This window comes from Mytilus edulis, chromosome 5 (genome assembly GCF_963676685.1).
Source record: "Mytilus edulis chromosome 5, xbMytEdul2.2, whole genome shotgun sequence".
Classification (NCBI taxonomy): Eukaryota; Metazoa; Mollusca; class Bivalvia; order Mytilida; family Mytilidae; genus Mytilus; species Mytilus edulis.
The window spans coordinates 32,138,494-32,198,134 of record NC_092348.1 but is presented as its reverse complement, the minus strand read 5'-3'; the positions used below and the strand labels follow the sequence as shown (position 1 = coordinate 32,198,134).

At 32.5% G+C, this 59,641-nt stretch overlaps 3 protein-coding genes across 3 annotated transcripts; 2 read left to right on the top strand and 1 right to left on the bottom strand.

The window, feature by feature from the left end:
- Positions 1–571: 571 nt before the first annotated feature.
- Positions 572–13,953, bottom strand: LOC139523457 (glutathione S-transferase omega-1-like). Its single transcript, XM_071317506.1, has 5 exons — positions 13,767–13,953; positions 13,090–13,195; positions 4,864–5,083; positions 2,203–2,332; positions 572–1,317 (listed from the first exon to the last, which is right to left on the bottom strand). The coding sequence occupies exons 1-5, from the start codon at positions 13,894–13,896 to the stop codon at positions 1,064–1,066; spliced, it is 840 nt and encodes a 279-aa protein (XP_071173607.1). The 5' UTR covers positions 13,897–13,953; the 3' UTR covers positions 572–1,063.
- Positions 13,954–30,716: 16,763 nt separating this feature from the next.
- Positions 30,717–35,234, top strand: LOC139523456 (uncharacterized). Its single transcript, XM_071317505.1, has 3 exons — positions 30,717–31,059; positions 32,006–32,152; positions 34,629–35,234. The coding sequence occupies exons 1-3, from the start codon at positions 30,807–30,809 to the stop codon at positions 34,775–34,777; spliced, it is 549 nt and encodes a 182-aa protein (XP_071173606.1). The 5' UTR covers positions 30,717–30,806; the 3' UTR covers positions 34,778–35,234.
- Positions 35,235–39,779: 4,545 nt separating this feature from the next.
- Positions 39,780–48,020, top strand: LOC139523455 (uncharacterized). Its single transcript, XM_071317503.1, has 5 exons — positions 39,780–39,966; positions 44,591–44,721; positions 45,797–45,874; positions 46,824–47,054; positions 47,422–48,020. The coding sequence occupies exons 1-5, from the start codon at positions 39,782–39,784 to the stop codon at positions 47,892–47,894; spliced, it is 1,098 nt and encodes a 365-aa protein (XP_071173604.1). The 5' UTR covers positions 39,780–39,781; the 3' UTR covers positions 47,895–48,020.
- The last annotated feature ends 11,621 nt before the right edge of the window (positions 48,021–59,641 follow it).

Genomic DNA, 59,641 nt, shown 5'->3' with positions numbered 1-59,641 from the left:
GATTTTTATAATTCGTTCCTATGTTGTATTGTTACACCAATGTTCACATTCTGTATGTGTGCCAGCCTTTAATTCAGTGTTTTCGTTCATTTTTTTTATACATTAACTAAGCCGTTAGCTTTCTTGTTTGAATTGTTTTACATTTGTGATTTCGGGGCCTTTATAGCTAACTATGTGGCATGAACTTTGCTCAATTTTGAAGGCCTACGGTGACCTATAGCTGTTAATTTCTCCGTCATTTGGTCTCGTCTGATAAGTTGTCTCATTTCCAATAATACCACATCTTCCATTCTGTATATAATAGTTGAGTTTTTTTTTGGTGCCCTGGTAATGTTTTTAGTTTCAATACATTTCTAAAATGCTTAAACATCAGCCACTCATCTACAATTGTAGTATCTACATGCACTTTAGGTGGCTATCAAGTTTACCATGATAAATATATATGTGTTATACACACAGTAATGGGAATTTTCTCGCAATGTTTTGATTTAGTTAAAACCAGTTTTGAAACACATTGTTAGTACTCAGCGTAAGATGCGTTAAAGTTAATCAAAGACACTTATATTATATATAATATCTTGCTACGTTTTATTTTCAATTAATTTAACAGCAGTTCAAACATGAATACTCTAAAACACTCATTTTCACACACTCTTATACACCACTGAATACAAAATATAATTACAAACACATATAAAATTCAAGTTTGTTTTTTACACATACAAAATATATTCCAACAAATGAGGAATAGGGGTCATAATTATCATGATTATTGTGCGGCACAATTGTCTATGTTCTTGTAACAATAAACGTAAAATTGTCTGATACAAGTTTCTGCTATTTCAGAATAATAAATTTCTTTTGCTGTGATTTATTTGATGTACCGACCTTCATCGTTTATTTCGGTTGAAATCAAATCAAGGTTCATGTTATTTGGCAAATGTTCATACATTATAATGGCAAGTATCCACTGAATGTGATTATATCAAATATTTTCGATTGCAACCTAATTTAAGGACATTATAATTTCTACATGAATTATGTATTTAGAATGTTGAATTATTTACAAATTGCTTTGTAATACTCCATGATCATACTCGGGACTTCCCTCACGCAAGGTTTTAAAGAAATGAGCATGATGCTCAGGTTTCTCGTATGTATTTATGACGGCAGGTATTTCATACATGCGTTTCATCCAAGCAGCCAACCGTGGAAATCGATCTTCTGTAATATCCGTTTCCGGTGCCACAACAGATATGACGCCAATGCGTTCAAACCAAGGCCATATCATAAAATCCACCATACATGGTTTTGAACCTGCAAAAAATATAGAAAACAAAATGCTATAGATCGATCGCCTTCGAAATAGCTACAGGGACTGATGTTACCAACTCTGATCACTTAAAAAATATATATTTGTAGTAGTTATAATAAATTTACAGATTACTGATCTAGACCTAAGGATTATTTAATGAATGGCTATTATCTATTTTGAATTTATTGAACCATAAAACTAATTTTTGACTCTCCACATGGAATAATCCGCGAAGCGGATTATGTAAAATGTGAAGAGTCAAAAATTAGTTTTATGGTTCAATAAAATCAAAATAAATTATTGCCATTCATTATAAATAAATTTCTATCAAAAATAAGGCTCAAAGAACTTTTATATTATTTATATTAACAATAACAACGTACACACATGTTGGCGTGTGCATACACAACGTCAGAGTGGGCGTGTCGCCATTAAAATTGACAACATTGAAAATAAAACTAATAATTTTAACCAATCAGAAGACAGTAAAAACACCCAATTTATTTATACCATGATAACATCGGAATTGTATTGTTTCATGTTTACACTGTATACCTTAGTTTTGGCTGTGCTCTCACCATTATGGCACATATCCAACCAAATTGTTGACCGGATAATTTTTGTGTCACGGATTATACGTGGTTTGGGCCTTAGACGGGACAGTTAAATCACGCCGTGTTCATTATGCACATTTATTGACACCAAACAATGCTTTTGAACGTACAGTGAAATTTTTAGTGTGGTAAACGCGTAAAAATATCTCCCCCGAAAAATGGAGAGTTAGACACACGCACACATGTTCCGATATTCGACCGCAGATATGTTATTTTGACGCAAAATTTCACGATATAAGGAAGTATATTGTTTTGACTCGTCTTACATCATACCTCCAAAAAAGTCTCCTCTTTTTTCTAAGGCGTTTTCATAACGTTGCATTTCACGTAAATATTTCTTCAAGGTAACAGGAAAGGTGTCATTAGCCAGCGACGCTGGAACCTCATAATATAGTGCTATAACCTAGAAGAAAAAAAAAGTATTTATCATTACTAAATGTATGAATAGGTGTGTGACACTGACACAACGAACACTAACATCAATTGGAACAGTTATAATATGGGAACCTTAAACGGCATGATAACTTGTCATAACACAAACACTTGAAACAACATTAAAACACTTCTATAAACATGATAAATAGGAACTCTTTTATCAAAATGAACACTTGTATCACCAAGAATGCGTATAACGACACGAACACTTATTAAAGCAGTAAGTAAATAAGTAAGTAAGTAAGTAAGTAAATTGTTTATTGTAGTCAAATGTGTAAATCAGCATAAATATATAAATTTGTACAAAATATAATTACATATATAATACACACGGCCCAATGGACCATTAATGAGTCACCTTTTACTTTCATTTCAATATAAACTAGATCAAATATGACTATCCACTGTACCTATAGGACATAGATGCATGATGATTGATTTATTGTGGAAGGAAGAGAAGCGACACCCAAAATGAGGTCTTCTCGTTTAATAGTATAGATGTTCTAATATCACGTGGCAATAATTTTTTGCCAATTTAAAATTAAATACAGATAATTATAGATTAAGAATTAACGTTTGTAAGAGTTCATATATTATTATAATAGTATATTGGAGAGTTTCAACCCCACTTTTTCAAAATGAAAATTTGTGTAGGTTTGGCTACATTTAATAAAAATATTTTTTTCTGAAGCTATTTTCATCTGTCAAAATATTCTATTCAGTATCTTATTTTCTTCTAATCTATAATTTTGCCAACTTTTGACTGTTTAAAATTGAGGTAATTTTGATTGGAAATTCTGACACAAACTTTAGTTTCTTCTTCAAAGCAGTAATAAAAATTATACCATACTATTTTAAGCATATAGTATTTCATAAAACTAGTTACTAATAAAAATTTCGGAACCTAAATATGAAAAAAGCCCCAAGAAATCAATGGAAAAGAATAGAGTAAAAAACCTCAATTTCAACACGGAACTTAATCACCTTCTTTCCATCACATTTTGTGTATCAGTCAACAATTTGCTCTCAATTGATATATGACATTAATTTACTACATTTTGCTATTATTTACAAATATTTTCATTAAAGTTCACTATTATATGGCATATACTTTGTTTGCATATGTTTATATTCTACGTTTTTTTTTGGTTATAAACTTAAGGGAAAACGGTACTATTACATTTTCCCAGCATTAGGTTGGCCTTTTGTCTACCCAAGACAGGTGAAGGAAGTCAACTTAGGAGGGCTTTGATTGGATGTAAGGTAACAATATATTTTTTTTTATTTATCTATGAATAACTGCAGTGTGTAAATTTACAATATAAATTTTAAAACCTATTGAAATATTTTCTAGAGAATTGTTCGAAAAGGCTTCCAAAATTTCATAAATTTGGTGCAAAATGACGATGGGCATGGATAACATAAACAAGCTCCGTTGGAAATTGGTCATGAAACTATTTGGCTTCAATTTTTAAAATAGAGTAATAAAGTACTAACTCCACACATAACTGTTTTATTCAGGTTTTTATTATAAAAACTGTTAAATTTAGAAAATGTTAGTATTGTCGCCTATGGCAGAATAAATAGTACCGCTTTCCCTTAAAATATACTTGTCAGAAAAGTCGTTTTGTGAATATCAAAATAATTGATGGATAGTTTCAGTAAATATTCCACGACATGTACGATTCGTCAGGTCCGTTGGAAATTGCTCCATCAAGTGCAAAGAAAAGACAAAAGTCGCTAAATTTTATGCAGTGCTTAATTATGCCTAAACATGGACTGAAACTTTGATTCAATTTACCAGTATAGGGAAGTGGCCTTTTGTATCTGCAATGAATAAAAAATTGGATGAGGTGAACATCACGGTGTTTCATGCGATAGCTGCACATGTGAATTTGAAGAACTGCAAGCATTGTATGGTTGGAAAACTGGATTATTAAAGTTATGTTTATAAAAAGTCGTTGTAGGATTTTTTTGGCTAATGATTAAGGTTTATGTATAAAAACAAACATAAACAGTATCGTTTGTATTAATGTCGAGTTAATAGTTATCAAAAGTACCAGGATTATAAATAGAAAAATTGTCAAAATTGAAACCCTTCAAAACTTTCTCAGATTTGTACAGATGACCTTTGACCTCAATTTGAAAAAATAATGTGACTATATCAAGTCCTGACGACAGGCATATTGTTATAGTACAAGGTTTCCTCTTTTCAATGATATATTATATAAGTGTGTGTTCGGTGGGAGAATCTGCCTTCAGTCCCCGCACTATAACAGGAGAGTTATAACAACATGCACACTTATATATAAATACAAAAGGTATGATAGTGAAAATACCGACCTCCAAGGAAAATTCAAAACGGAAAGTTCTTTATGTTTGTGCATCTTTTACAACAGTATTGACTGTGGATCGTTCATTGGTGTCCTTGCACAACTATTATATCAGCTAGCAAATATGCTATTAAAAAAGATCGAGAGATTTTTAACATAGCATTACCTTTGAAAAGGTTTCGGACAACATTTTATCTTCAGCCTTTTTAAAGGGATCAGATGGAGTCAATTTGGGTTCAGGGTACATCTCATCAAGATAGTCATTACAAACACTGGACTCGTACACGACCTGGCCATCTTTCTCCAGGATAGGTACCAGTCCAGCCGGGTATCTTTCACGTAACCACTTTGGCTTATGCTTCAAGTTTATATTGACAAGTTCATGTCTGAAATGTAATAAGTATTTTAAAAACTATTTAAAAATAGAAATTATAACATATCTTTTTTCATGAATAATATACAGTGATATAGATGTGTCTACTTTTGTGTTTCAAATGTCTGGTTATGTAAATGTATTTCAGTTGTTTCCTGTAATTAGTTAATACTTCAGCTTTATCATGTACATCTTTTGAATATTCATTTTATTAAATTTACTGTTTGCAAAAGTATAAATTACTCTAAATTATAGGGATTTTCTGGTAACTCAACAGAAAACCCTTGCCGTTTTTGGCACAACCTTTTTGATCTTTTGGTCCTCGATGCTGTTCAACTTTGTACTCGTTTCGGCTTTCAAACTTTTGTATCTGTGCGTCACACATAGGTCTTGTGTGGACAAAATACACTTCTGGCGTATTAAAATTTTGAACTTGTTGCCTTTTGTTGGCTGTTGTTCGTGTGATTCTTTGTCAATTGTGTTCTCCAAATTATTTATATTGTAGTCCTGTGTTGTCATTTTGATGTTATATTTCACATGGCCATAAAAGTGCGAGGTTTGGCATGCCACAAAACCAGGTTCAACCCACCATTTTTTCCTTTAAAAATGCCCTGTACCAAGTCAGGAATATGGTCATTGTTATATTATAGTTCGTTTCTGTGTGTATTACATTATAACGTTGTGTCGTTTGTTTTCTCTTATTTTTGAGTGTAAATTCACATTGCGATAAGACGTGTCACGGTACTTGTCTATCCCAAATTCATGTATTTGGTTTTGATGTTATATATATGTGTTATATTTGTTATTCTCGTGGGATTTTGTCTATATGTGTTACATTTTAGTGTTATGTCGTTGTTCTCCTCTTATATTTAATGCGTTTCCCTCGGTTTTAGTTTGTTATCCCGATTTTGTTTTTTGTCCATGGATTTATGAGTTTTGAACAGCGGTATACTACTGTTGCCTTTATATAGAACGAAAATTTGAACTGAAAGTTTAAAAGTGTTTTTCTGTACTGAATTTTATTGAATCTTCTTCTCTGTAACTTCCCTATAACTTTTATATATAGTTAGAGATTAGCACTTTACATTGTTCAGAAACTTGTTCTAAATAATAAGAAGACCATAGTATGATCTATAAATTAACAATGTACCTTTTATTACGTTTAATTGCAGGATTGCTGTCTTAATTATGTTTAGACCATACATCATTTAGTTATAGTTTCATTTACCTATTTTAAATGTCATAGGTCCTATTTCATGTATATATAATTCAGAATTTAATTTGTCATTTGGATTTGACCTACGGAATAGTAATCTTTTTGTCATTTAACAGCAAACAGGGAATTAACTTATAGTCGAATATCCTGTCGATCGCTAAGTCTTGCTTTTTGGCATTGTGCAAGGTCATGTTTTTTGCAGACTGTTTATGACGTCTTTTCACTAAATCCGTTGGATTTGTAAATATTAAAGTCTGGTTGGACATGGTGTTTTTATAAGTTGAAATTGGGCTTTGAATAATCTTTCAGTTAATACTGTGACCAAGAAATCCAGTCTAAAACTAGGAGACTGATATGAGGATTCGGTCACAACTAAATATTAAACCTAAATAACCATGCACCGTAAACTAGCAGTTATACAAAGAAGATCAATTCCACTTAGTATATAATTTATTTCCAAGACTGGAACTTGTCACCAAGCCTGTGACTTCCAAACTTATATCTTTTACAATCATTTTACAATATGAGAATTAAATAATTAGCTAAGATCAATTATTATCGCTATTTTGCGCATTTTTCTTTTGATCTTTTTTTGTAATAATTTTCATATCATGCTTCTCGCTTGAGATGGAAAAATTATCGCCAAAAAACTAAGGAGGCCACGTGGCGTTGCTAACGAAATTGACATTGAAACTGACAACGTCGTCATAGGTAAAATAGCGATAAACAGATTATCATTGGTCATCTCAACTCGATTGCTTTTCTCACTTTCGCTGTACCAGCTCAAGGGAGAAAATAAATCTCGTTGAGATGATCAACGATAATTATAGATTATCGTTGATCATCTCAACGAGATTGATTTTCTCGCTTGAGCTGGTACAGCGAAAGTGAGAAAAGCAATCGAGTTGAGATGACCAATGATAATCTGTTTATCGCTATTTTACCTATGACGACGTTGTCAATTTCATGTCAATTTCGTTAGCAACGCCACGTGGTCTCCTTAGTTTCTAGCGATAATTTTCCATCTCAAGCGAGAAGCATGATATGAAAATTATCACAAAAAAAGATCAAAAGAAAAATGCACAAAATAGCGATAATCTATAATTACATAATGCGTTGACAAATATAAACAAGTTATTATCCAGATAAAGAAAGATAAATAATTAAAACAACTCTTTTAGCAATGTCTCTAATTTAAGAAGGATAAAGGATTTTAAAAGCCCTGAGGCGTTATTGTCACTTTGATTATAAAATGTCCATTATCAATTAGATATATATTATCAGATTATTACATGGCATTTTTCATATCGCATGTATTATCAGCCCAAGGTTCAATATCAGCCCGAGAGCCGCATGGCTCGAGGGCTGATATTGACCGAGGGCTGATAATACATGCGATATGAAAATGACATGTTATGATCTTTTTATCATATGCTTCAACAATGGAGAAAAATAACAGATTCATATATTGATCCTTTTACGTAGTTCCCAAATAGAAGTTCAAAGATTGAAAAGTTCACGGACGTCGGACCCAAATTTAGTACATTCGATATCAAATCTTTCTACCATATGCCTCATGTCAACAGAGGAGAAAACATTTTTAATATGGACGACTCGACAAACCAAAAAAAAAAGAAAAAAAAAAGACAACAATATACATAATGAACACTGTTTGGAAAAGTCAACCTTTTCAAAGTAACTCTCTAAATTAAGTTTGAAACTTATAAAGAATGCATTTATTTAATAATTTGTTTGTTTCTTTTTTCTTTTTCTTTTTTTGGTTATTATTTTACACAATATGCTTTTCAGTATCTAAATAATTGTTTTGTACACTATTTCGTAATGTTTTTCACTGAAGACGTAGCATTGAGGTGTATTTTCGGAATTTGCCGAGCATCACCGGCATGCCATGTGATAACGTTACGGAAAGGCATGTGATAACAATCGAAGCATGTGATAAACTTATCATATCAGCCCGTTAAGCACCAATTCGAAAAATATGGAATTTACGTTAATTTAATGCTATTATCATACAGTAAAAATCATATGTTATTTAGTTTAAGTATATGATAAATTAACTTAACTTATCATATACTTAGACTAAATAACATATGATTTTTACTGTATGATAATAGCATTAAATTTACGTAAATTTTTTAAAACTTTTTATCATTCTGTACGCTGATGATACTGTTTTGATGGCCGATCAGATACTGAACTCCAAAACTTTTAGATTGTTTCAAAGATTACACAGATGTATGGAAGCTAAAAGTTAATGTTGATAAAACAAAGGTCGTGGTTTTTTCAAGGAGACGACCATCATGTAATTTTCAATTTTTATTTAATGGCAAAAAACTGGATATTGTTGATGAATTTAACTACTTAGGAATAGTTCTAACAAGAACAGGCAATTTTAATAAAACAAAACTTTTTAATGTAGAAAAAGCTACCCAGGGTCTTTACGAAGTGTTAAGACTAGGTCGTCTACATAATCTTTCTATATATAGCCAGCTGGATTTATTTGATAAAATGGTAAAGCCAATACTACTGTATGATTGTGAAGTATGGGGTATTGACAATAACGACATGATTGAAAGGGTACATCTCAAATTTTGTAAATTGTTATTAAGTCTGAAAACATCTACACCCTCTTATATGATTTATGGGGAGCTTGGGAGATATCCTATAGACTTGGACATAAAAACTAGATTGATTTCATTTTGGGGGAAATTAAACTCTGGTAAAGAGACAAAACTATCATATATTTTATATAAATTGTGTTCATGTGTGTTATCACATGTCTATTAATGGCAATGTGAATTTATCATGGTTAAACAGAATAAAGACTATTCTGAACGAATGTGGTATCCCAAATGTATGGGAAACGCAATCTTTTATAAATTGCAAGTGGTTAGTTTCATTCATCAAAATTAGACTTAAAGATCAGTATGTACAAGTCTGGCATTCTTTACTTGAAAACTCGCCAAAAGCACTAAATTATAAACTTTTTAAAGATTTTTTTGGAAAAGAAGATTATTTTGAAATTCTTGGGAACAAATTGTCTATTGATTTGTGTAGATTTAGGACTACAAACCACAAGCTCCCTATTGAACAGGGTAGATGGAACAATATAGTTAGAAACAATAGAATTTGTCTTCTATGTAACAAAAATGATATAGGTGATGAACTGCATTATATATTAGAATGTAAATACTTTGAAGAAAACAGGAAGCATTGTCTGTCACATTACTATTTAAAAAATGCAAATATTGTCAAATACAAACAAATTATGTCTTCAAAAAACAAATCTGTATTGATTAAATTATGTAAATTCATAAAGATTATTAACACAGGTGTATGTGCTCCTGGCTAAAATGGACTTCATATATTGTCTTAGCAACTATTTTGTTTGTTCTGTCTTGTTGTAAATATTGTACATAATTGCATGTCTTCTCTATACCTATGTATATGGTCTATTGAGAATAAAGATATATATAAAATAAACTGTTTCTGGTGATGGCCTATGGAAAGGGTTGAGTGCTCACAATATATGAAACCTAGCCAGATTTGTGTGTGTCCGTTCCAAGCCAGGAGTTAGTCTGGTTGCTATTGGTGGGTGTCTGATGTAAATGTGTTTACGTTTATTGTTGCTGTATGAATCGGGACGTTTGTTATCCTTACAAATTTTGCTATTTCAACACCTTTTACAGCTTACTATATCATATTTCATTAAGTTATATTATTACACAAACAAAATGTAACAAGAAATTAACATAAGCATTGAATAATAGCACATAACTTTTGGTGGCCGAATGCGGCCATGAAAGAAAGGAGTAATATGTTATTCCCTCAAGATACTATGTCGTCCCTCAAGATGTTATGTCATTACCACAAGATAGCAATCTCGTACCCTCAAAAAGCTATGCCGTTCATACAAGAACGTTTTCTCGTTCCACCAAGATGCCATGTCGTTACCAAAAGATAGTTATCTCATTCCGTCAAGATACTATGTCGTTACCTCAATATTTTATGTTTTTTCCTCAAGATAGTTATCTCGTTCCCCATGATACTATGTCAATCCCTTAAGATATTATGTCGTTCCCACAAGATATTAGGTTGTTCCCTCAACATAGCTATAAAATCTTATTGATATATTATTAATTAATATATTTTTATTGATACAGCCCGTAACAGAGAAGTGATCGAATTGATGCTTCTTTACCGTCAAAATTAGCTACGTTATCGACAAACTTAATTGAGTAGTGACCGAACTATTGGTACTTTAACGTTAAAAAGATTGACAATGCTGACAAACTTTCATGTGTCGATAATCAAGTTTAATACCGATAATGTTGAAAATAATTCTAATAATATGAAACAAAATATGTCCATGCACCATTTCGATTGGGCGAAAAGTAGTCATTTCTTCGAAGTCAGAACAGACGTCTTGATAGCTTTATTTCCTTTACAATGTTACCCAAAACTAAAAGAAATATACTGGTAAACAATTAAAAAGGTGTTTGATAGTAGTGAACGCACCCGACTACGCGTGCAGTAAAAAGTATACTCTTACGTCGGATACCGGACAGTTTCTTTGGTTATATCTGTACTTTATCAAATACATGTACATGTTAATATTTACTTAATATTAAATAGGTAAAAATTATTACTGAAAGCCTGTTCAGAGTTTCTTTCTTGTGTATGATTATATAATTTTTCACATGCCTGAACTCATTGACGATAATGTAAGGTGCTCTATTAGAAAAAAATGGATTTCTAGTTCGGGTTTGAAAAAGAAATTTCGCCTTTTTTTGAGCCTTTTTTGTACATTTAGTTTAACAGATATGATCCAATGAAAATTTTCACATGGAACCTTCGGTAAATAGGAAAATGAAAAGATATGGGGTAATTTACAGAGAGACCACACTCCATCCATGAGAAAAACGGAGGGAATTTAAAAATCTAGAGGTCTCCACAAGGCTTTCAACAAGGGTGGAATCTCATTCCTTCTGAAAAGCTCTAAATCGCTCCAACGTGTACATACGTTTGGTCATCAAGAGATTCTGGTTGCTCTTTTTGTGTGTCATAAACATTCAATTCGGATTTGAATTTAATTTACCGAAACATTTCCGTACATTAAATCTTAGGACGGTCAGAACATTTTAAGGACGCAACAGATCGAAGTACAATTTTAAGTAGTACATAGATGTGCAATAATTCAGTTTCCTGTACATGTTCATGAAGTTCTAAATTTTGAATGTTGATTTCTTTAAAAAACACAACAAAAGATTTACCATGAAAAATCACATATCTAAGAAAAGCAGTCGTTTAATTGATTATAAGAAAGTTTCAGTATATCATGTCAAATTTCTTTAATATGAGAGTTTTCCTTTAGTTACAAATGCATGTAGCTCCATGTCTGATGGTGAAATAAAAATGAATGTCACAGAAAGGGGTGAATTAGTTTCCATAAATGACAGATGAATCGGGCCAAGCTTAGTAACTTACAGTAAACAGACTACTGTAACATTGACGCACTCGTCGAACTGTTTAAAAGATTTGTGTCTATGACCAAAAATTTATATACAACTTCATTTATAAATTAATCTGAATTTCATAGCGCGTCGTCACAATAATGAAAGTTATAAAAAAAAATCTATAACCAGTAGATCTATACTTCTATAAAGAAAGTATTCTTGTACAAAAGGGTATTTATTATAAAATGGTCCTAACTATAGAATAGATAGCTTACCACAGAAATCTTAAACGGAAGTTTCGACCATTTTAAACAGAAGAGATTTGAAAATAAATTTAACTTTAAATAAACACTGAAATAATTTTAATACCTCGAAGGTGTAAAGAATAAACCAACAATCTCAATCTTTAAAAGTGTCTTCATTGCACTAACCGAAGAGTTCATGTTTACAGTAGAAACAGTGGATGTGACTCCAATAAATTCCTTATCATTGTAGTCATGAATATTTATCGCTTATATTAAATTGATAAAGATTTTATCGAGGTCGCACCAACTGTTTCTACAGCTAAGATCAGTTACATGTATCATGATCTCGTCGATTCGCACGACGAAGCCATTGTTTATGACAGAACACACATTCTGGATTATGTATTTTTGTTTCCTCAGTTCGAAAGTATTTCATAATATGTGTCATGAACAAAGACATAATAAGTGTCCAGTGTTAATTATGTTCGATTGAATAATGATTTCCTCGTAACAAATGATAGAAATTTCGGAGATCCCGTATTTGATCCTTTACCGTTAAAATGAAAATGCCAATGACAGAGGTTGATTATAAAAAATGTTTTACTGTTTTAAAAAAACTTCCGACTTAAACAATGAAAACTTACACGTTGGACATGAAATATTTTGTCGATGAAGAAAATTAAATTATGTCACTTCTGAAATAAGTTTGTCGATAACGTAACTTATTCTGACGGTAAAGAAACGCGAATTCGATCACTACTCTGTTACGGGCTGTATGTTGTGGGAACAACATAATATCTTGAGAAAACGACAAAGTATCTTGAGGGAACGAGATGACTATCTTCACATACTTGAGGGAACAACATAACATCTTGAGGGAACGACATAGCATCTTGAGGAAACGAGATAACTATCTTGTGGTAACAACATATCATCTTGAGGGTACGAGATAACTATCGTGTGCTTAGTTTCTTTTTCTATTCTGACATCAGACTCGGACTCAATTTTAAAGCTAGAACTAAAAAGAATTAATATAGTGAAATAAGTTGAATATTGTATTCTTTCATAACTTGGTACTTACGGTATTTGTTTGTATTGTAAAACTAGTCGAGTTCTCTGTGCATATGGACAAAATCTCATGCTGTATATTCTCATCACACCAGGAGTAAGAGGTGGACATTTTGTGCCTGGAATAAGAATACCATAGATCATTATAAATCGCTAAATAGTAATTAGCATTACTACTGAATTAGCATTAATTACTACAGAATTAGCATTACTACAGTACGTAGCAGCATACTATACAGTTGCAGCACATGAAAAATATAGAATAGATCACAATAATCAGAGAAAGAGTTGAGGTCTTCTCAGAATGTATGAAACATGAAAAAAAGCTACATTTTTAGTATAATTAGAACATATCAAAAACAAAATTAGATTCACCAGTGATATGTCTGACTTCAGGTATGGCTACAGAAACCACGTGACAGAAACATAGTTCATTTCACAGGCACTTGTTTCTATCCATCATTTGTCCATGGGAAGACCCACTATCAACATAAATATACGTTGACATGTGGATAGAAACAAGTGCCTGTGTTTCATGTAAATGACCGCAAAACGATTTATGAAAGTTATAAAAGCTATATAAAGGCTTACAGCTAAAACGGTTGCAAGATGAAATGTGCAGTAAAAAAATCGACAGGCTCACCCACTACATGTATAACTTCCTCTATTATGCTGGGACACAAATCTTACCTTTTCCTAACGAAAATGGAGATAGATCCTTTTCTAGTGGTGACGATGAACTTCTTCGGCTAGTCATCATTTGAAGTAAAAGTTTGTGTGGTCGTACCAATGTCCTAGAGTAAAATTTTGAGGGAAACATTTGTCAGAAGAAGTGTTGACATATATCACGAGGGCATTATGTAGAACGTTATAGAGTTTAAAATGTAGGACGTTCGTATGTTGATTATGTCCCTTTGTTCGATATCACAAATTACGGAGGGTGGGCAAGGGTTTAACTGTTATGCTGTTATGTGGCATTTTAATTCTTTGTTATCTGTTATTTCTGAAAATATATTTGCTGTTAGCTGTTATTGTATTATTCTTTGTTAGCTGTTATTGGGCTTTTATTTTTTTTGTTATCTGTTATTGTGATAATGTATTTGCTGTTAACTGTTATTGAAAATTGGAATGTTAGCATTTTTTTTGACAGCCAATATTCGGTAGAAATTGAAGATCATTGGACATTGGGGTCTACCACTTCTTATATGTTGGTCCCGTATTCGGAGATGGATTCCATTAACATATACCCATCAAGGAAGTGAGGTCCAGGACAATTCCAGTATATTTTATAATTATCCTTTGTAATAAATATCATTTTTTTGGAACATGTATTTAGAATTATCTCATTTTTTTTATATGAGGATAATGGTCCTTGTTTCCCGTACGAACATATTAAATTAGAACAATTCTGAATACGACAAAAAAGAAAACATATGGCAAGGAATATCTGACAAGGATCTAGGTCCTTACAACCAGTTAACCTTTTATATTATATGGTACATAGACTCGGCTCTGTGATTCTTTTCAAAGCAGAACCAAATACATTGTACAATGAAAGTTCCAATCATGTACTGGGTTCCAAAGCTGTACATAGCTCATTACTAACAAAGATTTATTTCGTCTTCAACCCAATGTTCCCCTACTAAACTATGCATTCTACTTACTAGTAGATCTACACTTGGTACAATAAAAAACCTGATAAAAAAAAATTTCAAATTTAGAATTGTTGCAAACTTGTGAAAGGGTTTTTGAGATATTATCAGAAAACTGGGAAAAAACACCATTTTTATTGAATAAAACCCCATTACTCAGAAACTTAAAATCTAAAATTTATAAAAAAAAAAACGAAAGTGAACTCACATCTTTAGATATAAACAATTTCCCAAAGTTTTATGCAAATTGGTTAAAGAGTGTTTGAGTAAATGTCCAACATGTTGACGACGGACGAACAACAGTATACCATAATACGTCCTGTAATGAACGTATAAAAATATTAATATATATAATGAGTAGTAAACACATTCTAGATACATAATTCAAAAAGCCATTTTCATAGAAAATGGAATTCATTACAAAGGATTATACCCAATACTGGATTAGTCAAGGACCAGACTTATTTTAATATTTCATTTACTGTTATATGTTTTTGTTCATTTTAATTCCTTGTTATCTGTTATAAGCCAAATCAATTTGCTGTTTCGCTGTTATTGGGACCCCCCTTGCCCCCCCCTCATTACGGTTATAAAATTTATAGACCCTTTATAGGCGAGTGACTTATTTCAAAAAGACGCTTAGTTAACGACTTTAATGCACCCACCTAACACATGGCTGTATTATATATCATTCGAAGGCTGTTAATCTGTACTTTCTGTTTTGCCCGGTCGTAAAAAAATCGTACGGTGCAATTTTTGTTAAATCAAGGTCAAAGGTCATGAAAAAACATTCCAATTTTTGCGAATACTAAATAAAACGCCATTTTCTAATTCTTGTACCAACAAATTTTCCATAAAATCATATGAACTTTATTGAACATGATACATAATTTCCAAATCAAACAAAAAAAAAGAGATTCGATGCGCAACATTTCCCGAAAATTGAAATTTATCATAAATCCTAAAAAAAACCAAAAAGTATTCAAAAAGCAAAATATATCTTGGGGAATCGATATTTGTATGCTAAAAAATAGATAAATGTATATGTTTTAGGTCAAGGAATATTTGTTTTGTAATTTTAAGATGCAATTATTAATTATTGTTCATGGAACAGCCTTCTATTGAAGATCATTGAAGTGTTTGCAGTTGCCCAAAAATCTGCCATCTGCAAATAGCGATCATTTTTTTAATCTATGTTAAAATAGCACATCGCTAATTGTGAATATCAGGGAGGAGAATGATTTTCCATAATAAAAGAAGGGGTATTTAAAGTAAGAAAAGAATATATGCGAGGTAATTGAGGTTAACATATGTTTTTAACGAAGTCAAACTTTTTTACTTTTTGTAATCATGTTTAATTGCAAACATTACTTTGCGACTAAATCGTAGGCAACATTGAAATAAGTAACCTTGTTTAGAAACACTTAGTTGTCTAAAGCGGGATGTAAACGAACTAAATAAAATGCGGCTGCTTCTTATTTAGTTTAAAATCGTGTTAAAGTAAGTCATATTAAATGTGTTTAGAAGTTTAATCGCTTTAATTATTTGAATAAAAGATGCTTTGAGTATTTTCTACATAAGCTTTAAAAATACAAATGCATGTCATTGTGTATGTAAAACACTATAAGCAGTTGTGAAATAACAAAATGAAAAAGTTAAATACCCTTCCTGACCTCATAAGATCATTCGCTGTTTTAGGAGTGTTCGTTTTCATGGTATGCTGTGTTTTTTGGACTGTCGTTCGTCTCTTGGACTTTAATTTTATTTTGTTCATGGTTTAAATTAACTTTATTTGATTCATTGTTTGAGATGTTGAATGTCCCTTTGGTATTATTTTACTTTATAGACATCAACTTGCAGTAATGAAAATCGGTCAAAAAATCACCTCAAAGTAAAGTGAAGAAGATTAACGCAATAAGACAAATATCCGCGAAAATAACTTAATTTGCTCACGGTGATATATATATATAGAACTAAATCGTTATCATGATACATTTAGCTACACTTATCTATAATTTTTAAACCTTTTACTACTTGAATAGTCACGAAATATATCAAAGGGACATCAAACTCATAATTAAAAACGAATTGACAAAGCCGGGCAAAGAAACGAACAAGACAAGCAACAGTATACAAAACACAACATATAAAACTACAGATTGAGTAGCACAAACCCCCAAAACAAATTTTGAGTGAACTCAGGGGCTCCCAAAGGTAGGCAGATCATGTTCCACATGTGACACCCGTCTTAGTTTAAACATATTTATTTATAGTGGATTGGGAAACAAGCTTTTCAACTTAAATTTATCGCTTCCCACTTTGCGGGTGCGAATGCTGCCTTGTAGCGGCATTAGCCTGCTCTTTTTCGAAATCTTCAAAGGTGTGTTTAACGTGCAAGAGATATGGCTCTCTCTTAATTAACACGGGTCAGCCATTTATCGTCCCCTTCCGACGGACTTTCATCAAGACTTTCATCGTTTCCTCAAGACCATACTCACAAATGGTGTCAAGGAAGAGCCGAAAATTCAGTCCCTGAAATTTTCATCACGGAACGGGAATCGAACCCGGAACCTTTGTGTTAGTAGTCCGATTCACTAACCACTACACCACGGCTCTCTTTTACCCGTCTTGTGGCTCATGTATTTCCTAACTCGGTGCCAAGCCTTATTCGGTTGGTGACATTCACGGCAGAAATGACGGCAATTTGTTTCGTCATGGAACTTATCAGTCGTCATATGGCGAAACAGATATCTCATAATTGTCAACCAACTCTTAGTGGTGCCATGAAATTTTCGAAGGAATGATTTCAACTTTGCATTTGAACTCTTGTTTAAAACATGTTTAAACCACCATTTTTCTTCAAATGTCTTGTACCAAGTCAGGCATATGGCAGTTGGTATCGAATAAACTGTTTCTTTGTATGTTGGCGTTTGTTTTTGTAGCAGTTCTGTGTTTCTGTTATATCGTTGTGTTCCTCATATAGTTGATGCGTTTTTCTAGTTTTTGCTTTGTTACCTGGATTTATTTCAGTTACTAGTATTCGATTGATGACTATTGGATAGCTGTATACTATAGTTGCCTTTATTTCAGAGGAGTTGAGGCTCGATGAAATCGGTCTCCTCCTTTAGTAGTATAGATATGCAGGCGTTGCTATAATATTGTTACATAGAAATGAAAAGTTTATAATAGTAAGGTAGTAAGGGGTGTTTTTATGGGTTGTTTTATGCTAATCTCTTTTGTCGTAAAACTTGTTCTCAACCAACCCTCATCATCGATTTCAAGATACGTGATAGAGTAAACTATATCTGTTGAGTCTTTTATTTTCAATTTCAATTGAAAATACGAGTCCAACATTGTCACAAATGTTGCACTATTCAGTGAGATGACATCATCTATATAATGGAAAGTGAATTTTCAAGATAATGATAGCTTCTTTTCAGTCGTCATCAGAAACTCTTGCATGAAGTCATCCTAGTATGAAAAATGAACTAGTCATTCAACCTATTCAGGAAGTCTAGTTGTAACTAGAATCGTTGCGTATTAATGGATATTTTTTCTTCCAAATTATTCTTATTTGATGAATTAATGCATGTAAACAATGAACAACGCAATTTAAGCAATCAAGAAGTCAAGTTTTATAATGTGTTTACTAGTTTTTGAAATTTTTTGAAATTTCAATTTTCATCAATTTATTTTCTATTTATTTTGGTTTAAATTTTCAATTCACATTAAATAAATAAAAGGTCTTTCCACTAAATCAATATTTATAATGAAGCTACAAATCAAACAATTAGTAAAGTCGAAATATGTTTATTTCAGTCTGGTAGTTACAATGCAGATTGCAATCTCTTAGTTTCACCCCCTTTATTTCAAGCAATAAGATGATTCGCGCACATATTTTATTACTCTAAATTTTTCAGATTCTTAAGAATTTGTTTATTAAATCTTATATTGACCACATACAATGTTTAAATAGGAAGAAATGCTTAAAAGCTGTTTTTTCGCAGATGGCGGTATTTTGGGCAACTGTATGAGTTGTTATGATTTGCTGTTTGATTAGAAGTAAGCATAATTTTAGGAAATTTTATGATGTCAAAAACTTCTTTGATAGTCATTACAGGGTTTTACTCAGTTTTAATTGATTAGCATTTGCACAAGAAAGAAAAATTTGGGTTTTCGCACATTTTGTTATCTTTTACTCGAATTTCAGGAAACATATGCTCTCTGTCAAAAAAACCGCTTTGAATATTAAAAAATGCATTTGAATAATGACTGTTAATCTCTCTGCTAAAAGTTTAAATTGTTTGCATATGTAAATTTAGTATATAAAAGTCATATTATGCAATCAGGCTGAAATCTTAGAAAATATGCACTTATTCGTCCTTGGCCTTTGATCTTGATTTGACGGAAATTGCACCGTACGATTTTTTTACGACCGGGCAAAACAGATAGTACAGATGTGTAACTTTCAAATGATATATAATTTAGCCGTGTGTTAGGTAGGTGCATTAAAAATTCAATTTTATGGTTAAAGTCACTCGCCTATTATCATGATTATACAGTAAAACTTCAATAATTTGTTAAAAAAACAGACAGTTTAACCAAATTTAACTAGTCTAATAGCAGAATTAGACACAAAGATAATACACACATGAGCTATTAAGTTTGTTTCCTTTGGGAGATTACATCGAGGATTAAATCTATCCATGCTAAAAATCATAAGAAATTACTATAAGGCCATGAAGACTATCAAAATCTGTAAGTGAAAGATGTACTATATATTTATCATAAATTCTTTTAAAGACAAAAACAAGTTGATATGCCAGCTATGCTGGCACTTATGGTAGAAGCATCGTTTTGGGACAAAGAACGATAACTCTTTCTAGAGGACCCATCTGAAAAGTTTCGTCACTCTCGCTAAATCTCGTACGATTATTTTTTTTAATGGCGGCCGAAGTTAACGTTTTAACGCGATCTTGAAAAAACGGGACAGATCGAAATAATTTCTATGTTAAATACGACATGAATTTTTATTTGTTTTCAAAAACAAGAATTCAGAAATGTTGGCTACTTGTGTAGCTTATTTGAATTTTATTGTACCACGGAAATTACCGAAGTTATGACAACAACATCTGACGCCATGTTTCGTCTGCTTCAACATTCCATTATCAGTGAGGTCAAAGCAAATGTCCTAAATAATCACAGGTACTTCATTCAAAAGTCACAAAATCATAATTAACGATAACATATTTAGCGTAAAAGTTCCGTCCAGCCATGGGAACAAAGAAAAAAATTCTACAAGCAATACATTTCGCATTTTTTTTTACAAATTGGCCATGCCGGGCAAACTCCGGTGCACTGGTTGACCATGACTCCTTATGTTCATCTGCCACATATCATTATTCCCCACACCAAGGAACAGTGATAATTATACAGTTGAATGTGATCACGGTTATTCATGTAGTCAATGGCGAATCCAGCATTTTTCATAAAAGGGGGGGGGGGGGGGGGGAGGGTGACGGTGCGCTCCAGTCATGCTTCAGTTATTCCCTATATAATCATCATTTTTTTCCCCAAGAAAAGGGTCTCCCTCTGGATCCTATGGTAGCCCACAGACTAATTCAAAACTTAACAAAAGTTAAAACATTCAAATAATTCACAATCTTCTAATTCTGTACTTCCTAAATGGCAAACTCTCAAGACATCTTTTCATTGATTATGTCACACCTTATACAGTCCCAGGAAATGGAAACTGTTTTGTTTTCTCTCTCTAAGTTTAATCATAAAAGGAGACTTGAGTCTGAGTAGTACATTTAGAACTGACTACTGTATATATTGTATGCTTCAATATTGTCCAAAATTGGATTTTATGGGAAGATGGAGTTATTAATATGATAACCCATGAGAATAAACCACTGTCCATGATAGGTATATACAGGGCATGTTACTTGGAAGAATGTGGGCTACATCCTTCAAAATTCAAGCTGCAGCAGTCACCTGCATATTTTATGCATCAGTTTATCCCTGATCAAAACATTTTTACTCTACCAAGTACTTTATCACTATATCACACTTATGATATAACATCACAGTACCAAAATTGTACTCAGTAACCAAATTGCACCTTTTCAACAAAAAATACCTGCATGTGCAATTATCTTATTATCTTCTTTTTACTCTGGTAGATTAATTAATGAGTGATAGATTTCTCTTAGAAGAAATTTAAAGGTCTGAGTGACTATAAACTATACAGAGAACAATACCTGTTGTATTTGTTCAATGGGACAATAGAACTGCAAAAAGTTTAAATGGACAGGTCACTATCAGGTGAATCTATGGAAAGGTTCAATTGGGTTTCAATAAAATGAGCAAATTAGATGTGTTACCATGAATATCCTCTTCCAAAAATAATAGTTACAGCATGAAATAAAACAAAATCTCTGTTTATATCCCAGTTTAAAGGATTTGAAATTAACCATACATGTAATGATGTATGGAATTTGGGTACTGGTCTCATTACAGGATCATGGATTGTTTGGATGTAATTTCAAACTCATTTTTCAATGACTCTACATGGACTCAAAATTAAATTGGTGTAACTCTATTGTAAACAAGGGAAGTCTACAAAATAAGCACAGAATAAACTTTTGTCTGGTACATAAAAAAGTTGGGTAAAAAAAAACTAACAATTTAGGTAAAATTAGAGTATTCTCAAGTTCACAACAGACTTAAAAATTTATTTTCATGACCAAAAAAAAAAAGTACAAACCTAAAGGCAATAAAATGCTTTGCCATGCACAGCCTGATACGACCGCAGATGTATATTGAGCATATAAATAACACCATTTTTTTTTATGTCAGTTGAAATCAAACATATTTTACTTTCGGATCCTTCAATATGGACTAATTTGAAAACAGGAATCAGGTAGACCCACATATTTCTATTCAGCAGAAGTCTCGAACTACATGTACATATCTCCTTAATTTCATATGATAGTAAGTCCTACAAACTATTGAAAATGTGTACATTTAATTTTTTTTCTAGCTCCTCTCATGTGAAAGCAGTACCTTTTTGGTCACTATTTATGTGTTAAGTCTAAATAAGAATTGTAACACTTTATAGTGACTGAACAGGTTAAACAAATACTTCTTAGGAAACAGAAAAAGAAGACAACTTGAAACAGCACAGCCATGCCAGTATATGTATGTATAAAACTCAGATCAGAATAGCATGGGCAATGTGTTAGTTCTATGTCCTTGTGAATTTATTGTGAGGAAAGTTATCAACAATTCTGCAGATAATGCAATTTTATCAAGTGTTTTGTACATTGCTGTTAAAATTTTCATACAATCAGTGAAACATTCAAACAAGCTATACTGAATTTTTATTGCTGAAAGTTTCAAACATTGACACATGTTTTATTTACCAAATAACTTGTGTTTCTGTGAAAAAAAATCATGTGCATTTTTGGAAATAAAGGGACAGAAGATCCTTTTCCTGCTCCGGTGCATGTCAATTGTGAATATATACAGTTACCAAATATATTTTCTTTATCATGATACTCACATCAACATTATCATGATTATCAAGAAGTACAAATCATAGGAAAAACTACAGATAAAATATTTAAAACACCCTATTTTGAGTGCATCTCCTGCCAAATCAGTATTTGTTGAATCTATATATACTAGATGAGTATAATTAATGTAAATAAGGTAATTTTTGGAAGAAAAACTCAAAATTTTGAAGAAAAAAAACCACCCCCAATAATGATGTACTATAACCCCAAAATCAATTATAATCTTCCTTTTGTGTATTGAATCTTCTAGTAAAATTTCATAGAGATCCATTCACTTATACTCAAGTTATTGTCTTGAAACCAATGTGTCTACTTGAAAACAACTATGACATCATTCAGCAAATTTTTTACATGCTTATATTTCCGACTTCCATTCTCAATTTTATTTTGCTGTCATATAAAAACTTGAAAAGTAAGCTACATCATGTGCATGTTATACAAAAAATATTTGCAAAAAAAGACATAAAGCTGACTCTGAATTAGTACAAGAAGTTGATGTAGAACATATACAACTCACAAACTGAAGATGATCAGAAACACAATTGTATTTTATTTGAGTCAGATTTTTTTTAACGAAGCCCTTCAACTAAAATTATTTGGTCAAAATTTAACACTAGTATTAATGTTTATCATAACAAATTGGCAAATACGGCCTAATTATTATACGGCCTTTATTATCACCTAAAAAACTACTGTGTACAGACTTACATGTGCGGTTTGGGAAGTTTGGGAAGTTTTTATGTTTTAAGATATATATAAAAGTTAAATTTAATTTGCATATATATCTGAAAGATAAAATCATTTTTGGTGAAGATCTGGATTAAAAACATTTTTTTTGTCCTATGCTTGAACAGATTTTTTATTCATCAATTTATGAACCAGAATATTTTTTCAGGAAAAATACCATAACCCCTCATGCCTTTTCAAGTTCAATGTTCGTTCCCTAAACAAATGATATATAATTTAGCCGTGTGTTAGGTAGGTGCATTAAAAATTCAATTTTATGGTTAAAGTCACTCGCCTATTATCATGATTATACAGTAAAACTTCAATAATTTGTTAAAAAAACAGACAGTTTAACCAAATTTAACTAGTCTAATAGCAGAATTAGACACAAAGATAATACACACATGAGCTATTAAGTTTGTTTCCTTTGGGAGATAATACATCGAGGATTAAATCTATCCATGCTAAAAATCATAAGAAATTACTATAAGGCCATGAAGACTATCAAAATCTGTAAGTGAAAGATGTACTATATATTTATCATAAATTCTTTTAAAGACAAAAACAAGTTGATATATATGTTACAGGGAATTTGTAAAATCAGGGATTTTGTAAAATCACTGGACTAATCAGTGATTGTGTAAAATCACTAACAGTTTCAGTGGTTTTGTATAATCCCTGAAATTGTTAGGGATTTTACAAAATCACTGAAAATAGAGCTAGGGATTTTGTAAAATTCCTGATTACAATAAAGTATAACATGCTATTAGAAATGTGTTTTTCTTAAAATAAAGATAGACCAAATGAATGATCACTAATGATTTAGAAATATATTTGTTTAATAAACATGATAAACACTATGAGCTAGTCAGACCTTGTGTATAATGATAATGACTAAAAGGCATTTAAACGGGTATTGAGACCACTCTGAATTTGCTTATTTTTTGCAAGACAAGTTTGGTGACATCCCTACCACTATAAGCTATTGATATGTGAATTTTCTTAACTATACATGTATTCAAGACATAAATAATATTTTTAAAACATCTTCATCTGATGAATATCGTTTTTAACAATTTTTTCAAATCTTCACATTGAAGAACTTCATACCTTCATTTTTCAACAAAATATTTACTTTGTTTGGATTAAAAGAGTTGAGAAATTTTAGAAACTTATTCAAAGTTATACCACTTTGTGATAGAATACATGTGTCTGATAAATGACCAAAGTAGGTAAAACCTTGTTTATTTTTGCTTGGTTAGATTAATCTATTCATAAACATGCAAGTACAAAACAAAGTGTTATAATTACCAATATTTTCTGTTGTCTTTTTTATTATTATTTTGTGAATATAAATGTTATTTTGTAGGCAGCAAATTACTAATACAACACTTTTTCATGCAGCAATAAGATGCTCTTGCTCTGATATGCATGATATATTTGCCGCTGGATCACATACCCTTACCCACTCAATTTCTTATACCTTACATATGTGTTTTTCCTCTCTAATGACAGCAATCAACCTAATGTTCCGTTTTTATATTTGATTTAAAAAAAATGATATAATTGGTTTTATTTTCTACAGTAATTATACAGAAAAACTATAATAAACAGTAACTTTCTTTCAAACACGGTAGTGATAAGAGCTTGTTTTGTCTTCTTTCTGTGGCTCATTGACAAAATATTCCAAAATGTTTATCATATTTTCCCTGGTTCCATATGTTGCATTTTAATTTCACCTCAATTATTTGAAGTAACTTTTGTGAGTATGTTTGCGACATTTGTGCCTGAGCCATTGTTCTACAGTATGTCAGTTGTTTTGTGCATGAAAACCGCTCACTTAATATTAAAACAAAGACTAAATTAACCTCAAACTTATTGAGTGTTACTGTTGTAGTCTTTTTTCACAGAAATTCTTAATAAAAATGAATGAATGTATTTTACAAACTCCCTGAATTTAATCAGTGAATCTGTAAAAAAGATCTTAATTATTTCAGGTTTAACATATTTAAAAAAATGTAAAAACAAGTTTGTTTTTTTCAATTTTGAAAACTTCACCAAAGAATTAAAATTTAAAAATTATAAACTCCGTTGTATACTAAATTGAACGAACAGTTTTAATCATTTAGCTTTTTGAAAGTAAAAATGTATTTAAGGGGAAAGGATTAAAAAAGGGGTACCTGTTACAAATGCGAAACGGAATACGACGGAACGGAATTGACTTATTCACTATTAATTAAAGAAAGTCTTAGTAAGCATTCAAATACCGGCCTTCTTAAAAGCCTCGGTCACACCTAAACGGATAGCTCGAACGGACGCTTAACGGATAACTTTTTTTTTCAATCCGTTCATGTCCGTTAGACGTCCGTTCTTATCCGTTAGACGTCCGTCCATATCCGTTGCATGTCCGTTCAGTGTACGTTTTATCCTTCGACGTCTGTTCTGTCCGGTGGAAAATTTTAAGTATGTTCAAAACTTTGAACGGACGTCCAACGGATGAAATGTCCGTTGAACGTCCGGTAGGTGTCCGTTTTGTACGGTACTCGTCCGTTTCGTATCCGTTTTGTATCCGTTTCGTGTCCGTTGTACATCCGTTAGAGGTCTGGCAGATAAATTCACCAACGGACTTCTACAGGACGTTTAACGGATAAACGGATGTTGAACGAATGAGAAACGGACTTCTACCGGACGTATAACGGATAAAACGGATGATGAACGGATCTGAAACGGATGAATGCCAATTGAAAATTTCGCGTCAGAAATGCCAATTATTGATGTGTCAGATTTCTTAAGGTTCATGAATTCTTATATTAGGACCCATAATCGATCTTAGAGTAAGGGCACGTCTTCACAATCAACTTGAGCAGCTCTTATTCAGGCCAGACACTGCCTTATGGTGGCATTTTGAAGAACAAACCAAAACCAGTTACACAGAAACATTTTGAGTATTTTTTCGATTTACATGTATTATTATTGTCGACTTTAATTTTTCCGTATAAAAATTATCTTGTTCATTCGTTTTATCCGTTACGCCTCCGTTAGGTGTCCTTTTTATGCGATAATCGTCCGTTGGATGTACGTTTGACATCCGTTCTGTCCGGTACGTTTCCGTTTCTCGTACGTTGCATATCCGGTGTGTGTCCGTTATGCATTCGTTGCACGTCTTAGGTAGCAATACACAGTTAGGAGTTTAGTTTCGCATTTTGGCATTTTTGGATTTTTCAAATAGGAAAGTTATTGTGTAATAAAATCCATTTTTAGACAGCTGAGTACTAATTTAGCCTTCAAAGATGGTTTATAAGAGCATCAAGATTGTTTTTAACATGTTTTATGGGCTATTTTCTGTTTGACAATCCATATTTTCATAGCTTGACCAGCCATCGGTCCAGAAATTAATGTAATGTTTACAAACACTTTTTTTCTACTCGAAGTTTTTGACGCAATATTACAAAAAAATGAGACGAAAGACATATGATTTTCATTGGATCTACTGAATGATATATGTACACAGTTTCAGAAAAGGTAAGATAGAAGATTTTCTCACATCTCGGACACAAACAGTGATTATTGATGGTGTTCAGTCAGACAAAATAAACGTAACATCTGGTGTTCCCCAAGGAACAGTTTTGGGTCCGATCCTTTTCCTTGTATACATAAATGACTTTAACGAATACATCAAACACAGTACCCTCAGATTATTTGCAGATGATAGCATAATTTATAAAACAATACAAAACAAAGAAGACGCACAAAAACTGCAAGAAGATCTCACATCAGCTGCAAAATGGGAGAAGGACTGGCTCATGTCATTCCATCCAGACAAGTGCTCAGTCCTTCAGATAACAACTAAGAAAAATCCATTAAATTTTGACTATACTCTCCACCAACATGTACTTCAAAAAGAAACATCCACAAAATATCTGGGAATTACTATACAAACTGATCTAAAATGGAACAAACATGTAAACAATATCACAGCTGCAGCCACACAAAAGCTGAACTTTATTAAAAGGAATCTAAAAGTCAACTCAAAAACAGTCAAAGAAAAAGCATACATTGCACTTGTAAGACCAAAGCTAGAATACAGCAGCTGCGTCTGGGACCCGCACACCAAATCTCAAACACACCAACTTGAGATGGTCCAGCGCAGAGCAGCAAGGTACACCTGCAACAGATACCATAACACCAGCTCAGTCACTGAAATGCTACAAACTCTAAATTGGGCAACACTTGAGAAAAGGCGAATTAGAACCCGCATCATTTTCCTCTACAAAATTATACATCATCTTGTTGCCATATATCCGACAGACCTACTTACACAATCTGATACAAGAACACGTCAACATTCACATATTTACTCCTTCAGGCCCATACAAACCACTAAAGATTCATACAAGTACTCATTCTACCCTAGAACAATATTGCAATGGAACCTTCTCCCAGTAGCTGCAGTTCAATGTACTACTCTTGAAAGCTTCCGAGAACAGATTCCAATATCTGTTCTCAATAAACATCTAAACATTTAAATAAATTCCATAATGTATATAGTTTTAACCAAAATGTATAGTACAAAAACAGAAGAAAAAGAAGTTATGTTGAAATTTATATTTGTATTTTTGTATTATTCACTGTAAATAAAATTTATATCCCACGCACGCGCGGCATAGTAAAATCAGTGCCCGGCACGTTATCATCAGTATGTTGATGGAGTGCTGAATTATAAAGAAGAAGAAGATTACTTCAAGCAATGGAAATTCGACTTCTAGCCAAATTTTGGGGGAATATGTGACATCTTTTCCCCCCTTTTTGCAATATTTTATAGCTAATAAGTGCAGATTGTTGCCATGGATACACCCAAAAGAAATTATATTTTACCATTTTATATACTGGATATAAAATCTATGGAAGATTCTGATTACATACATATGCACATATATGACACAAACAGTAAGCTTAGTATTGCAAGAAAGCAATGAAAAGGGGATGGTAAAATTTATAAGGGCAAATTTTAATAATTTTTCCTAACTGTTTATTGCTACCTTATTCGGTCAGTACATCAACGGACTCCCAACGGATAACAATTCTGTCAACGGACAACTTTTATTTTCATCCGTTAGGCGTCCGTTCGTGCTATCCGGTAAGGTGTGACCGAGGCTTTTACGTTAGGGGTTCCAACCCATAAAGAGCTATACTAAACTATTCTTAACCCAAACCTTACCCTAACCCATACCTAATCTAACACTAGCCCTAACCCTAAAACATAACCCTTACCTAAAACATCCCCTAACCTAACCGTAACCATGAATGAAACTTTACTTTAAAATATAGGGACCCTTAAAGTAAAAGAAGGCCCAAATACCTAATAACTGGATCTTTATCATTGCCTGCATGGTTTCACTGATTGAACTAATTCGCATTTTGATATTACAAGTTGAAGTCAAATGTCGTTCTCATGGGCGGATTCAGTAATTTTTAAAAGAAAGGGGATTCCAACCCAGGATAATAGGGGGAGTTCAAACCATATGTCACCATTCAAAAGCAAAGAGGATTCCAACCAAGCCAGTCAAAAGGGGGAGTTACTATTAAAAACCATTGATCCTCTAAATTAAATCCGCCATTGATTATTTTCCCCTGTGTAAAGTTTGTCAGACTTTTATCAGCTTGACAAGGCCTTTACCGCAGTATATCTCGTTGTATTTCTTAAAAAAAGATTATGATTTGGAGGCGTTCAGTCATAAATTAATGATGTCATATACATGTTTCGCGAGTCCCAGATTGGACTTTTGTATACGCTCTTTGACCTTTCTACGTATATTATTGGTCATCTCAACTCGATTGTTTTTCTTACTTTCGCCGTACCGGCTCAAGCGACAAAGTAAATCCCGTTGAGATGACCAACGATCAAAGTAAATCCCGTTGAGATGACCAACGATGACCTATAAGTATACAAACGGCCAAAACTATGACACAAACACGGCCAAATTATGTCATTCAATGAATCTAAACTCTAAAGTCAAGAAAAGCTGGACACCCCTTCTCATTCCCAATACTTTGAAGGTTCTCCTCACCCACTCCCTTCTAATTAATGTTAACAAATGTATCATACATTGCTTACATGCTCGCCAGCTAAGCCCCCCCCCGCAAAAAAAAAAAAAATAAAAAAAAATAAAACCACTTCGGTTACCATATTTTTTCACTGTCGTACGATTTATTGAATGGTCATATAGATGCGTTTAAATAGAATTATGATCAATTAAGCTATTTATAGGCATTGTTGTATAATAACAACATTTCATTGATTTTTTGTATATCTTACGTCATACAGTTGAGTTAACCTAGATGATAAATGAAATTCTAATATGACATGCTTCTTTCGCTTTGTAAACAACACTGTGATAAAATTCTCGATATATCTATACCTAGCGCAGACTCAGAGATATACATAATAATGGCTGTTACAATATACTTCCCACGTAAATCTACATGTATTGGAACTTATTCGCAGACCCTTTGCCGATTTTATTGTTTTAAAAAGTGCAATTAAAAAAAGACAAATTATTCTTATTCGGATGCATAATAAAAAAAAGTAATGCACAAGATCTCGGAGAAATCAACAAAATAATAAATTAATTTAAATTCCGCGAAAGTCTATTAATGTTTTTGGCGCATTAAAGTCATTTCAAACCATGACGTCATACAAATGAAACCGCTAAAGTTGAAAGTTTTCTGTTACGTGAACCATCGAAATTCGTATGATATTGACGTATTAAAACTGATTTTTGAGGTAGGTTTTGTTTTATTTTTTATTCTATTGCATTATTCGCAATTTACTGATTTCAGCAAGTCAACATGGCGGCACCTTAGTTACGAAATGTCAACTTTGGATTTGACGGAAGCTTACGAGAAAAGCATTTAAATTAAAAATGCGAAATGTTGGGTTTGAGTATTAAAAGAATTGAACAGATGTTTTCTAGTGGTTATTCACGAAAGCTACTGATTTATTAAGATGTTTGACTGAGCTTTATCTAACAGGGAGTAAAAAAGAACAGCCACACACACAGCATACCAACCCTCGCTTGGCTTCAGTTTTTTAATGACCGTATTTGTCCTATTAGAATTGAAATAATTCATGGAAGCCATAGATTGTTGGAAATTTACACATGGCCTGGGCCGTGATATTCGTTAATTTTATCCCTCGCTAACGCTCAGGATAAAATTCGAATATCCTCGCTAACGCTCAGGATAAAATTCGAATATCACGGACCAGGCCATGTGTAAATTTCCAACAATCTATGGCTTCCATGAATTATTTCTTAAGTATTCCCATTCCAAAGTATCGACCCATTAAGAAATATAATTAGTCCAATTTCCATATAAAACTGTTTCTGAAATTGACTAAACAATAATTTTCTAATAAAAATGGAAATTTATAAATATTTGAAGCCTCTCAGATTGTCAATTAAGACCGAATTCTTCTGTCTTTATACATATTATGCATAATAACATATATTTCCTGATATTCATTTGCTTTTTAATAATTTAGCTTTTTCTATTTTTTGTTTTTGTCTTTATTTGGCGATTTTATAAGAATTCGAGTTAACTCTGCGCGTGTGTATCTGTAATTGACCTTTCGTCTTTGACAGTTAAAGGTATGTGCACACGACAGTTTAAATAACTGTGTATATTATTGTCATAGTGTGTATATTATGTTCCATCCACCTGGGAAATTCCGTGACGCAAAGAATTTCTAAATTTAAACATTTGTACTCGACATGGCATGTCCTGAAGCATGGATAAAACTGCAACCAGTGATTAAGATCGTGTTTTTGTCAACAATTATTGCTTTCTGTTCATTAATTCTCGGATTTGCAACACCAGTATGGGTGTCTGCGAGTGGTGCCATTCCTATTCAATTCATTGATCGGGAAGGAACGCATGCGGGAAGTGTCGGTATGGATCATATGGGTTTGTGGCAAGCCTGTGGTGGTGGCATCGGGTGTATAAATTTGGTACATGACATCCCAGGTAATATATAATTGTAGGAATAATAAGCAATTTTGACATTTTACGGCTGTACATTTATGTACAATTTATTTTTATACCGTGTTTACTGTCATGACTGTAAATCCTCAATTAAATTCCTTTGCTTCGTTGGTCAATATATATATATTGAATACCGAGATTTTACATTGATTAATTCTCTCGCACACTACATCAGTGATATTTTTAAAAACCAGATAAGATATAAAATATGGATTTTTAGAATTGAATATAAGCGATCTTTACTGTAAAAGAATGTTAGCAACAAAAAAATGTAATACAGAATGTGAAATAAAATTTAGTCATAAGGGAGCTAAATATCATTTCATTTTTACTCTTAAAAAAAAATAAGTCAGACGGATAAACCAATAAAAAAAGGCAGGACCGAGTAGAGTGAGAAAGAAAACGGCAGGACAACATTTTTCATTTTTTATACTTCCAAGAATGTTTCGAGGTATTTTCATTAAAAGGTGTACACGAGGTTGTGCAATGTGTTGCGTTTCTGTACTTAGGCACTAAGTATATCGTAATAGCTGCATTATAGTTTTAAATTATACTATCACATCCGACTAGTCACTATCATGGTTTTACAGACTTGAGTGGATATAAAAATTAATTTTGTATTATTGCTATTATTTTCTTGTGTGTGTTTCCTGTAGCCTTTTTTATTACACATGTTACATATCTACTTGTCTTGTCTCTGAATTGCATAATTATGTTACTGTTTATAATGATATTTTTTGCATGCTTGTTCCTTGGGCCTTGATTTGGTGAATAAAAATATTCTATTCTATTCTGTATTTCAATATTGGATCATAGTCAACTTCTATGCCATTTGGTATCTTGTGGAGAGTTTCTTACCATTGCCAATCAATGAACCATATCTTATTTTTAAAGTTAATCCGTCTTTCAATTTTTCTTTTTTTTTCAGGATTTTTAGTAGCTTCCAGAGTATTTGCATGTTTCAGCCTAATTGCATCGTTTGTTGGCATCGCTATGGTGTTTTGGTTTGCATGTGTATCTAAAACTGATAATGGACGACTTCTCATGCTGTCGATGATAATGTCTTTTGTTACTGGTATGTTTAAAGTTATTACATGTTGATAAACCACGAAGTCAGTTTGTTATATATATCATTTTTTTCTGAAAAAAAAATCACAGTCAAATACGGGTTCCAACTGATCACTAAAGGACATAAAACATAAATCTCCAAGCAAGAGAATATATAAATTTACAAATCAAATTATTTAAAAACTTTTATGCATTTTATATAAATCCAAAATAGTGTCTTTATTTACATTTAACATGTTTAAATATATGAATACTCGTTGCCATGTTAAAATTGTTGTTATCATGTCCATAACATATACTAGTATTTGTTTTTTTTACCGTACCATCCGTTGAAAAACAATGACATGACTTCTTTTGCACTGGACAGAATGACCGCAGATCGACGCCGTGAGGGACCAGAAGGAACTTACCAAAATGGCAATAACTGGAATTCAATTCGGTTTTCGTCAAACGCTCGCTAAAATAACGTTATCAAAAACATTCGCAGCTGTCATGTATTTGATGATTGACATGATAAAAAAGATAAATTATCAGTATGTTATTCATTGCAAATTTCATTTTGTCACGGACCTAGTTAGATAAAGCACTAAAAGCTGCTGCGTATATAAATACCGGATGATATCAGAGAGGTTTTATTGAAGCCTGGGGCCTCTTTTTGAAATTTACAATGATTTAAAGATGTCCAGTGAATAAATTATCAAAGAAAAGAAAGTAAAATATGGTGTATCCACCCATGAAACAAAATCAATATGCCAATTTATTTGCCTTTATTTAACTTGTTTTCCCCACACCTAAGCGATTTTTAAATAGCACTAGAACATACCCGTGATATCGCGGGTCCGTGACTTAATTAGATTATATAACCCGTGTATATAGCATATTAATCCTGAATACACCGTTTGTTGGTGCGCCTGTCAGATGCGGAACGTACAGATAAGGTAATAGGTAACAGGTGAATATACTATTGGTATCGGTATCGGACTCGACCCGGAACTTCTTAATTATTGGCAATATTAATTACGTGGAAAACAAAAGGGCCTGGAGTGGTGTAATTTTTAATCTACACCTTTGTACTATATTAGTTATATATAAAGTTGAATTCTTTGATTCGTCGTTTTTACGTGATGACGGCTGACAAATTGGACCTCGTAATTTTAGTATTATAGACAAGTACACACCCGTGATCTCGCGGGTCCGTGACTGAATTAAAGTATACAACTATGCCTAAGCCTTATTTTAGTAATTGGTATTGTCATCTGATAAGTCATGTCGATTATAAGATACACAGTTTTCTCTGCTTACAAATCTTTCTGTTTGAACCCGTCGACCTGAAACTTATCAGTTATTGGAAATATTATTTATTTGGAAAACAAAAGGTCCTGGCTATCCAGGAATGGAGTATTTTTTAATCAACAGCATTGTCCTATATTAGTTATCTTAGAAAGTCTTGCTGATTGCTGAATAAAACTACAATAGGGAACAATTTGACAATGATTGAATTTAGTAGTGTCAGTCCTTTGATTATGACCCGTGTATATAGCAAAATCCTAAATACACCGTTTGGTGGTGCGCCTGTCAAATGCGGAACGTACAGATAAGGTAATAGCTGAATATACTATTTGTATCGGTATCGGATTCAACCCTTGTTAATTGGCTAGGATGAAATTTGAAAAAAATAGGCAGGACAGGAGTTTTGAGTAAAAAAAAGGCAGGATGAGACCCTTGCAAAAAAAAAGTCAGGACGACAATTTAGGTAAAAAAAGTCAGGATAAACTAAAAAAAAAAAAGGCAGGACCGAACAGAGTGAAAAATAAAAATGCAGGACAGAGATTAGGGACGACATCAAAAGATCGATGTAGGATAAAAAACTTAAATCAAATAGTTTGGGGGTTGGGGGGGGGGGGGGGGTGTTAAAATTCTGCAAGTTTTGTATATCTAAAATCGATTTTTACATATATCCCTATTGGTAAATCAATTTTTCCCAAATTAAAGTTAAGAAGGGCCGGGGGAGGGGAGGGGGGGGGGGGAGGGGTCAGTGAAAAAACTATGTGAATTAAGTTTTTTATCCTACATTGAACTTTTGATGTGGTCCCTTACAGCTAAAAAAAATGCAGGACAAAATTTTTCATCCTAGCCCCCCCATAAAAATCAAATGGTAGCTCCCTTAAAATGGTATCTTTTTTTTAAAATGCCATGGACACCAAGCAGTGATGATACTTTTAAAAAACCGATTAGAAAAGTAAACATACCCTATATGTTCCTCATTAAGACCTCATTGTTATTTACTAGTAATAAGTTAGGCTATATATAGACACATTTCGATAAAAATAAAATAAAACAAAATCATCAGGGTATATACAGTAAATTTTAAGCTAAGACATTGTAAATCGACGTGACGAATTTGTTAACTTAATGAATAAGAAAAATATCAATTTGAATGATCTTGAATGATTTACAGTATATATTCTTGTCTGATTTTTCAGGAGCATTGATAATAATTACTGTTGCCATATTTGGAGGAGAAGTAAAAAGTCATCTGAGTTTTTCTTTTGCGATGATGTGCATTGCCGCCATTGTGTATACTGTAAATGGCGTACTGTTTCTTGTGTACATTGGAACCGGAAGGAGATGATGATGCAACCATGACAACCATGCGCTATTCTTCTGAAGAGGAGTATTATTTGAAAGTTGTTGTACCTGATTTTTGTTGATGTACACTCATTACGAAAAGACTGTTCTGAGCGGTGTTGCATTTCTAGTCGAGCTATCCAAGCAGGATAACTCACTCCGCGTTCTCATAGCATTGAATGAACAAACAAATAATTTGTACCGGTGTATGATCGTGTATTATTTATATAAACGCAAATGATATGTGTTTCAATTAACAATTATAAATAATTTAATTGTTCTTTTTGTTACTGGCTGATGAGAACTTATGTCGCAAAAGCAAAAAAATATATTGCGGTTTTTAAAACTAAAATATTATACATTGCACATTACACAGGCCTGCAGTGACCTAGCTTGGTATATAAAGGGGTTGTAAATAGTTATCATTGTGATACTTGTAATAAAACATGAGTGTCTCTCTCTCTCTATGTATGTATATATTATAAACATTGAACTTTTAACAAGTACCGTCTGTATTTACTGGAACAAAGGCCACCAATAGGTCTTCATCATAGCGAGAAATTCCTGCACCCAGAGGCGCATATAACATGCGTAAAATATCTTACTTATTTCGTTTCACTGGCTGAGTTTGAATTAATCAAAGATGATTGAAAATCATTATACCATTAGCAATTGCATTTATTTATAACGTTTTGTGTTTTATGCACAAAACTAGCATAATAAGAAAGAAAGAGCGATAACATGGAAAACACGAAAATATAAAATATCGATTCTTAATCGAATATCAATGCTGTACTGTGTGTTGGAATTGCAATAAATTTTCAATTTTGGTTTATGGTAGAATTAACCAATCATAAAACGGTAGTAAAAAAGTCAATAATCTTTATTACATTTAATGGTGATACTATAATCGAAAGATATAGTTTAAAATACAGTTCGTATACAAATACTGTCAAAATTGATGTTGTTTGGTCTGATAACTATTAGAGATATTATCTGACTCGTCCTTATTTCCCCATCAATTATAATTGATGCTTCTTTTTGTTTTATGGGAGTGTAAAAGTGTGGACCGAAATACGCTTTGTGCGCGCTTCATTCTAAAAATATGTGCATGGTCAACACTTAATTTACAACCCAATCAAATTACTTATTATTCAATAATTATAATTACATTTTTTTTGCTAGGACCATGCATGAACAATCGATTTCAAGTATTTCTTTTATTTACTGCACTTTATAGTGAAAGCACGTGTCATCATGAAAGTTACATTCATTTTGAAATAAAGGTTGAATTCATAGATTGAAGTTAGCTTATCATAATAACGAGTTATAATGAAACACACATGTAATGTAACTATTGACCTGTTCTTTTATTAAATGCAGGTAAAGCATGGTAATTGGTCATTTGCTGTGCTGAATCTGCTTACGCTTCAACGTCTTGGTACATGTTTGACATGCCTGTATGTGGTGTATAAAGCTACCCGCTGGTGAAATACTCCAGGGCTTGTTTTTCCTATTGCGATTTCCTTGATAAAGGGTAGTTACCTACAAAGATTTATGTAACAAACGGTTCCTAATAGGACAGATGTTAAATGTGGAATTACTCCATCGGGGCCAACATTAATTGATTGACTTTAACAGAAAATCGGTATCACAGATGACTATAAACATGTCACATTTGTCGTTGCTGCAATCCCGTCTTAAATTCTTCGAATGTAATTTATCACCTCATTTTTACTTTTTATAAACAACACAACGGGTATCACTAGAAAAAACACTAACTGCTAACTGTGTAAGATCGCCTAAGTTCACTCCCATTTTTTTAGCGTTCGTATTGCCCAATCTTATGCTGTCTACATGCGTGTTGGTTTATTGACTTGTTTTGTTTCATTGTAAACGCATGTTAGTCCTCGTGTTATTTACGATTTAGTCGTCCTCTTGTTATCTTCTTCCCCTTTTCACATTATGAAAATGCTCGCCTGTTGTAATTTAATAACTAACGTAAAGTAAACTTCATTGTATCATGTGTTTCCTGTAAATTGTTTCTTTTGAAATAAAAAAAAAAAAAAACACCTTCCAGACTGATGGTGACAATGAGATGGTGCAGATGTTATTGGTTCTGTCAATTGCTGATGATAAACTATCTTAAATTAGATAGCAAATACGGATTGATATTTACTTGCTAAATACACGTACGGCCATTGGTAAAATAACTCCGAGGTTAATCCAAAACGGAAAGTCCCTAAACAAATGACAAAATCAAAAGGTCAAACACATCAAAACAATGGTTAACCACTGTCATATTCCTGACTTGGTACGGCATTTTGTTATGTAGAAAAAGGTAGATTAAACCTGGTTTTATAGCTAGTTAAACCTTTCACTTGTATGACAATCGCATAAAATTATATTGACAACGATGTGCGAACAAAACAAACAGACATTATAAGTAAAAATGTCAAAAATAGGGGTACAATTTATCAGTCATCATTGTGTTATTATCTTATTGTAATAAACAATGAAATAAAATTATCAGTGAATATGTAACAGTTATTCATATTATTATAAGTTATCTCTGCATTATTTAATTTATTTAATTGTTCTCTGTATTCTGTCATATTTGTCATATATGTATATACCTTGTATTATGCTAAAGCAATGTTGTTGCTAATGCAATAATGATTCATATCTTAATCACTATAAAAACAAACAAATAAGTAAACAAATTTTTTATCATGGAACAATAACAATGATGGGATATTTAAATACAGAGCCACGTCATATGTAACAAAGAAACACAAAAAGGCATATAGACAAAGCATATTGGCGAAAATGTAAGACAAGAATACAAAAATTATCATAGAACAATAACACAATGACGGGATGTTAAAGAACAGGTCCACGTCATATGTTAAAAAGAAATAAAAAACACAAAAAGGCTTATATACAAAGCATATAAGCAAAAATGAAAGGCTAAAATACAAAATTATCACAGAACAAGAACACAATGACGGGATTTATAAGTACAGAGCCACGTTAAAGTGATACAACCGAAAACAGACCTAACAGCAAAAGCAATCTCCATAAACACACAAAAGAAATTCTACCACACGTTATTAAAATGATAAACAACGTCAGTATCCAGAATCTATACTTCAATACTATCAACTTGCATTGATACGGAATATTTATCAACAAGGTCCATTGAACTTTTGACAAACCCCTGGTTCATCAACTTTCTACTCCGACACTGGTGACGTTTTAAAAAGTCTCAGTAGTTGCTGTATGCTCTTGAATACCGAATCAATTGGGAAATGTTTATTTCACGTGCAGGGGAAGTTGGTATATTGGTACTAAATTGGGGACATTGATATTTTCAAAATTCAAATCGTCGCGTTTGCCATAGATTCTGGTATACTGAGATGACCGTGCATGTCAAATTCGAATACTAGTATTCAAATACCAAGATATAAAAAAGTTCCGACATTGCAGAATGCTAAACAATGTAAGAGAAAAACAAACAGCCTGATATAAATACAAAACACGAACACAAAACAAATATTTATACAGCAGCAAACTATAGTTTCTGAATTACAAAATCTTGATTTGGATAAGCATATAAGCAGAATATGGGAGGGTTAAATTGACTATTGAAAATAAAACAACATCCAACCGAACAATAATTGGATGCTAACGCGTCCTTCCAATTCAATACAGTAAATTATTGTTGTTAGTAGTTGCATCAATTAGAAGCTATGGAGATTTGTCTTTGAGATGATTGAATGTATAAGGATTACAATTTTAATTTTGTGTGCATGCAGTTTTGCAAAATGTGGTAAGATTTTCATATTTATTATATTACACACTAGAAAATATTAGCAATATGAGCAAATAAATCGGACGAAAACTTAAGAGATAATTTGGTGAATGAATTTTTATCTAACAGAGGAAACATTCTGCTCAAGAATATTTCATAAACTATTCTCGTTCTGGTAAACAGTAAAATCACAAAAATACTGAACTCAGAGGAAAATCTAATCGGAGAGTCCATAATCACATGGCAAAATCAAATGACAAAACACATAAAAACGAATGGACAAGAACTGTCATATTCCTGACTTGGTACAGGCATTTTCAAATGTAGAAAATGGTGAATTAAACCTGGTTTTATAGCGCTAAACCTCTCACTTTGTTTACAGTCTCATTACATTCCGTTATATTTATAATGATGCGTGAACTAAACACACATAATAAATAAAATAGTCAAAATATGGGTACAGAAGTCATCATCGTGTAACAATTTGAAAAGGAACAATTTAATAGAACACACAAACATCTATCTACAAACACATTCATTGATTCGCAATTCTGACGTCAGAAAATTTTATACGTCATATATTCTTGTCGTTCAATGTTCATACGAACAATTTTAATATTTCACATGGGCAATGTTATCATACAGGGTTAAACAATTAAAAGTATGTAAGAATTAATTTCAGAAATAGACCGCGATTTAAAAGAGGGACGAAAGATACCAAAGGGACAGTCAAACTCATAAATCAAAAACAAACTGACAACGCCATGGCTAAAAATAAAAAAGACAAACAGAAAAACAATAGTACACACGACACAACATAGAAAACTAAAGAATAAACAACACGAACCCCACCAAAAACTAGGGGTGATCTCAGGTGCTCCGGAAGGGTAAGCAGATCCTGCTCCACATGTGGCACCCGTCGTGTTGCTTAAGTGATTACAAATCCGGTAAATAGTCTAATTCGGTAGGTCATATTCATGAAAGGGAAGGGGATTGTAGTTACGACGTAAGGAACATATCCGATATCATTTGTGAAACGGTTATTCCATAACGGTCAACCAACTCGTGATGGCGTCCGTAAAATTTAAATAGCCCAAAAGTTTGTTTTTTTTCTGAATAAACTGAAATTAAAGCGATATCTAATGTTTAAAATTACAAAAATCTTAAATAAAATATTCTTTCATAAGTATATTAATGACCAAAAATATTTTCTTCTTAGAAATGGACTGTTGGTCTATTAATGGTGAAAGTGAATACATTATAATGACAAACCAAGGCGGAGCAGACTATGAAAGAGCCATTGGGATCTGTCAGGGGTTGAATGCTTCACTTGCCAGCATCCATAGCAAGGACGAAGACAAATATATAGATAATTTAAGGTAAATTATTGTAAAAAAGAATACATTGTGCTTGCATATTAGAGAAAACAACACAAGCGACATAAGTAGACTACTTTATACATTAAATGAAACTTAACAATGGTATTTGTACGTATGAAGCGTCAACTTCATGTTATTTATACCGTTCAAGCGTCATTGTAACATACATTGTACGTATGAAAGTGAAAATTATTAATTTGGATTGTCTTTCTTTTCCCAAAATCATTTTTAGACCGTTAAAAAGGTGAATACTTATGTATTACGAACTGAATCACTGACTTAGCATACGTAAGATGGTAAGTCGGTGATTGTTTTTACAGATATATATATAAATTTTTGACAGTAAGATTAAAAAATACGATTTTTATAGATAAAATGAAATTTATCAGTATCTTTTAATTTAAGTTGACATATTTTCCAAATTGATTATTTTTAAAAGTTTTCGGTGAAGACGAAATTTGTATTTTTACAGTTGTTACGTTAATGTGCAATGTCATTTGTCAGCCGATGAACATTTGTTTAGGTTACTAAAGGATCTTTGTAGAGTCCCCTGTCATCAATTCCAATCTTTTTAAATGCGTTGCAGCACATACAACATGAAATCGAACAAGCTTAGAAGTTTTTGCAAGGAAATAAATCAAGATTTTATAATTATAAGGAGTCAAAACAGATGTTTTACTGCTGTATCAGTTTTAAGGTGAAGGTAGGCGCCTGTTAAAACGTTCAAACCCGCAGCATATATTATATACACCGGTCCTAAGTCAGGAATTTAAGTCAGGAACAGTGCTTGTCGTTTGTTGGTATGTTTGATAAATGTTTCTCGTTTAAAATAATAAAAAAAAAAAAATGAAGTGTGATTGCCAATGAGACAACTCTTCACAGGAGACCAAATGACACAGAAATTAATAAAAATGGTCACAGTAGAGCCTTCATCAATGAGCAAAGCCCATACCGTATAGTCAGCTATAGAAGCCCCCGAAATGACAAATGTAAAACGTTTTACAATTCAAACGAAAAAACTAACGTCCTAATTATTGTACAAAAAAATGAACGAGAAAACAAATATGTAACACGGCACCAAACGACGACCACTGAATTACAGGCTCTAGACTTGGGACAGGCACATATGTACGTAATGTGGCGGGATTTAACATGTTAGCGGAGTCCCAACACTCCCCTAACATGGAACAGTGGTGTTATAGTACAACATAAGAACAACTGTAAAAATCATTTGAAAAAGGCTTATCTGTAGATATTCGGTCTCAACAGTATTTCATGTACATTGTAGAAACACTCAAATATATTTGCTCTTCTCTTTATTTCATAGCAACGTTATGTTACATGTTCATATATGGCTTTTAAAGCCAAGACGCAAAGATATACTGATTTAGTTTAAGTTTGGTTAAGTTTAATTGTTAATTAAAATAAATTGATTTGTGTGGGACTTGTGCCTAATTAGCTATAAAACATTTTGTTGATTGATATAGATCGTTAATCATCTAGTGTCAACTAGATATATAAGTCCCTGACCTGTGAAGTGGAGCTGTAGGAGACTTTATTATATTTGTTTGTCTGTCTGTCTTGTCGTCTTTTTTGTCTGTCTGTCTGGTGGTCTTGTTTGTCTTGTCTGTCTGGTGGTCTTCTCTGTATATCTGTCTGGTGGTCTTGTCTGTCTGTCTGTCTGTTTGGTGGTCTAGTCTGGTTGTCTTGTATGTCTGTCTGTCTGGCGTTCTTGTCTGTCTGTTTATCTGCTGTTCTTGTCTGTCTGTCTGTTTATCTGATATGTCTATCTGTCTGGTGGTCTGTCTGTCTGTCTGTATGGTGGTCTTTTCTGTTTATCTGGTAGTCTGGTCTGGCTGTCTGTCTGTCTGGTTGTCTTGTCTGGCTTGCTGTCTGTCTGATTGTCTTGTCTGTCTTTGCCTGTTTGGTAGTCTTGTTTGTGTGTATGTCTTGTGGTATTGTTTGTATGACTGTCTGGGGGTCTTGCCTGTCGGTCTGTCTGTCTGATGGTTTAGTCGGTCTGGTGGTCTTATCTGTCTGTATATCTGTCTTTCTGGTGGTCTGATCTGTTTGTATATCTGTCTTTCTGGTGGTCTATCTGGTGGTATCGTCTGGCTGGCAAATGTCCATGATAAAATCCAGATCAAGTTCGAATTTTTTTGGGTCTTATGAGTTTGACCGAGTAATTTTCTTTTATGCTGGATACTGTCCACGCTAGTCTGTGTCCACACTTGTTTCATTCGATATTTCGTAAACGTATTTGTAAGAAATTCTTCCCAAAAAATAACTTCGTTATTTATATGTTCAACCTTACTGTGGATACTCGTTTAAAGAGATGTTTGGTAGAATATGGCAAGGAGATAGCAACTCAGATGTTCCGTTATTTTTCTTTCTAATGTTAACATCATAGAAGGAACGAACTATCTTTTTATGTGTTTAAATATTTGATGCGGAGGGGTATTTTATTTCGTACAGACAATTTGATGAAGTATATATATGAAGCCAAAAAACAAAAAACTTAAAAAGAAATCCTTTGTTCAACCACAAAAGATGAATCGTCGATATCTAACAGTATTAACAATCAGATAGCTAACTATCAGGGGAAATAATGTTGATTTTAAGCAACTATTGGAAACCGTATGGCCTTCATTTTTTAGCTTTAGTCCAGACCCAGGGCTCAAATTCAGATTGCCTTAATTATGTACTGACGACAATAAACAAACAAAGAACTATCTTGATACAAGATATACGACACATTTATATGTTGGCGTGAAGTTTTGTATCAACCATAAACATTTATCTTTTGATTTTTTATAATTTCACACATATGTTGATTCTGACTTGACTATAAGGTATATCTGAAGGTTTTTTTCCGGAGAAAAAAAACCCCTTCAAAATACTAGTTATGATAACTATACGTCAAACACAACTTTAAATTAGAGATACAACCTATTTTGATTTGAAAATCGTGGATTGACGGTCAACAAAGTGAGATGATATTTGTATTTTGAGATTTTTTATTTCAATTATAATAGTTTAATAATAATATGCTTTGACTTAATAATTAACCCTTGGCATTTTAAACAAAGTATAAAAGATGTATAGCAGTGTCTCCAGTTATTGAATCCTAAACTGGATATCAGCTCTTTATACCTTCCTTTGCTACCATTGATTACGATTATTTTTCTTAAGGTTTAATGGTCAATAATTTTAAGTTACCAGAATCACTATAAATACTAAAAAATCGAAACTGCTTTTTCAAGTTGAAGACGTGCATGAACGCTTAAACATCGATTAATTATGCACTGACAAAATCTATCTGAGATATTAAACCCGGGATGACGAAGTATGAAAAAAAATGAAAGACGAAAACATTCCAAAAAGACCACTTGACCATAATGTATAAAACAGTCTATTAATGGCATTGGACTGTATCTGGTTTTAGATCGGTTTGTTTCTTATAAACAAAAAGACTTACACGTACAGTATCAATATTGTTTTAATTGTCCAATGTATTCATGATTCCCTAACTGAAAATAAACGTTTTCCCTATGTACAACAATGTTGTCTTAATTCAAATATCCTAATTAGATTTAATAAGAAAAATATGAAGATAATGGCGAAATTATAGCTGAATGCATTTTGATATGGTTTTTTTGTGGAAAAAGGGAGACAATTCAATCTCAAATATAGTCTTAATTGTGATTTCTTACGTATACTTTATGTATAACGTTAGTAAAGTCAGATATCGAGAATTCTCTATTAATAAGACTTATACTAACTGAATTTACGGCATATCGCGATCATATTAATATCGTTATGAAACGGTGTGAAATAAAAGATTGAAATCTATTTTACCAAAAAAGTTAGAACAAATAAATGGTAGTTTTCAGTTCAGAAAAGGAACAGGGGAGAGAACATCACAACGTTTTGATAACAGCTGGACTGATTTTTTAACAGTTTAGACAGGTGTACCTCGTATGCTATTAATTTTATCGAACCATTTAGATTTATCATGCTTGTTAGCGGTCTCGGTGGTCGAGTGATCTAGGTAGTCCCATCTACTGGTTCACCCAACTGTCAACTTTGAGGTTGTGAGTTCGAATCACGTGGGTGGCAGGCTTGCAAGACTAATATTTGGCTAAGATTGCCAGCCTTCCTACCAAAGGTCGGTGGTTTTGTTGACACTCCGGTTTTTTAACCAATAAATCTGACCACACAGAAATCGAAGAATAGTGCTTAAATTGGCATTTAACACCAATCAATCATAATCTTGCTTATCAATGACAATGACGCAATTACAGATAGTAATGGTCTTTCAGCCGTGATGTATACGTTTATTTAATGGTATTCAGAATAATTAAAAAAAATGTGTCAGTCTATTTTATGAATGAAAAAAATGTTGCAGTGATAATGATACAATTTTGGGATAGTTAAGCACTTTTGCATGAAGGAATCCTCTATTATTTTATTTAAAGATATTGACTATTTACAGGCAGTATATAAACTAACAATTTAGTACATCTTATAACTGAGAATATTTTATTATTTTAACATTCATTCAGTAAAACATACACTATGATTATATTGCATTAATAATGGAGTCTTAATGTTTATGCTTCAGAGAACAATATGCTGGAGTTCCTGTTTGGATTGGTATGCGAAGTTTCGGAATAGGTCTAGTTCATATTTGGTCAGACGAAACTCCCATTGATTATTTGCCGAAAATAGAGAGGATTACTTTTCCATTAGAAGGTAATGATGCTACAATAGTACGCCAAACAATGTTCTTGCCTCCGCATGCAACACCCCATTCTTGATAACAGTTAATGCTTCTCTAATTAAAACGACTATGGCACCATTATTTTCCTTTCAAATCCTATTATTCATCTTCGGTAGCCAAGGGTTACGATCCACTTCCATCCTCTCCATCTTAATCCTTGGCTAGCGAAGATGCCTATTATCAGGTACATGTAAATACTAGGAACAGGAGTTTTATTTATTACTCCCCTTTTTCCAACATCGATATCGACAGGGCCAAAGAAATATGAACAATTTTCTTGTCTGTCATATACATGCTAGTTCACTTTATTCAATTCAACTTCAATGACAAATTCCTTGTAAAGAATACAAAAAGCAAACTTGGCGTAAATTACTAAGCACGATATTACTGACGATCGATAATTGAATACCTGAATCAATCAACCAAAAAAAAGCAAACAAATTCTTAATGACGTGTTAGAAAGGATGCAAGATTTCCAGATTTCAAGATTTTATTCATAACCTCATACACATACAGGTGTACAAGAGAACAATATAGTTACAAACATAACATAATAAATAGCGAGACAGATGCAAGACACAAACTAACTCATAGAGAATAATGTTAGAAAAAAATGTTTTAGTTGTGTTGACAACAATGAAAACAGAAGTTTTACAGGAGTTGAACTAACAACGAAATCATACAATAATCTTGAATGGGAACTTCATTAGAGACAATACATATATATATTCGTGATTCTCATATTGTGAATGTAACAGTCTTAGGGAAAAGTTTTGCAATTCCGCTGAGTACCAAAGTTGTCACCTTAATATTTGTAGGTAGGTCAAAATGTAGTTGATAACTTGGTTGATATTGGTTCCCTGACATTTGTTCCTTTTTTTGGGCACTAGCACCATAGTTGAATAAGTTATGCCTCTTTTTATACAAAGTTCCTCATTGTACCTTGTCACAGTTGCCAGTCTGATGTATAATACTCCTAGCTACCCACAATTTTCCTGTAGTCATACCTACATATTCTTTATCGAACTTTTCTGTATATTGTTTCAGTTGCTTGTGTATATGTGTACTATAACTGGTATGAGGGAGACTGTGATAATTCTCTACATTTTGTGTGCAAGAGAATTGGTAAGTACATTTAAAAATGTTTTTCTACATTTGGTCCAAGACTCCGGGACCCTAACGTTTACCTAGTAGTGAACTGCAACGACACGTCACTAACTACTGTAACAGACGACGCAATGGATTGATGCTTAAAAGCACTTATCTAGTTAGTAGTTGATAAAAATAAAAAGATGTTTTTCATATTTCGAAATCAATTGGAAAAACTAGATTGAATATAATGACGTTTATTTAATGTTTTCCTGAAAATTTCACACGAAGTCTACCTATAACCTAAAAATCTAAATTTCTCACAAAAAAGAGATGAGGTTTAATATGTCTTGTATTTGTTTCACAAACATGATTAAATTCTAAAAATACTCAATTCTTACTGGTATTGAAAACTATTTAAAAACCTTTGTCATATACAAGATATTAAAAAAAAAAACAATTTGAAAAATGCTATAAAATCAAACTGCTGTTTGGTGTTTCATGATGCAGTAGCTAGATGTACACAATTTGAAATTTAAAATGTTATTGTCAAATTTTGCATCCAATGTAAACGCTGAACAAAATGAATTGCTAGTAATTTAAACCCGAAAGACATTACATATTTAGAATTTGGTTTAATCAGTCAAATTGTTTATTTTAGATTACCTTTAGACGTTAATTTATTATTTAATTAAAACCTTCTGGTATGCACATTGGGCTGTGGGCCAGAATGAATTTGCGCCAATAACAGTTTTGAAAAGGTATCAATTGTGCAATGCACTCTTTATTTTTTTTAAAGTATCAATTGCGCCAATAAATGTGCTGGGAATCTATCATTCAAGTCGAGATTTTATATATAGTTCTTATCTTATAAATAATTAGTAATCTTTACACCATTATGTGTATAGTTGTATTCAGGAAGAGAATGAAAATACACGAATTCATTGACCCTATAACAGTATCTGCATCTTTTAAATATTTTCAGCTGCAAATTCAAGTCAGATGTGTATCACAACATCGCCTTTACCAACCACAATAGTTACGACTTCCTCGAACACCATCACACATTCCAGCTCCCAATTTACTGGTAACGGACAAACAACTGAATCTGAAGCGAAATACACCAACCAAGAATATACCAGCGACGAACTAACAACGGATTCTATGCGAAGAACTCCCGACCAAATAACTAAAACTATACAGAAATCCACCGAGGGTAAAATCATTTTAGCTTAACACCTATGATCTTTAATTTCAGTCTCTTGTGTATATTTCGGAGTTTAATATGACGTCCATCCTCACTGAACTAGTATACCTTTTTGTTTAAGGACCAGCTGATTAACGTCTCCGGATGCGGGAGTTTCTCGCTGAATTGAAGACCAATTGGTGACCTTTGGCTGTTGTCTGCTCTTTGGTCGGGTTGTTGTCTCTTTGACACATTCCCCATTTCCATTCTCAATTTTACTTGCTTGTAAATGAATTTAGTGTTTTGACTGCATTTCCTGATTTTGATCAGTATGTCTTATGTTTTCTTGATGTTTTATCTGAGATATAAAAAATATGCAAATTTTTTCTGTTTACAGAAGGTACGAATAATTTACAACAAACAACCTTATCTCACGGAAAGACTGATAAGATATTATCGGTAGAACAACTATCAACAAACAGCTTGTCATCTAAGAAAGATCCACCCCAAAAAAGGTCAACTACAGTCACATTGAAAACGACAACTAAGAAACCGGCTCCACTTTTACCTCACGAGATCGATGAAAAGGTCCAAGAAATTGTAAAAAACTTAAAGATTTACAACTTACCTAAGCGATCGGCTAGAGAGGCTCCAGGAGGGGAGGCTATCGGGGCTGTAGCATTGTTTATCCTCATTGGTATTATAGGTGGAATTGTCCTACTGGATCTAGTCACCATACAGAATCATCTGAAATTGTTCATGCGGAACATAAGACGCAGACCTTATAAAACCAAGAAGAAAAATATTGAACAACCTGACGATTCGTCAGCATCAGCAATTTCAGAAGAAACATATCGTCGAACAGTTTGAAAACTAATTATTAACTAGCAAATTGCTCATTTATACACTATAAATTGTTTATGGCTTGTTCTGCAAAGAAGAAATTGTTTTCTAAATATTCAATAAAACATTCAATTTATCTCCGAATACATATTTGGGCATCCTAGATTTTGGAGATAATAATAAACAGATGAGCTTTCTGTGTTTTAGCAAGTAATGAGAGTCATTTTTCATAGTATCTTGTAGCAGTAATATGAATTCGTGTCTGACCAAGTAGAGATAAAAAAATGGTCGAAAGTGGTCGAGTAGAGATCGGATAATGTATTGTCAACCCTCTAGCAATATTAATCTAATATAAAAAAAATCGACTATTGCCACCCCCTAAAAAACGTCGAGCTGTACAAAAAATAAAAGATTGGCTGTTCATTTACACGGAGGGTTAAAGTTTTTAAAAGAGAGACAAAAGATACATGAAGAACAATTAATCAGAAAGTGTGAAATCATACTGACACAGCCATGGCGAAAAATGACGATAAGAGAACAACAGTTCAAATAACACAACGTTAGATTTATGAGTTTGACTGTCCCTTTGGTATCTTTCGTCCCTCTTTTAAAACTAAAATCCAACAAAATAATAAACCTTAATACTGTGATGTGTTTATACTGAAATTAAACATACTCGATAAAAATACGACTATCCCTACACCCCTTTACGATTAAGTCGATAAGGTCTGGTGGAGATAGGATTACTGCAGAATATACATACATGTGGTTAATGTAGTCACGTTAGTCGATTAAAAATCGTTTAAAGAAAGTAAATTTGGTCGAGATAATCGAATAAATAATTAGTCTGGTTGAAGATCTAGAGTAGTTGTCAAGAAGTCGTGAATATGCGAGTTGGAGTCTTGTACGGTCGGGTAGCGATCGGGTAGAAGTCGGAAACAAATCCGATCAAGAATTTGATTACGCTCTGTCATGGATATTTTGGCAATCTTGATGTTCGAGGTGATCGGCAGTGTGAAGTAGCGTGGCGTTAACACAATGCCGACTATGGCTCCCTTTTGAGATCAGCTAGCGCTAAAAGGGGAAAAGTCGGATAACTTTTCTAATTGAACTCGAATGTAATATTATTATCTGAATGCAGTCGTATACGTTCGTAACATATTTCTACGGACCGGGAAAGATCCGGAGAGGTCGGCAATTCACCCCGACACTTAGGTGCGTCCTGTAACATTTGTGGAAACTCAGACGATTTTGTTTCGTCGCATAACAGTTGTGAATTCGACGTGGCAGATTCTGCTGTATCGAATCAGAATCATGAAAATCAAAACAATATTCTGTGTTTTCAAGGTGTTCTGTGGAAGAGACATGATTTGAGAAATTTGTAGTTGCTGCTTTTCACCGATTGGGTCAAAATTGCATCTAGATCCTGCCGAATGCGAACCGTATTTGCCGAAACAATGACGGAACGGTCCAGTTATTATAACGAAATTCGGCAATGATACCTACGTTTGAGTCCCGACTACACAAAAATTCAAAACGGAAAGTCCCTAATAAAATGGCAAAATCAAAAGCACAACCACATCAAAAGAATGTATGTTACAACAGTCATATTCCTGAATGTATGTGTATACATGTTCATTGTAGATTGTGTTTATTACAGGAATACTCACATGGAATAATGATCTAAAATGTGTTGTACATGTAGATCTATATTTGTTGTTAATTCCAATTCCATAACAAAGAACATTTCAATCTTAGAATTGAAAACAGTCGCATATAAAAGTAATAATGAAAATGACAGATCACTTCATACGTTGAATCCAACGCAAGTAATTTGGCTAAACACTGATATTTAATATATAGAAATAAAGAAATGTTGTGAGATTGGTTATGAGACTATCAACCAGGATCTAAATGATGTGGATCTGAGTTATAATCGGCCACGTATGGCCATGGCCTTATTAAATAACACACGCTTTACTATATGTTCATCAAAAAGCTAACATAATACAAGTGAAACATATCAAGTAAAAGCAACAGTAGTATACCGCTGTTCAAAACTCATAAATCCATTGACAAAAAACAAAATCGCGGTAACAAACTAAAACCGAGGGAAACGCATTAAATATAAGAGGAGAACAACGACACAACACTAAAATGTAACACACACAGAAACGGACCAAGCATCAGACAAAATCCCACGAGAATAACAAATATAACATCAAAACCAAATACATGAATTTGGGATAGACAAGTACCGTGACACGTCTTATCGCAATGTGAAATTACACTCAAAAATAAGAGAGAAAAAAAAGAACGAGACAATTAACGAGTTTAAACGTAATATGACAACCACCACATTACAGCTTCTAATGTCCGACATGCACACAAGGAATAGTGCAGGATTTAACGTATTTGTAAATAACTACCCACCTTTATCTCGTTAAGAACCTGATATATCAGCACATTGTGTAAAAATCCCTCAAGATGATTTGAATCTTCAGAAAGGCACAAAACACAAAAAAAAAAAAAAAAATCAAAATATTAACACGAAAAGAAAAATGATGCAAGATTTTTCGAAATTATTTTAAGCTGTGTCAACTTAGAATTCAATAATGTTCAACCATACTACGTACAGTATCAGTACGGATTCATCTGATTACGTAAAAAGACCTAATAACCAATCTCTGTACATGACTCATCATATAAACCAGAATATAAATTGTGAACGACTGATGCACATTTCTTCTTCAAAAGACCCAGAAATGTCGCTCGAATAAAAAGTGAAAAAATGCAAAAAAGAACAAATTTGAGGAGCAAATGGCCGAAACGACAACCAGATTATCAACTGTAAATAAGACATGATATAGATGATTGAGTCTTTCTAAGACGTCATTCAAAATTTCTTCATTTGTAATAAATTGAATATAAACATAAACATGATAAAGGTGCAATATCATAAATATTTGAAAGAGGTTAGAAAGAAATATACTGGTAACATGTTTCTGGAGTTTAAGAGTAAACTTTACCTGTATTTAGAATAAACAGGCATCAGAACCAAATAAAGCACCTTTATTACTGAGGAAAGTGCACTAGAATACCAAAAATCTAAATAAAAAATAGCCTCCTTTGCTTATATACCTGAATGATCATGGATTTTCGGAGTTATTATGATTGTACAATTCTGCAATGCAAGATATGCTGAGAAAAACTCATTGATGAAGTTCAAATAATATCATTGATAATTAGATTTTAAATAATTAATGCTTATTGTTATCTTAGTGTTTGCTGTCAATTCATGTGCATGAACCATCTTTATAACACATAGAGAGAATATAAAAAAGCAAGGGAAATGATTCATTGATTCTTTAGATTATAATTTCTTGGTTCCATAGTTGGTGATTATTTAAACACCAGAATCTTGCGATTTTCCCCAACACTTTCGGCAGCCAAAGTAATAACATATTTTAAATAAACAGTCCTGACGGAATCGTTTCGTGTTGGAAATAAAAGAGTTTGACAAAATTCGTCCGATATTTCTTTTTCCAAAAAAATCACCTGTGAACAACTAGGATATGTAGATATACTAATACATCCTCACCATTAATTGAGAATAAAGAGGGTGAAACTGGATTTTCTATTTTAGAAATGAGATAAATAACGATCAAAATGTTCTCTTGGAGAGATATTTAAGTTCTAATCAACATAAGATTCAGTCTGACAATTTATTACCGTGTTGATTTCGAAAACGAAAGTTGATTTTTCTATAATGTTTTTGTATGTAATGTTTTCAATAGGTATTGCACAACTGAATGTTGCAAAATTGTTTGTAGCTTTTGAAAAAAAGTAAAATTAGTCAGTTGGGTTGACTAAATTGATATTGAAATACCACTCATGTGCATTTCTAAAAAAAATATGTATTTAAAAAATATTTAAATTTCTTTCTTTTGCGACTCTGCAAAACACGATCCTGTAAGATTTTTCAATATTTATCAATTTGAATTTCATGTTCTTAGTTGGGTGGTATGTTCAAATGTGGACACTATCTGCTCCTTGGTCGGGTTGTTGTCTATGTGACACATGATTTAAGCCATATTTATTTAAGATTGATTGATTTTGTTTATGTATTTGTTTTTCATATTTAACGGGTCTCGTATTCCACATACTAACACCACCAAAAATAAACAATAATACAAACCAATTTAAACACCCAATTGAATAGTTAGTTTTATATTTTGAATCCTCAATGCTCTTCAACTTTGTACTTGTTTGGCTTTATAAATACTTTGATATGAGCGTCACTGATGAGTCTTATGTAGACGAAACGCGCGTCTGGCGTACTAAATTATAATCCTGGTACCTTTGATAACTATTCCAACTATAACTTGAAACTAAAAAACTTAGAATGATTTGAATCTGAAAAAGACAAATAAGAATGCCACATATGCCACACAAATGAGTATTTCATATAAATAGCGAACACTGTCAGAATTGATCAAACGAAAGACCAACTCTGGGGAGATTTTACTTTGGTAATCCTCACACCTTGACAAAGAGGAACAGTCAAATTCACAAATCTAAGCCAAACTGACAACGTCATGGCTAAAAATGAAAAAGACAAACAGACAAACATAAGTTCACATGACACAACATAGAAAACTAAAGAATAATCAACACGAACCCTACCAAAAAACTAGGAGTGATCTCAGGTGCTCCGGAAGGGTAAGCAGATCCTGCTCAACATGTGTCGTGTTGCTTGAAGTGTGTTACAAAACACGAAAACATTAAATTATGCATTATCTGACTTAAATACCGTCCAAAAATATTATATTTTGCAATTATTTTTAAGATTTTCATCCTATTTTATCGACCATACTAAAGTATAATATTCGTTTCTGGTCTGTTCTCATTTAAACACACCCTGTGGCTCAGTTGTAGGATAAAATAAAACTCCTTTACATATCTAGGGATAAATTTTAGTAAGCATTACTCATTTAAAATAGAAGTAGTAGTGTAACTACGCGAAGCTAGGCACACATGCATTGTTATGGTATATGAACAATACAAGTCAATTTGTAAATAATTTATTATGAAATTTGAGTATGAAAGAGAGATTTATGTTGCTATTGATTTTTTCTCCGTGACATTTTCATTTGCAATTGTTTTTCTTCACCAGTGCTGTTTAGAATTATTGATTTTATTTTACCTTTGAATGGAAGTAAAACTGAGGACTTTGTCAGAATTAGATAGTATACCCCAACCCAACCCTATCATGAAGTGTGGGGCTGTTATTCTATAGAAATTAAAATATTTGGTCATTGGTTGATTCAATAGAGAAAAAAAGGTATATGTATATAAAGATGTAATCAATTCAGAAATGACACAAACAGTGAGTACGAAAACGTGATATATGTACAAATAACACAAAAAACGAATAGGGATTGGTCAATGCATGACTTCCAATACAGTGTGATTCAAGAAGATTTTCAAAATCCTACACACGAAGATTTTGAATCTGGCTTGCTATTTAGATGCTTTAAATAGCTTGCACAATCAAAAAGAGACTAAATCAACATAAGTATATAAACACCTGCATTAAAGAAAAAAAAAATAACTGTCAAATTCATAAATTTTGACAGATGTTTTATTTACATAATAAAAGCTAAATAATAACTCATTATAAATATCAGAATAACAATATTGTACACCAAAACGCGTTTGGTGTACATAAACCAAAATCAATGCCGTTCAACCATAGTAGTTGTATGCTTACATCATATTCAAAGTAAGTTTGAAAGTCGTCATTGATTCTCCTTGATACAAATTAAATGATATGAGTAACCCTGATGAGTTTTATGTAACCAGTCCTACCTTAAATTACTGAAGATAACTAGTTATAGCTTATAAAATTGTATTTGTTAGGAAAATATCGAATTGTCAATGACAGCCTCATCTTTCTAAGCCAAGGACTATGATACGGTCCTCTCTTATTAACACATGGCAGATTAAAACAATGTGTGTGTGTGTGTTTTGCGTTTCTCATGTGAAACTGAAATTGACACATCTTGAAAATTGCAATTTTTGCTGCTTACATATTATTATATATAGTAATTTTCGAAGTAGGATTTAAGGGTAAATCAAAAAGCGACTTAAACATTACGATGTTTTACTGTTATTTTTTAGTTGATGACAAGATCACCACATCCACAAATAGTTTTAATAGAAATTTCCAGTTGATGCAGAGCAATGAGAGCAATGTCTTTGAAGAAAAATATACCCCCTCCCCATATAACCTTGATAATAAAAAGAAACAAGAAATATATCTTATGAGATAGGCATAACTCAAAGTGAATGGTGTATTATAGGAACTAATTGTTTGATTAAATCTACAAAATAAAATTCAAAAATAAACTGTTCGTCTTTTGTTTATATTCTGTTTTATTCTTCAGACTAAATCCGATGAGGTCCGTCAGGAAGTTTGAAAATGTTATTATTTAAAATATTTATTATTAGTTCTGAATAATCTTCCCCGTTCAATGAGTCGAGCTCAATATTTTAATTACATTATTCCAAAATGCATTACATTGTACACTTATCACGTAATCCTTTATGTTAACACTGTTAAAACTAATAGATAATTATGAAAAACGGAGTTGAACTAATGACTTCAACAAATAAAAAAGAACGTTTCGGTTATGTAATAATTATACACTACACAGCCTACGAACTTTGTTGAGAATGCATTCACGGTTATTAAATGGGCGGAATTATATAACTAGCTCATGCATTTTAGATTTAATAAAATTGAGAACGGAAATGGGGAATGTGCTAAAGAGACAACAACCGACCATACAGCAGACAACAGCAGAAGGTCACAACAGGTCTTCAATGCAACGAGAAATTCTCGCACCCGGAGGCGTCCTTCAGCTGGCCCCTAAACAAATATATACTGGTTCAGTGATAATGAACACCATACTAAACTCCAAATTGTACACAAGAAACTAAAAGTTAAAATAATACAAGACTAACAAAGGCCAGAGGCTCCTGACTTGGGACAGGCGCAAAAATACGGCGGGGTTAAACATGTTTGTGAGATCTCAACCCTCCCCTATACCTCTAGCCTATGCAGAAAAGTAAACGTATAACAATACGCATAGTAAAATTCTGTTCAAGAGAAGTCCGAGTATGATGTCAAAAAATGTAACCAAAGAAAATAAACAAAATGACAATAATACACAAATAACATCAGACTACTAGCAGTTAACTGACATGCCAGCTCCGGACTTCAATTAAATTGATTGAAAAACTATGTCTTCATCATATGAATATCAGGCACAATCCTCCACGTGAGGGGTTTTGTATCATACCATCATAACATATATGAGAAGAATATAACCCGTGTCATGCCAACAACTGGTTTATTAATAATAAATGTGTTTAGTAATTAATAATAAATGTGTTAAGCCAACTGTTAAATGAGAATATTCCAATTGATTTTAAATTTGTGTTTCATTAAGTAAATAATATTTGTAATTATATGTGCATGCTTATTGTTATTATAGTGGTTGCTATCCATTTAAGTGTCTGTTTTTTCAAAATGCTCTTTCGAGGATATATTTAAGTTCTAATAAGCATTACATACAATCTGACAATTCTTTACCATGTTAATGTCGCAAACGGAAGTTGATTTTTCTATTTTGTTTTTGTGTGTAATGTTTTCAACGGGTATTTCAGAACTGAATGTTCAAAAACATACATTTGTTACTACAAAAGACAGAAGAATTTTTCCTACCAGTACATCAGGAATAAAGCAAATAACATTGTCTCCAGCTGCTTGTGCGTCATTGTGCTCCATACAGGATTGTTGTTATGCTAGTTATGACATGAAAACCAAACACTGCTACTTAGATAAATCTTGTTGCCCAAAAAATGAGTCTTCAATAGATTCACTAATGATAAAGCAAAATACAGGTAACTTTGTTATTTTTACTTGAAATGGAGATAATTATAATCTCCTTTTTTAATACGATTTGATGAAAATGTAGGTATACTGTGGATTCATTTATTTTCGTTGGTACCAATTTTCATGGATTCAGGAAATCTTGCATTTTCGTGGATATTTAAATTCGTAGTTTTGGCAAAGTCTGCATACATTTATTCAGAAAATTTGTATTTCGTTAAACATTTAAATTGGTGGTTCCCCTAAACCAACGAAATCAACGAAAATTGAATTGGTATCCAACGAATATTAATGAATCCACAGTAAATATGTTGACAATTCCGGTGGTTGCCTTTGAAAAGAAGCCAGAAATAGATAGAAAATCAATAAACATGTATTTTTATAAATGTTTAAGCCATAAACAAAAGCAATTAATCAATTTGTATTTCTATTTGTAAGTTTGCAGAGTATTGTAATACCAGTAAAGTCCACATTGTTAAGCCACAGATGTACCCGGTACCAAAAAGTAAAATAACAAAATACTGAACTCCGAGGAAAATTCAAACGGAAAGTCCCTAATCAAATGTCAAAATAAAAATCATCAAACGACTGTACAGGCATTTTCATGTGGAAAATGGTGGATTGAATTTGGTTTTATAGCTAGCAATACCTTTCATTTGTATGAAAGTCGCATCAAATTCTATTATATTGACAAAGATGCGTGAATAAAACAAACAGACATAATAGGTAAAATGTCAAAATAGGATAAAGCAGTCAGCATTGTGTCACAATCTTAACCACTAAAACAATAAACAAATATGTAACAAAGAAGCACTAAATGGCATTGTTTATTGATTGCTTTAACTTTATTTATCAGATTGTCTTTTAAGGTCTTGTGATGTTATTCTTTATAATTGATGTCTATCGTGTTGGATGAAAAGCTTTTATATGACAAACTTTCATATTCTGTCTTGTTATAAGAGTAATTCAATTTCAATTAATGATTAATTTATGGAATAAATACTCATTCACCATAAAGCATCTTATACATAAAGCTTTTTGCTGATGTCTATTCAATTACAAAATTTAACGTGGGCAAGTCAGGAATCGATGACTTTTTATCAAGATCAATGGATTTTGAGTTAGCCGGAGGCTTTTCTTTTTAAATAAATAATTCCCTTAGTATATAAAACTTTCTTTGGTAGGTATTTGAAAAAAATGTTGTTAAATCATAAATTAAATGCCTAAAAATTGGCTACTTACCTAAAATATGTTATCAACCTTTTAGATTTTTATAGCCAAAGACTAGGAATATTGGAAGCAAGATGTTCGTTTTTGTTAAATTAAAATTCACTTTTATATAGGAATGTTGAATTGGCGTATATTTCAGGTGTTTAAAATTTCAGGTACAAATGATTGAAACAAAATAACATGGATATATGTCTTAGGTTCATCCTGCAAAACTTCAATGTTGTGTACGATAATGTAATACTGTTATTTTAACAAAATACCAACAAGTTAAACCACTACCATTTGACATACGACGGATGTAACTTTTCGATCGAATCTACGAAAAAATCCTACCATTTTTTATGAAACGGTGTAAATCTTACGATTAGACAACTGACTGACGTAAGCTCTGAATTATCGTAGGAATGTTTGGGGACCGATGTCCTTTTATTTGATCAAGTTTCTCTAGGTATTTTATCTTTACTTTCAGTTTCATTCTCTTGTCCAAACAGATGGTTAAAGTACGAAGATAAATGTTACTACTTTAGCGAAGAGGAAAAAACGTGGGACGAAGCTAGGGTTTGTATTATGCTTTTTGATGGACTTGATTGCTACTGACATTGTTACATCCCATATTATTATTGTATTTTGAAAGATGTGAAAAATGTAGTTTCATTTATAAAAAAACTTTGAAAATATGAGACTTATATACATCAGACATGCATACAATATAATATTTAATTTCTAGTTTATATTATACTAAGTAAACGTGTAACCAATTACTCGTAAACGTTGTATGTTTAATATGTGTGCAAGGTTTCAATATACCGCCTACCAGTGATTGCCAGTGATGAAACAAATAAGCAAAAAAAAAATATCAACATGCTCTCTGCAACTTTGGTATCTGTCTATTACGATTTCACCATTAGAATATTTGAATTAAAGTTATCAATTTAAACCTCATTTTTTGATCCAATAATTTCATTATTAACCTTTGATCCCGTGGACAAATACAAATAAATTAAGACAAAAGTTATACAGAACACCAGATCTTTCATAATAGACCAAATTAATAGTACCAGGATTACAATCTAAAACACCAGACGCGCGTTTCGTCTGCATAAGACTCATCAGTGACGCTCAGATCAAAATAGTTATAAAGGCAAACAAGTACAATGTTGAAGAGCAATGAGATCAAAATTCCAAAAAGTTGTGCCAAATACGACCCTGGTAGTCTATGCCTGGTATAAGAAAATCAATAGTTTTTCGAAAAATACATAGTTTTGTAAACCGGAAATTTATTAAAATGACCATATAATTGATATGCATGTCAACACCGAAGTGTTGACTACTGGGCGGGTGGTACCCTCGGGGACGAAAACAGACCAAATCAAAACTATGATAATTTTATATTTTTTTATCGAATTAAAATGCATCAACACAATGGTGTCTATTGCCGACTAGCAGTTAACATCATTTTTGTTTCAGATAACTTTATAAAAAAAACACTAAACGGAATGAAGTTCGTAATTGCACTGATTGCATCATAGTTTTGGGAGTAAGCTGGAAAATAATAATATGCATTTACCTTTTCACTTTCTTACATGCAATTACCATTCCCTATACAATACATTCTCAATAGTGTAGGAAAATATAAAATATATCTAACTCGCTTTAGGGGACGACCATTTGATATTCTTGGGAGGGGGCAGGAGGATTTGTTTTGGATCGGTTATTTAGTTTTGTAAACTAAGAGGACAGTTTTGGAACTGCTAAAGGCCCAAGAAGCTATAGAACAAATGATGCAAAATCATGCTTTATGGATGTTCCCCAGACCCTTTCTTAATCTGAAAAAACAATTTCTGTTTTAATAATTTTTGACAAAGCAAAATGTATAGATTCAGTGTAAGACTTATGTTTCTAGGGACAACATCATCAGACCAATATGTATGATAAAGCAAAAAATGTAATTCACATATACTGTGGCTGCTCATGATCAAGTTAATAACAAAATCACTAATTACAAAATGAATGCAACACTAACAGAATACAGAAGGGCAAATAATAAACAAAAGACAAATAAATAAGAAACATTGATCTCGAAAAATCAGGGGCTACGTCTGAGGAAAAGCAGAACTTGCTTCTTGCAAGGCACTCACGTTGAACACAATTTGATATGGAGACAAGCGTTTGGTTTTAAAATTTCCTACATGAGGAATTTGCCTCAATGTAGTTACGGCCCTGTAATAAAAGTGAAGTAAGTATTCCTGAAATAATATACTTCAAGTTAAATGAAGCCAATTTTTCAGACATTTCAAGTATATTTAAATGATATTTATACTTTTATCATTAAAAGATTTGGAAAGTGTTTCCAGATTGTTTGGGGAAAAGGGATGAATTTATGAAGAAACTTGTGCCATCTCATACTTTTGATAAGACCTGCTGAGTTATTTATTTTCAATATATTGCAAGTCAGGTATTTATTTTCAAACTACCACAGAACAACCCTTTTATTTTTGTGATTATCAAGGCTGATTTATTTATTTTCAAAATCCTCCTGCACCCCCCCCCCCAGAATATCAAATGATGGTCGTCCCCTTAGAAA

What these genes read in the sequence shown, in the direction of transcription:
- LOC139523457 (XM_071317506.1), bottom strand. Translation starts at nt 13,896, where the DNA reads ATGTTTCCCTCAAAATTTTACTCTAGGACATTGGTACGACCACACAAA. An exon ending in TTACAATACAAACAAATACC is followed by an intron (nt 5,084 to 13,089) that starts GTAAGTACCAAG and finishes ATTACATTTCAG; the next exon opens with ACATGAACTTGTCAATATAA. An exon ending in AAGAGGAGACTTTTTTGGAG is followed by an intron (nt 1,318 to 2,202) that starts GTATGATGTAAG and finishes TATTTTTTGCAG; the next exon opens with GTTCAAAACCATGTATGGTG.
- LOC139523456 (XM_071317505.1), top strand. Translation starts at nt 30,807, where the DNA reads ATGGCATGTCCTGAAGCATGGATAAAACTGCAACCAGTGATTAAGATC. An exon ending in TTTGGTACATGACATCCCAG is followed by an intron (nt 31,060 to 32,005) that starts GTAATATATAAT and finishes TTTTTTTTTCAG; the next exon opens with GATTTTTAGTAGCTTCCAGA. An exon ending in GATAATGTCTTTTGTTACTG is followed by an intron (nt 32,153 to 34,628) that starts GTATGTTTAAAG and finishes CTGATTTTTCAG; the next exon opens with GAGCATTGATAATAATTACT.
- LOC139523455 (XM_071317503.1), top strand. Translation starts at nt 39,782, where the DNA reads ATGACCAAAAATATTTTCTTCTTAGAAATGGACTGTTGGTCTATTAAT. An exon ending in AAATATATAGATAATTTAAG is followed by an intron (nt 39,967 to 44,590) that starts GTAAATTATTGT and finishes TTTATGCTTCAG; the next exon opens with AGAACAATATGCTGGAGTTC. An exon ending in GATTACTTTTCCATTAGAAG is followed by an intron (nt 44,722 to 45,796) that starts GTAATGATGCTA and finishes ATATTGTTTCAG; the next exon opens with TTGCTTGTGTATATGTGTAC.